Source organism: Phragmites australis, chromosome 18, assembly GCF_958298935.1.
Source record: "Phragmites australis chromosome 18, lpPhrAust1.1, whole genome shotgun sequence".
In the NCBI taxonomy this organism is placed as follows: domain Eukaryota; kingdom Viridiplantae; phylum Streptophyta; class Magnoliopsida; order Poales; family Poaceae; genus Phragmites; species Phragmites australis.
Genome location: NC_084938.1, coordinates 15,758,144 through 15,830,232, shown reverse-complemented (window position 1 = coordinate 15,830,232; position 72,089 = coordinate 15,758,144). Strand labels below are relative to the sequence as shown.

Below are 72,089 nucleotides of genomic sequence, written 5' to 3'. Positions count from 1 at the left end.
TTATCTTTAGGACAAGATGACCGCTGAGAAGGAAAAGGAACCTAAAGAAGGCGAAGCACCAAAGTCTCCTACTCAGATTGTTGCTGACACTCTCAGCCAAGTCAGTCACTCAATCAACTTCCTTACACACATGGGCATTCCTCCACCCTCCAAGAGGTCTAGGTCTAGTTCTGCTACTTTAGAAACTAGACTTCATGAGGAGTTTGAGGCGACACTCCAAGCAAAAAGAGAGGAAGCTGCCCAGAAATAACAGGAATTGCATGACTAGATAGCTGCTCATTAGGCTGCACTTGAGGCCAATCAGAATTTACTTCTGCGAACCCAGGACGAGGTGAGGGGGATGAGTCAGAAATTTGCAGAGACTGATTAGCTGCTGCGTACTTTGCTTGAGGATCAAATGAGCCACTGTTTGGCTGGGGGTAAGTCTACATGATATTAGGTCATTTATGCCTTTGGCAAGTGTTTCACCGAAACAATGCATCATGGTCGGAGGTCTTATGTTTCTATCTACACAAGTAGTTAATCTTTGGTTCTTGTGGCTCCTGTTATTTGCAATGTACTTGGGATATTATAACTTGTGTTTTGATGCACCGTACCTAAGTCCAATATGTGATGTATATCCTAATGTTTAGGTTTATTATGTGAAATTGGTGGTGCAACCTGCATGACAGTGTGCTGTGTTCATTTAGATTCAAGAACTTTTGTGATGACATTGTGCAATGAATGTATGCTTCATGTGCACCATTTTCTGTCACATTGTAATGTCACAGAAGGCACATTATCACAGAAAAAAGGAACATCAATGACGAGAGATTCTGTCATAAAACACAAGATCCATGTTTACCAGGATAAGATTCAGTGACGAACTAGAGATACTAGTCATGACAGAAACATCCATATTAAAATATTAACATTTCTTATGACATCACAAGAATCATCATAAAATACCTTAACCATGGTTACCTGGCACACCTTTTGCGATGCAATAAAGCATTTTATGTGACATAATAACAGGTCATAAAATATGCACATATATTATGACATAGTTTCATCATAAAAACCACTTCTAACCATGGTCCCGACTCCTTTTTTATGACGATCATATGTATTTGTGACAAGTTAACCATTTTGTGACACATATTGCATGTCATAAAATATGAGCATATTATGACACCCTACTTACCGTCATAAAAAGGTCGATCATTTTGTGACAACAATTTGAGAAAATGTTACAACGTACATTTAGCGACGGGTGATATATGACGACTCGCAAGATGCTCACATATCGTCACAAAAGATATTTTGTGACGACATTCAGACCTACAATGACGTTCTATTTTTATCATAGAAGGCAAATTTTTTTTGTAGTGTTAGCATGCTACATTAGGCAGGGCATGCCCACCGAACCAATTTAGCATGCATCTGTGGTACCGAGGAGAAAGAAAGGAAAGGCCACCACACCAATAATAGCTATAAAAGAAAAAAATATTGAGTATTAATTAATTTTGTGTGAAAAAATAATTTTCCATAAAAAATTATTTCTTTAAAATTGTACTACTTTCAGTATATTTTTCTTACATATAATTTAATTAAACACACAATCACTACTGGTTCAAAATTAACATCATTGCTGGTTTTTTAACCAACAGTGAATTAGCAACAATGATAATCCATGAACCGATAGTGATAACCTAACTGTCATTGTTGGTTCATGCCTTGAACCGGTAGTGATAATCACTCTACATGTGCAAAATACTCTACCGCGAACTCTTCAGCATAAGGATTTGTCTTATGTTTGATCTCAAACTTAAGATCGAAGCTCCTGTATCGAAATGTTCAGGGTAGAGTATTTTATACATAAATTTACAAATAGGAATGGATTTTGCGAAGCTGCTATACCAAGCGCTCTTTTGACGTTCCAAGTCAAAGAGCTCCAGATACAGCAGCCCTGCGCCATCCATTATATATCTTGCACTACCTGAGTGACAATACTATCTGAGTGGCAATAGTAAGTCTAAATAAATGACAAAAGCACAATCTTTAACATTCAAACTTAGCTTGAAGCGAATGTTCCTTTTGCCATTCATTTAGATCTACCTATTGGCACAATCATCTTCACACAACATTCGCACGTGCAGTGGAGATGGGGAGAGGAGACGAGGAGAGATTATAGCGAAAATGACCCTAGTAGGCCATGATTGTGATTTTGGTGATTAATTACAACATAATCAATGGGACTAGCATGTTTATCAAGAATATATGTTAGTATGTCTTATGGATGTAATACATGAAGAAACCACTGCAGTCGGGATAAAGTTGGACTAAATTGGAGAAGTCTAAGGAAGATTTGCCTCACCAGATGGTCTGGTGCTCTGGGTGTTGAACTCACCAGAGCATATTTGAAAGGGGAGAGAGGTCTGAAGACCTCACCAGAAGGTCCGATGATCAGAGAAGATACACACCTAAGCATTTTGTCCAGAGAAGGTTGCAGCCATTGAAGTTAAAGATCAAAGCACAGGATGGTCCGGTGATCAATGTGTTGCACACACCGAACAATGAAAAGTGCAAATGAATAGAAGGAGTTCAACACACCGGAAGGTCCGGTGTATGTGTTGTACATACCAGACTAATTTACACAGGACTAATGACATATACTCATGTCTGAATATTCTTGTCAATGAGATTGATGGGTTAGGTTTGACGCCAATTGAAGATGATCAAGTACTGAGAAGAATATTTCAATCTCTTCTTCCAAAGTACAAGTTGATAGTTTCATCATCTACAACAACAATGATATCAATAAAATGACTCCAAGTCAAGTGCTCGGCAAGATCACCGCCCATGAGATGACAATGAACATAGGGTTGAAAGTTTTTTCCTCATCCGATACCAAGAACCTTGCTCTCACAAGTAAGCAAGCTCAATGCTAACACATGAAGGTAAGGATTAGGAGACAAGAGCAAGAGTCAAGCTCAAGTGAAGATGATGGAGATGAAGATGAAGAGAGCTATGAAGAAGATGAGCAAAGCACCTTAAGCGATGAAGAGATGGATCCCGAAGTCGTCAAGCTCATCTCACAAGTAGAGAAGAATATCAAGAAGATCAATGCTAAGATTGATCACCCAATCTCCATGAAGGACTTGGTCAAAACAATCGATCACATCAAGAAGAAGAAGAAGACCAAGATTAAGAAGAGGGAGACAAAGGGGAGAGCCAAGGCACTTGTTAGTATAGCAAGATGGGTGAGTGATGATAAAGATTCAAGCTCAAGTGATGAGAGCATCACCATCCATTCCTCCAAGAGAAGCTCTTCCTAAATGTCGTCATCACGTAAGTCATCACACAAGTGCCTCATGGCCAAATGTATGAATAGCAATGTAAGTGATGATAAATCTGATGATGATTCATGTAAGTGATGATGAATCTGATGAGAATTCTCCCTCCTATGATGAACTCCTTTATTTGATCTATGAGCAATAAAGGGCCTTTAAAAAATAATCAAAAAAGCTTAAGAAATTCAATGCACTTAATGACATTCATGCTACCTTTTATTTCTAATTATGAACAATTATTGTGCAAATTCAATTTACTAAACAAGGAGCATGAAGAGCTTAAAGCTAAATTTGAGTGCATTGAATCTCAAACTAAGGTCCATTTGAAGCAATCTATCTCTCTATTTAATTTCAATCCTAAGGTAGATGCTTCTTCTTCTTATGATAATTTAATTGCTTTATCTAACTCACCCTTTTTCAATAAGATTTGTGCTGAGAATGTTATTGTAGAATTATCTAACAACCTCGTTGCAGAATAGAATGATGAGCTTAAGCAAGAAGTGGAGAAGCTCAAGAAGGATTTGGCGAGTTTAAAGGGCAAAGGACATGTCCAACCTCCTCAAGATAACTGTGCTTTCATGGTTAAGAAACTTGCGGAGGGGTTCACCGTGACATGCTTCAAATGCCATCAAGAAGGCCACAAGTCTTTCCAATGCAAACAAGTAAAGAAGGAGACCAAGGAGAAGAAGAAGATGACAAACCTCTCCAACAAAACCTCCAACCTCTACACCAAGCTAAAATACAAGATCAAGATCAAGAGTAACCACTACAATCTCAAGAAGAAGGACAATGTCAAGGTGGTTGCACACATGGTTGGGAGAAAGGATTGAAGGTGGAACCAACCCATTTCTGTGCCTAAGGAAGTAATCACCAACACGAAGGGGCCCCAATCAGTTTGGGTTCCAAAGATGACTTGAAGCACAAGTCGGCTTGGGGATTTGGAGGCTTGGCTTACAAAATGAAGTGAAGATTCAAGCAAAGAAGCCAAGTATATAATATGGACGCATTGATGAAGATCATGATCATCACATACCCGAATCCATCCAAAGGTAAAAGAGGTAAATGGTAGCTAGACTTATGTTCATGCATTTTATTTTTTGCTTCTAGCATATTTGCCTCGTCCAGGATTGCATATGCTTATTTTAATTTATTGCAATGCCTAGTGTAGGTTTTCATATGGTAGGTTGCTTGTGTTTATCTCTAACCCATGAGCAACATAAATGGTTTATTAGTTGTAGGTTTATTTCTCAGCACTAGTTTTTACAATTGGTATCCTTCATGCACCATGATTCCATCTATAGGATAAATCCCAAATGTTATTAATAACAACATATATCTCAAAAGTATTCAACACTTGTATGCACACTTTTAGGGAGAGTATATCTTATAGGTTGTGATTTTGAGACTAACATGTGTTGCAAGTTGTATCTCTTGTAGTCTCATGGAGCAATCAATATGTCCCTGATGGTATGCATTGCTTAAATATCTCAATTGGTATCTTTGTCAAATCTTTTATTCATTTAAGCTATCTCCATACATAATATAGCTTAAACTTTCTATCTTGACATATTGTCTAGTTGTGCATATATTTCTTTCTCATCATATGTATACACACATATAGGGGATTTTAAACTATATTATGTGAGTTTCATACAATCGGTATCCTTTTATCAGATCATGATTTGTGAAGCTCTCTTTCATGTGCTCTAATATTTTTCTCTTGAGTTCAACATGTGTTTATAGCCCTTTTTAGGAGATTGGTGACAAAGGGAAAGAATTTTGATGACCAAATCAAGATGCATGTTTGCAAGATGAATAATGTGGAGGAGATTGTAGCAACTAGCAAGATATCTAGGGATGCAAAAGTCGATAAAGATGGAGAAGAAAAGATGCTAGGCACCTAGATTGACAAAAGAGAAGCTCTTCCAAAGGTCGCTCAAGAGAGAGAATGGCAATGGAGAAAGGGAGAACAACAACTAAGGGGGACCAAGTGGTAAGAACATACATCCAAGCAATGTGGTAAGACTTTGTGCTTGCTTATGATCTTCACATTTGGTATTATTTATTATTTGCCACTTGCTTTGGTTGTGTTGTCATCAATCACCAAAAAGGGTAGATTGTAGCAAAAATGGCCCTATTAGGCCATGATTATGATTTTGGTGATTAATGAAACCATAGTCAATGGGACTAAATTGTTTTTCAAGAATATATGTTAGTAGGTCTCATGGATGCAATACATGAAGAAGCCACCGCAGCTGAGACAAAGTTGGACTGAATTGGAGAAGTCCTAGGAAGATTTGCCTCACTGGATGGTTCGGTGCTCTGGGTGTTGAACTCACCAGAGCATATTTGACAAAGAGGAGAGAGGCCTGAAGACCTCACCAGAAGGTCTGGTGATTAGAGAAGATACACACCGGAGCATTTTATCCAAAGAAAGTTGCAGCCATTGAAGTTAAAGATCAAAGCACAGGATGGTCCAGTGATCAATGTATTGCATACACCGGATAATGAACAGTGCAAATGGACAAAAGGAGTTCAACACACCGGAAGGTCCGGTGTATGTGTTTTACACACCGAAGGCTTAAAACTAGACTAATTTACACATGGTGCCAAGTGTTGAAGAATGAAGTTCAAGGCACCGGATGGTCCGGTGATTGATGCTGTGTACATCAGAGTATTATTTCTAGAGAGAGTTGCATTGGCTTGGTTGGCTGAAGTCAACTCACCGGATAGTCCGGTTATGAAGTGATGCACATTGGATGCTTACACCAGAGAGAGGATACAGTTGGCTCGGATGCTAAGTATATACTCACCGGATAGTCCAGTGATGGAGATGAAGTATACACTGGTGTGTCCGGTGTTCACAGAGGCTTGAGTGGGGTTCCATCAACTAGTTTGTGAGAGTATACTCACCGGATGATCCGGTGGTAGTACTATTGTTCTCACTGGATCATCCGGTGTTAACAACTTTTATGAGCCGTTGGGTTAACAGCTAGTGCACGGGTTTGAGGCTATAAATATCCCTCCACTCAGTCATTTGAAGGTGTGGCATGGTACTGAAGTCTAGAGGAAACTCATACACACTTGAGAAGCCATCCAAGCCACCAAAGTTCTTAATGTGATTATCTAAGGTGATTAAGTATAAGATTAGTGAGTGATTAGTGCTTATACGCCTAGAAAGGGTGTTGCTAGGTGATTGTTGCCTAGAAAGTGGATAAAGGAGTGATCCAACCTTGTACCAAGTGGTACGCCGGCATCTTAGAGTCTTGGTGACTCATCGGCAAGCTTGTTGACCCTCTAACTTGGTGTGGAGCGGCAACGAGAAGTGTATACGGGGACGCTGAGACCCTTGTCTTGGTGACTCAAGCTTTGAAGTGATCACGATGTTAAGGAACTAGAAGAGAGGCTAGTGGTGAGACCTTGCCTTTGTGGCTTGATGGCTCATCCGGGTGGAGGCATTGTTTTTGTGATTTGGTGGCTCAAGAGCCGTGGCCGGGTACCGATCAGGAGCATATCCTTTGTAGAGCTTCAACATGGACTAGGGGTGGTATTCATGCCATCGATACCATGGATAAAAATCTCTTGTGCCAAATTTTCTCTCTCTACCTCATTTACGTTTCCACATTCATATTCTTGCAATTTACCTTCTTAGATAGGTTACAAGTGCTTTGACCGGTAGAGTAGACACACTAGATAAACCTATAGCACATATAGAAAGAAATTGATATAGGTTTATCTTGTGTAGTTTTTAGAGCCGAAATAGTTCTAAGTGTCCTGATTCACCCCCCCCCCCCCTTAGGAAGTCACTGATCCCTTCAGATGGAGAGAGGAGATGAGGAGACGGGGAAGGCGTACGGCCGCGCATTGGCTCAGGAGACGGCGGGCTCAACGAACGCGATGCGGATACGACTCAGAGCTCAGCAGACAACGGGCTCGATGAACGTGAGGTTGCAAAGGCTCGAAGGATGGCGGATGGCCACAGTGGAGATGGTGAGAGGAGATGAGGAGACTGCGGGAATAAGAGATGGGGAGACTGTGAGAGAAGATGAGGAGATGGGGATGGCGTGTGGTTGCGCGTTGGCTTGGGAGATGGCAGGCTCGGCGAATGCAAGGTGGCTACAGCTTAGAGGACGGTGAGAGGAGATGATGAGACCATGGGGAGAGGAGACGAGGAGACATGTTGAGGTCGGGCACAAGGGGTAGAGAAGGCCGCAGTGGAGATGGTGACCACCGCTCCACTTCGACTACCACTATCCCTCGAGAGCGGCTTCGGGGGAGCGAAATGAAATGGGGGCGACTAAGGGAGACGAGTTTTATTTATAGAAGAATTATCATTGTCGGTTTGATTAATGAACCGCTAGTGATAAATATTATCACTGGCGATTTGGAATACGGACTGGTTGAGCTAATATTACCACTGACGATTATTAAAGGCATGTCTTTGATAATTTGACTATGACTGTCAGTTCGTCTTCGTCAATTATTGCCCTGTTGGTTTAAACTATTGAACCGAGAGTGATAAATATTATTATTGCTGATTTGAAATATGAATCGATTGAGCTAAATATTATCACTGTCGGTTATTAAAGACACGTCTTTTTATGTGCATCTCTAGCCGACAGTGATAATTTGACTATCACTGTTGTTTTATAACAAGAACTGACAGTGATAACTACTTTCACTGTCGGTCCTTACTGACTTGACTTTTTATGTGCGTCTAGAGCTTACGAACCGGCAGTGTTGATGTTGCAAAATGACAAAATAAAAGGATTACATGTAACATTGTGTCAAAATTGTCATATGCACCCATATGGATCCATATCGGCGGCATGCATTTGCAATATCAAATTATCTAGTCTAGGAGTCCCTAGTTGCGCGTTTGGGTTTTAGTGCTTACAGATCATCTAAACGCTTAATGGCCTGTTTGAATAGACGATTCCTTGTTGGAAGGATTAATTGAATTCTGGAATAATTCTAAAAGGATTATTTCAAAAAAAACTTCATGTTTTCTTGGCATATGTATAAAAAATTACAATTTAACTAGGTGTATAAAAAGTACACATTTATTTGCATCTGTCATTAAAAAATACACACATTTAGATTTTTTATCCACTAGCCTAAATAAGTAGATTTTTATACATAACTTACAGAACATGCAATATGTTTTAATTGGTGAAGCTAAATGTGTATTTTTTTTATAAATTCGCATAATATGTGTGTAGTTAGGTACCCACCCAGTAATCTAATAAAACCGAATCTTTTTCAGAAAGAACAAACACCACAACAGAGAGAACTTCATAAGCTAGACTACTTATGTGTACTTTCTCTAATCACAAAAGAGTATCATCGTGCACTGAACATATTAAACTTTGACCATTAATATCTTTTTAAATATTTTGATTGAACTTTCAAACATGGTATAGCTTGATTTGTCTTGGACGTAGTTTCATAATATATATAACAACTTTGCCATATATTTGTATATATTTATACTAATAGTTTATGGTCAAATTAAGTATTACATTGGTGACTGTCGATGTTCATGGAGATAATATTTTGTAACTGAAGGTAGTATTAGCTAGGTCGAGTACATACCAAGTGTATACATACATTCACCTGACGACGCGTACTTAGAGTTAACACACGATTATCCACTGCACTACTGTACACTGATAAAGGGTCCACGTGGGAGCGCGGTGCTAGTTCTGCATGTACTGTTAGTCTGCTACTGACCAAGAGGAGATGAGCCGCTCGTGATGATGAAGTTCAGAAGCAAGCTCTCATGCTTGCATGCATATCGTCTCATATACATAAAGTCTGTTCTAACTAACCCTGACATAAGCCAAACTTTGGGTCTGTTTGGTTAGGTTGGTCTGCTATTATATATATATATATATATATATATATATATATATATATATATATATATATATAGGACACCTATTCTATACTCCTAGGAGTATGTACTCCCACATGCAATATACCACCTAAACAAACACTTTATACTCTTTTATCATTTTTAGTATACTCTAATACTAATTCTAAGATACTTCAATATGAGTTGTATGAAAAAAATTCAATGTTAGCCTTTCATTTTTGCTATATACTCTTTTTTTATACATAAAAGAAGTATATACGCAAATTATGATAAAAAATCATGGAATTTCATAAAAACTTTCGTGGGATTTGCATTGTAGTATCTTATAATTACTAATGAAGTATATTTAAAGTGATAAAGAAGTATAACACACGTGTAAAAGTGGTATATGAGAGGTGGAAGTACATACACCCAGGAGTACATACTAGTTTATATATATATATATATATATATATATATATATATATATATATATATATATATATATAGAGAGAGAGAGAGAGGGGGAGGTAGGAAGCATATTTGGTACTTCTATATATGTATCTCATAATATAAGGAGTATCTCATGTGATAAATGGTATGTACATAGAGTATGTGAGTATATAAGATCATCCAAGTGGTATGTATATATTTTTAGGTGGTTTGCATCTTTTTTTAGTATATTACATTTTTATGTACAAATATAAAGGTATTATCAAAATATATTAAAAATGATGGACTTCTTTTTAATTTTTTCATGTAGTTCACATTGGAGTATCTTAGAATAAGTATATAAGTATACTCATAGTGATAAAAAAGGTACTCATCTTAGAATAAATATATCCAGTTTATTTATGTGGTATATCATAGTAGGAGTATGTACTCTCAGGAGTATAGACTAGTTTTTCTATATATATAGACACACATACATATGGAATACAATAACACATATACTCCTTTCAGTCATAAATATTTGATGACAAGATTGGATCGAACTTTTAAACTTTTACTATTAATAACTTCTAAAATATTTACTTCAGAAACACAAAAATCATGTGTAGATTTATCTTGAAAATACTTTCAAAATCTCATAAGTTTATTAGACTTTATAACTATATTCTAATAAAAAATAATGGCCAAAGGTATATGTTAGAGACCGTGTCAAATCCAAAATGTCAAGTATATATTTTTGATTGGAGGGAAAACTTATCTCTTGCTCTCATGCTTTTCCTTAGATGATTGATAAGAGAAAAGTTTGTTTTGTTTCATCATTACTAGAATCTACATTTACACAAACCTTATAAAAATATAGAAGTACTGTGTCTTGTTTTGTCTTGCTGGCATGCACTTTTCTTATCTAAAATGCTTACCAAATTATGATTTATATGTATGAAAATAACATGCATAGGTTTAAATTTATAAATTTACCAAATTTGAGATAAATTTGCCTCAAAGATTAATATCAATGTGTCATAATACTCCTTCTCTTTCCTAGTATATTTATTTAGAAAACAAAGTTTATGGCCAAATTTATTTTTGATACCATACCGAAGCACAAAAATGTAAGTTTTATAATTTTAGGTATTGGACTTGACTATTGGAATGAAGAAATGAATGTTATTGTGATTAGAAATGCTTCTAAGCGTAGCCAACGGTTGTCCCTTTTTTGTTTTGAACTATTTTCCTTTTGCATGGGAAGAGATCTAGTGACCAATGGAATCTTAGCAACTAACCTAACACATGCAGTGCCAAGCAGGAACAAGGGAACAAGGTGAACAAAGATTTCCCGGGTTGTTCTGCTTGAATATTTAAAGTTGATGTAAGGATGAGATTTAGTACCTTTTTGGCTGTTGCAACAATAGAATACTGAGCATTGTCTTGCATGCTCAAGAACTGTACTCTCTTGTATTGCATGTAGACATATTCCTTGTTCAATTGCAGTGTATATATTGAATGCAAAGGATATGCTTTATGATGATCTACACGGAAAGAATGGTCGGATTTTCATCTTCTGTTTATCTAAAGCTTCATCTTCCACCACATTCTCAGTATTGAAAAAAAGAAGCAAAATTATCTCTCATTGTCGTAACAAAAGAGTGTGCGGTAACTATGAAACATGCATATTTTCCACTATTTACATGCATGCATGGATGCAGCCATATTGATCGTTTCATAAGTACATTATGAAAACAAAATATGGAAAAAAAAGACAATACGAGTCTTAGTAACAAATACTACAACTCAAAGAGCATGCCGAATTGAAAATTGTTGCAAGATTTAAACGTCCACACAGTAGTAAAAATAGACATAGAAATAATCAGGTAGTACGTACGTAAGCCTTTTGACCACATCTCTCTCTCTCTCGTGATGCATGGCATGTGTTGGTTGAGGCCTTATTGCTTGGGTGCATATGTGGAGGGGAAGAGGGAGACGTCGTGTGGTTTCCAGAAAGAATGTTTGGATGTTTGGAAAGGCTTTGGTGCCTCTACTCTGTCAACCTTGTCCTAATGCTTACTCTTGCCGGCATGCATGTGAGCTTTCGTTGTTCTTTCTCCCTCAGTTGAGTGTGTATATATGTGAGCTTCCGTTGCGGACATTCACACATGCATGACACTCGCTTTCTGCTCCTGGATGTCATACTCTAAGGTACGCAGCACAAATTTGTTAAGAGATACAGTATGTTGGTGTTTTGATCTTGGCTCCATCACGACTCAACTGAACTGGATCGAGTCCTAAGGGGGACTACGTCCACCTATGTGCTTTGATCGGAAGCACAACCAACAAGGTTGGTTGCGATCCCACCATTGTGTTGTGCCTATAAAGATGAGGGAGAGTCGGCATCTCATCAGAGATGCTCGAGAGGTTACCTACCCATCCACTGAAACCCTAAGATGATCCTAAGGGGCACAGAAACGTGGTGAAGGCTGCCGCTAACATCGCCCTCCGCACCTACGTCACACCGGCACTGCACCAAGCTCATCTACACCGACGTTATCGCCTTCACCAACATGTACATCTACGTCATTATCTCTCTACACCGAGGCATCGCCGAGTCTCTAATGGCATCGTCCGACTCCTCCGGTATTTGTTCACGCTTCCGCTATTGTTATGAGTGTTCGGTTTTGAGGGCTAGTGATCATGTATTGGGGTGATTAAGTTCTAATATTTGGAATCCGAGCCGTGCTAGCCCCAAATTGAACCCAATTAGACTTAATTAGATCTAATTATGTTTGGATGGTGCTAATTAGTGAGCAATTATGTGTTTTAAGTTAGACTCGGGTAATGCAATTAGGTCACTGTTATGTGCATACATTCATGAATTAGTCATCAATTAGTCATGCTTAAGATTAATTAGGCTTCGGGACAAATGAATTAATGAAAATTGATGGTCATAAGGGCTTAATTGTATATGGATTAGTCATGTTTAGCCCTAATTAACCTTGGGTTTTAGACCAATTGAGCTCGGATTAGTATGCTTGTGTCATTTTTTTAAGCAAATATGCTTATGATTGTTATGATCCGACCCATGTTTGATCCTAATTAGTGAAAATTAGATACAATTCGATCATGCTCCGTTCAATTTAGCCCCGTTTTGGTGGTTTTTGGATGCATATGCTCATGAATTGGAACAATAGGCTCGATTAGAGTTTTTATCATGAATTGAAGGTTGTTCATGTATGTATGTGTGTTTATGTGTGCCCTTTTATACTCGTGATAGACTAATTGGTTTCAGTTTGGGGGGATTAAGCTCGGGCAAGCATGTAATAAGGAGGGGAATTAGGGAAATCGAGGAAACCAAAGGCAAAACCATAAGAAATCCCCAATTCCCCCAATATCGAACCCTAATTCCCAAATCTGAACCCTGATCCCCAAATTCCGGTAACCCCAAATCCCAATCCACAAATCAATAACCCTAATCTAAAGGGGGGAGGCAAATCTTACGCATCGATGTTGACGTTGAAGCTGCCAAAGCCGATTCCCGCGTCTTCTCTGGCAGATCCATCTCCTCCGTCTCGATCACGCGCAAATCTTGATTCGTCGGTGCCTCCATCTTGTTGTCGTGGCTGCTTTCTTGCGCTCGTGGTTCAGAGCTCCACCAGCATGCTCCTTTTCTCACCGCACGCACCGTGCTCATGTGGACCACCATAAACCTGTTGACGGCGTCACACACGACCTCGGTCACATGCGTTCACTGGCGAGTAGTCCCTCCTAATCTCACTCTCTCTCAGTGGCCAGCGGCGGTGTCTCTCCGTCACCACTCTTCTCGCCTCTCTCTCACCATCGTGTTCTTTTTTCTTTTCCCGGGAGAGAAATGGGAAATGGGAGGAGGAAATTAGGGTTAGGGTTTCGGGGGGAGGAGACGTCATTTTATTCGAGCGAAAACGACGTGGAGCTATCGGATTTTGATGGCCGACTAGGATTTGATGCACCAGCGTGGGCGTTCGGAACGATGTGCGTATGTGGAGGCCAGGCAGTGTATTGTTGGGCCACACGCCACATGAATGGGCTGAGGCGTAGCTAGGCTGCTGAACTGTTTCTCTAGCCGCACGGATGTGCGCTTGCGTGATGACAGGTCGATGCAGATACAGTTGGGCCGACCACAAGCTCTTTGGCCGTTTTCTTTTCATTTTTCTAATGAAATTTAGGCTTTTGTTTTTCTTTTATTATGAGATTTTCAAGTGAATTTTGATGGTTCTCTATTTATGCATTGGAATTGTAATGATTATGGCTTAAAATGAATAATGTATAATGTAAAAAAATTATGATGGCCCAAATAAATAATGTTCCAAAATTTATGATTATTTCTTTGAAATATTTTTTCTAGTGATTTATAATGTTTTTCTTCATGCACAAGAATTTTTTATGATAATGACCCAAATTAATACTGTATAATAAAAAATCATGATGGACCAAATAAATAATGTTTAATGCACTGAATTTTTTTAGTTAAATTAATGCTTTTCTTTTATGCATTGGTTTAGTTAATTAATGAGGCCCAAAATTATGACATTTTACGGGCTAAAATTTATGAAAAATTTCCTGGATAAATTGGAACCAATGGGAAATTTTATTTAGAGAATTTTTATGTCATTTTGGCTGTAGTTACACACTAACCAACGTTGTTTGCGATCGTGTGTTAAATTTTATGATTAACTTTACTAAGGTTCATAATTATTTTTTTACCAATGTTGATTGTAATAATGCGCCACTTATGTATTTATTAAAAATTCTTTCCTGTTTTCCACCCAATGGTGATACGGACTGGAATTGAACTTTTGCATGATTTTAATCTGACCAATGTAGGGTTATTTTCATGAAAATGTTTCTCCATGATAATGTTCTAATCAGGCCTAATTTTTCCTTCCACTCTTAATACTTCCACCATTGCTGCTACAATTGATGGCATCGAGCAGCTCACAGGAAGCAATTTTCCCGCTTGGAATGCAAAAGTAACTGTTGTCCTTGGCATTCTGGACCATGATTATGCACTCAGGTTAACACTCCTACTACTCCCACCATTGGCATGGGGAATTATGATGAACTTAAGAAAACTTATGATGCTATTGCTGACAAGTGGGAGCGGTTGAATCGTTTGTCTCTCATGGTTATGAATAACTCTATATCCCTTGGGATAAGGGGAGCAATCCATGACTCCGATACTGCTAAGATGTACTGGCATCCATGGAGGAGCAATTCAAAGGTACCTCATTCACTCATTCAAAGACTTTTAAGCACTAAGTATGATGAGTCCGACAGCATAAGAGAGCACATTATGATGATGACTGACAAGCTTAAGGGCATGGACATGGAGATCTCTGAGGATTTTCTTGTCCATTTCATTATGACATCTCTACCTCTTGAGTTTACCCCCATTTAAGATCCATTACAACACTCAGAAGGGGAAGTGGACCATGAGCAACTTGATCGCGATGTGTGTGGAAGAGGAGGAGAGGCTGAGGACCAAAAATAAAGATTATGTGCATCACGATAGCGGCTCTAGCAATAGAAAATTCCATGGGGATTACAAATTTTAGAAGAAACTCCATTAATAATGTTTTATATTTCTTTCATCAGGAGGAAACTTACTTTTTCCTCTTCATCGGATGATTATGGTTATTAATGTAATTTTGGAGACAATTGTTGTATCATTAAGTTCAAATTCAAAAATTATTTGTCTTGCTTACTCTGAATGAATTCTTGATATCTCTAAATGTCTGTGATGTAAAAAATGAGGCTTACTCGAAACTGTGGTAATGTCTTTTTTGCCACGTTTCGAATGGGAGAATAGAGTGTCTCATTAAGGAAGTGATTCTCCACCCTTTAGACTCCTATAACTTTGACCATTATATAAATGAGGAGGAGCTATTGAGGTTTTTTTGAAATTCCTAATGAAACACCTAACTATGAGCCTCAATGCAATCCCAAAAGATCCCAACTCATATAAACTGTATTCGCCTAAATGGCTTAACGCCACCAAGGTTGAATTAAAATCTCTAAGCAATAAAGATTGATGTGACATAGTAGAAAGGTTGGATCAAAACAAAGCGTGACTCTATGGGAAACATCAAAAGGTTCAAAGCAAGGATCAAAGAGAAGGGATTAACCATAACAAAACTCAACTAATGATTCTTTTCTTTTTGGTTCAAATTATAAGGAAATTAACAACTGTATTCAAGTAAAGTTTAGAAGGGGAAAATTCAACATCTTAGTAAAAAGAAGCATCTCAGTGAAGCTTTTACGTTCTTTGCATTGATGTTCACCGAGATAAGTCAAAAGGAATACATGGACAGAGTGTTGAAGAAATACAATAAGCATCAGTGCTCTGCCTCGCCTGCTCCTACTGTTAAGGGCAATAAGTTTGGGACATTTTGATATGTGATGTCTAAGGAACCATTATAAAACTGATCAGATAAAGTCGATTCCTTATGCTTTAGCTGTCAAAAATATTATGTATGTGCCCTAATTTAGTTTTCGTAACCGGGATACTTGGCAGACATCACTCAAATCCAGGACTGGACCACTGAAAAGCTATTGAGAAAGTCCTTCGCTATTCGTAAGGCACTAAGTACTACATGCTCATGTTTAAGAATCCATCTGCGAGGTGTGTGGATACTAAGAAAAACCACGACATGTTATATCCTCACCCTCGCTAGAGGAGCTATCTTATGGAAAAACTCCAAATAGACACTAACAACATCGTCAACGATGCAATATGAGTTTGTAGCATGGTATGAAGCTACCACGCAGGCTATATGACTAAAGAACTTATGTTATCCCGGAATTAAGAATGTTAGACAGCATTTTAAAACCACTTATGCAGCTTCTTTAAGTCGAGTGGTACTACCAAACACATCGACATTAAGTATTATGTTATGAAAGATAGAATCCAGCATCAAACCATCAGTGTCAAGCATATAAATACTAACTAAATTCTTGCGACACCGCTCACTAAAGGCTTACCACCCTATATTTGTGGTTATGTTGCTGGCATGGGGTTATTAGAAAGCCTATAATTCTAGATAAGAGGACCATAAAGAAAATCAACTCCCATTAAGTATAACAAATATCCATTTCAAGATGAAGTAGTTTGCTATAGGTTATTGGGTTTCAGTGGCATTTCATTAGCCATTGTAACACTTCGCCTTGATGTGATATTTCATTGAGAGTGGTCTCATGATGTTAGCCTTACGATTAAAGGGGAGAATGTTAGTGTTTTGATCTCGGCTCCATCACGAGTCAACCGAACTGGACCAAGTCCGAAGGGGGACTACATCCCACCCATGTGCTTTGATCGGAAGCACAACCAACAAGATTGGTTGTGGTCCCACCATCGTGTTGTGCCTATTAAGATGAGGGGGAGTCGGCATCTCATTGGGGGTGCTCGAGAGGTTGCCTACCCATCTCTATAATAGAAATAGTCATCCAAGCTGCCCCATCAGTGTCGGTTAGGATATAACTGACATTGATAAAGTATCAGTGACGGTTCATAACTTCCCGCGCTCGATCAACGATCGAGCTGGGTTGAATCGACACTAATACTCAGTATCAGTGCCGGCTCTAAGAACAAACTGGCACTAATACTTCAGTGCTGGCTGGTAATCATGAACCAGCACTGATACTGAGTATTAGTGCCATTTCGTATTACGGGCCATCACTAATAACTCTATAGTCTATAAAAGGCGCCTTCTTCTCCCCAAACGCTGGCGCTCCTTTCCGCCACCTCACCGCCACGCCATCACCTCCGATACCCTCCTCCGTGTCTGAGCCCGTGGTGAGCTTCCTCGAGTCACTCTCTTCCTTTAGCTCGTGTCGCTTTCTCGTTTGCCCGATGTCGGCGCGGGTCTCTGCTTGGCCGAGCTACCGCAGCCCATGTGTGTTCACCGTCGGTTGAGCCGCAACTAGCCCCGTCGGCCATTAGGCATGCTATTGAGACTGCACGCTCGTGTAGATACTCTAGGTGTTCTCGGTAGGGCCATTTTGCCGTCGCTCACTGCCAGCGTGTTTCTCCTCGCCCGTCGAGCCACTACCACCACTATTCGCCACCACAGGCCGCCTTCCAGCCATTGTCGTTGACCACCTGTGCATCAGGCTAGTTCATGGGATTGTGCTAGTTCCGATGGTGCCGCTTACTGGCCGAGCCGAGCCGACGTTCACCACCGACCAGCTCACTAGTGCCGCCCGGCACTGTGCGCCTCCGGGCGCAGGTTGATTTTGACCCAGGTCAGCACAGCTCGGCCCCACGGTCAGTGATGGTGGCTAGCCAGCCCCTGGTGAAAAAGGAATTAGGGCCTTTTAATAATCGGTTAATTCGTAAAATGCCAAACAGAATTATTGTTCAACTATTAAATCCGCTGAAACTTGCAAAATGCATAGGAAATTAAATATAGCTCCAAAAATAGTGAACCTAATTTTTTTTATCTTTGTTTTATCATGCTCTACATGTTAAAAATACTAGGATCCATGATATATCTACTAACATCCCTTTAATTATTTAAATGTGTTTAATCTTAGGCAATTCAGAATTAATTATTGGTAATTCCAAAATTGATGAAACCAATTTTGTTAATCTAGTTAGTTTATGCCCTATTCATTAAAAATACTCACCATCGTGTTAAACATAATAGATTTTATTTTTAGAATTAAGCTTCGTTGTAAGCTCAATTAATAATGGGATTTATTAAATGATTAATAATAATCAAAATTAAGGAAAAATCTTTGATGCTTTCAAACTCTTGCCATGATGCATTGCATCTCCACTGTGGTCATGCGTTGTGGGGCATCTTTCCTTACATTTCATCATACTCATTGCGATGCATTGTTATTTGTATTTAGCAAACAATGTTTCACAGAAATGACAAAATAAATATCTTGTACTATTTAATCGACTGAAAGATTATAAAATGCGTAGAAAAATAATTAGAGCTTGGAAAAAGGTGAAACTAATTTTGTTGTGTTCCATAACTGATTAAAGAGAAATCCAAAAAAGATGAAAATCATCTCTCAATAGATCAACATATTGAATATGAATATTGTGCTATAAGGATGGCAAATCCACCCGCTAGTCGCAAGCGGACGTGGCAGTATTTAGAAGGTGGGTCCTCCGATCCGGACCAAGTGCCGAAAGGTGATGGGCCATCTAACATGGAGCAATCAAGATGTGAGGTAATTCAATAAATTAGATGTGCATATTTTGAAATATTGAATGGATAATTGGTTTTTATTGATTGCTAAAACGCAATAATAATCATAAATTTACAGATGGACCAGACATTGATGTACAAGTCTGATCGTTGCAGCCCAGAGTTCTTTCATGGCATGGAATGTGTTTTGAGGGCTATCGCGGCGTACAGAAAGCCAAAAAACAAGCATGATGATCACTATATATGTTGTCCATGCGTTGATTGCAAGAATGAGAATCAGTTCTCGGGTATAGAGTAGATCTGTGCACACTTGTTTTGCAGGGGTTTCAAGCTTGGCTATATCCGCTAGACTGAGCACGGTGAACATGAGGAGGTTGTGCATGAAGAGCAGCCCACAGTCAAGAAAGACAGAGGCAACAATATGATGGCTGACGAAGACATCGATATGTTGGCATTCAAAGATACTTTTGTAGGCAACGATAATGATGATCTAGATGAAATGTTGCGCAATGTGGAGGGAGACTACACCAATGATAGGCAACACAAAAAGTTCTAGCACATGATAGAGGACAATAAAACATTGGTGTTCTCGAGCTGTAAGAAAAGAGCACAACAACCTGCGTGTTGTACTGAAATTGATGCAAATGAAGTCTAGTAATTGTTGGTCTGATAAGGGCTTCAATGAGTTGTTACGATTCTTGAAGGACTTGCTTCCAAAATGCAACGAGTTGCCTAAAAACACATACACGCCAAGCAGATTACCTGCTCGTTGGGGTTAGAAGTAAAGAAAATACATGCATATCGAAATGACTGCATGTTGTTTCACAACTGGGATGCAAACTTGGAAGCGTATCGCATTCACAATGCATCACGGTCCAAGCGCAACGTTGACGATATCGATAGCGATGACGTAGGGGAGAAGACTAAGGATAAAAGACCTCCCGCTAAGATAGTTTGCTATTTCGCTATAATCTTCCATCTAAAGCGATTGTTTGCCAACAAAGCAAATGCCAAGTTGATGTGTGGCACGCCGAAGGGCGCAAGAAATACGGAATGCATAGACACCCTGCTGATGGAATGCAATAGAGGAACTTCGATACAAAATACAAGGAATTCAATGCTAAAGTGAGGAATATAAGGTTCAGGTTGAGTACAGATGGGATGAATCCTTTCGGCAACATGAGCAATAAGCATAACACTTGGCCCGTGACTCTTTGTATCTACAACCTTCCATCTTGGCTGTGTATGAAGCGGATGTTCCTTATGATGCCTTTACTAATCAGTGGGCCAAGTCAACCTGGCAATAATATCGATGTATATCTCCAACCATTGCTTGAAGATCTCCTTGTACTATGGAAAGATGGTGCATGGGTGTGGGATGAATACAAATGAGAGCATTTCACCCTACGCGCAATGCTATTCGTAACGATCCAAGATTGGCATGCTCTTGCTAACCTATCGGGAAAGACTTTAAAAGGCTACAATGGATGTGTATGGTGCTTGGATGAAATAGGGGGATTGTGGCTGAAGAACTGTAAGAAAATAGTCTACATGGGTCACCGTAGGTTTCTGCGCCCAGATCACATGTACCATAGGAATAAAAGAGCTTTTGATGGGACTGTGGAGACTCGTCGAGCTCTAAAGGTTCACACTAGGGAGCATGTATATAAGATGGTAAAAAATCTTAGAGTTGTCCTTGGAAAGAGGAAAGGCAGTACAAAATTTCCAACTGGAAACCTCGCTCCTATGTTTAAGAGAGACCAATTTTTTGGAACCTACCTTATTGAATGCACTTGATGGTTCAACACACAATCAACGTCATGCATGTAGAGAAGAATGTGTTTGACAAATTGATTGGTACCTTACTAGACTTACTTGGCAAAATAAAAGATACACTCAATGCACTGTTGGACCTGGAAGATATGAAGTTAAGGAAAATTCTACATCCTAAAATCCTAGGCAACAGGGCAAACGAACTTGCCATAGCTTGCTACACCGTGAGCAAGGAAGAGAAGATCAACCTGTGCAGTTGCTTGCATTGAATCAAAGTTTTGACTGCTTACTCCTCAAACGTAAAGAGATTAGTGAACATGAAAACTTTGAAGTTAGTTGGCATGAAGTCCCATGATTATCACATGATAATGATACAGTTGCTTGTTGTTGCAACTAGAGATATTCTGCCAGATAAGGTCTGAAGCCCAATTATAAAGTTGTGTTCGTTTTTCAACGCAATTTTACAGAAGGTCATCGATCTGAGCAAACTAACAAAGCTGCAGAAAGACGTGATCCATACTATATGCCAGCTTGAGAGTATTTCCCTCCATCATTTTTTGACATAATGTCCCATCTCATTGTCCACATCATGCATGATATAATGTACCTAGGCCCTGTGTTTCTACATCAAATATATCCTTTTGAAAGGTTCATGTTAGTTCTGAAGAAATATGTTCATAACCGAGGTCGGCCAGAAGGTTGCATGGCCCACGGCTGGGGAATGGAGGAGGTCGTTGAGTTCGCCATCAACTACATTGATCTTAAAGCAATTGGTAAGCCTATATCTAGCCGTGAGGGAAGGCTAAAGGGGAAAGGGATGCTAGGTCATAGTACAGTCTATTCCAACGATTATGTTTCATTCACCCAATCACTTTTCGTAGTTTTGTAACAATCAATTGTAGTGGACCCGCATGTCAATATGCACGTGCAAATACTACGGTCCACAAATCCAACAAAGTCAGAGGATTGGATTTCAAGAGAGCACATAGATAATTTTAGCAGTTGGTTATATAGACACATGATGCATAAAGATATAGATGATGCACTATTGGAAATGCTGGCTAATGGGCCATCAACTACGATTCATACATACAAATTATACGACATTAACGACTATATATTTTATACGAGAGCACAAAACAACAAGAACACTAACCAAAATAGCGGTGTTCGTATTGATGCATACGACCGCGATGGCAACAGGGAGACCTACTATGGACTCATAGTGGAGATTTGGGAGCTTCAATATGGAGAACAGTTGAAGATCATCCTGTTTCGGTGCCAATGGGTCAGACTCTCAGGTGGAGTAAATACCGACAAGTACGATATAACTACCGTCAACCTCAAACTCATCGGATACAGAGAACAACCATTCGTGCTTGCCAAAGATGTTACTCAAGTCTTCTATGTAAAGAACATAGACCTAGTTAACAAGGAGGAACACCATGTGGTTCTACAAGGAAAAAGAAAGATTGCCGGTGTTAAGGATGTCGTCGACGAGGAAGACTACAATCAATTCAACAACCTGCCTTCTTTTGGAGAGAATGTCGACCTACCTCTCATTAACAACACTGAGGAACCTACCTACATACGACGCGGTCATAACGAAGCTATAATAGTTAAATGAAAGCAACTTTGGTGTAATAATTAATTCAGGATTTGCTGTAATTTGTATTAAGGGCATGTATTAAGTAAGAATATGCTTTATTTTGTATTAAGTAAAAAGTTTACAGCTATAATTTATGCTTTAATTAGCACAAATAAAGCTATTGTATGATACTTACCAATCTAATATACAGTAAATTACAAACCTAAATATACAATAAATAAGTTCCTGTAAAAAAATAATGATTAAGTACTACACAAATTGTAGATCTAATATAAATGCTAATTTTAGATAAATTACGGATCTAGATATACAAAAAATGTTTTGTTAAAAAAAATAAAACAATATAAGTGCCGGCTGATAGTCCAAGTATCAGTAGTATCAGTGCCAGCTATATACAATAGCCAGCACTAATACTCTATCCCTATATAATCCAGACTTTGTCGCAGCCTCTCCATTCCTCCTTTGCGCGCTCGCCGATTCCCGCTGTCTCCCCAATGTCACCATTCCCAAAGCCCCACCATCCTCGTCATCATCCCCGTCACCGAATATTCCTCCCTGCCATCCCCATCCCTGTCACCAATGCCGCCTCCCCGACGTCCCCGTACCCGTCACAAACGCTGCCTCCCCATCGTCCCGTCCATGTCACCGACGTCGCCTCTATGTCGTACCTGTCCCCGTCACTGACACCGCCTCCCCGCCATCCCTGTCCACATCATTGATGTTGCATCCCTATCGTCCCCGTCCCGTTCCTGTCACCGCGTCCCCGCCGTCCCTGTCGGGCAGCACGCATGTACGTACCTAGAGGTGGCTGGAAATGTTGTGTCGTGTGAGACACTCGATGCCCATGATCTCTAGGATCCGGGATGACACAGCCTTGTCGATCCCCAGCTGCCCTACCGCCTGCACGAACCTCTGGTGTAACTCTGGCGTAAAGCTCTATACTACATACGCAAGACCATCAAAAGATCTAGCAGCAGCCGAGCCAGCCAATGGCTGCTCAAGTCGCCTAACATGCCAGTGGTTTGTTCTACAGGCCGCAAATACTAGTAGCATTTGTACGCTCCATGCATGCATGTGTGCTGCTAGGTGTCGCATGGATCTTCCCATGATAACGTTCTTGAGTCAGATCTGAATTGTCTGCTCGCATGTTTTGTGAAAAAATTATGTGTCCTACCCTTTTTTTGTCCTAATTAACCCGTGCAAGATTCAAACAAGAGTGAGCTTTTGTTATATGTTCCTGTGCTGGCTCAAACTGCATGTGGATGGTGTGATGCTTAATTAATTGTTGTATTCTTTGATACATATCTAGGGCTAGTAGGTGTGTTAGTACCTTCACCTTCTGCTTGCCGTGGGAGTTCTTGGCCAACGCCGACTGCTTCTTCTTGATGTGTCCCTCTACCAATGCTGACAACTTGGTGTTGGACCCAGCCGCCGCATAATCCTCCGTCGTCACCACGCTCAAGATCTCATCCCTATTCTTAACCACATCTTTCTCATCTTCCAACAACCGCTTCTCATCTTTTTCTTCCTTACATTAAATATAATGCTAACCATTCAAATTTATTTACTTGTCATACTTATAATGCTTTACATTTTGGGAAAGATGTTATGTGGGCAGCCCAAGCTGTAAAGGTTGGGTATAGTTAGCATATAGGCAATGGTAGGAAAGTAAGGTTTTGGGAGGACAATTGGATAGGTGCTGCTAGTCTAGCTATAGTTTTTTGGGATTTGTATGTACTGGTCAATGAGAAAACTAGATCAGTAGCTGATGTGTGGGACGGTAGTACTTTAAAATGTACTTTATATGAATTGGTTGTGACATTGCTATGTTTCTATCTTAAACATGCTACATGGCATGGACGTCAATCACTTGCTGTTCATTTCTCTTTTCATTGCTAATTTAGCAGCGTTTTCTCCAATCTATTAAGTAAACAACAAAAGAAACTGTTGCAATGTTGTTTCAAAAGTAAAGTTTTGTAATCCCTTAATGTGATTAAACATAAGCTTTTAGTTTTGCTTCATCTATTTGGTTTGAGGACCATTTCTTTTTGTGTTTTGTCAAAAGTAGGTAATGTAGACTTAAGATATGAGCACTTATGATGAATGTCACTTGTTGTTGATTCATGAATAATGGGTACAATATATGTAGTTAGAGACATGATGAACATGTTATAGAAGATTTGGACCTATCACCTTTTCTACTAGTTGCTATTTCTTTATGTATCCGCTAGCTGTCATATATGCTAATGTTGATGCTGCAACAAATTTTAATAGATAGAATTTTTAAGTAGGAATGGCACGTACAAAATCAAGTCACTGCCCACAGATGTGCCCCCAGATACAAGGCCCCTCCTCTGACCAGGATCCAGTCTCGGATGATGCTGAGGAGAGAAGCCCGAGTGCATACCTCAACCTAAATCAACCTGACGCTGATGCTTCATAGGGTCGGATCACTGATGATGAGCTCTCGTCTCCAACCACTGATGTTGCACAAGATGGTCAGCCATCCGAAGGACTAAGGCATGGCCAAAGTCCCAGCAAGATGCCTGAGCGATGTTTTGTGATCACAGAGGTTGATTCAGCCGGGGAGCCCATAAAATTGCTACATGTACTCGAGCTGTTCAAGACAGCATGCGGGTGTCTCGTAAGGGATCACGTCACAATCACTTACAGAACTTGGATAGGCAAACGAGGTGACAAGTGGGCGGTTCCCGATAGCATCACGGATTTCATGTGGGGCAAGTTGTCGCAAAAGTTCGAGTACCCTGAAGGATGCAACATGGCCACAGCGAAGCATCAGGCCCTAATCATAATGGGCAGAATTTTTAAGAATTTTAAGGGTAAATTATATAGAGATTATCACTTGAAGGGTCGAACGTCGGACTGGGATAATTATCCAACGGTTAAAGATTTTTGGAATGATTTCGTAGAGTACAGGGATTCAGAGGAGGCAAAAAAGATAAGTGAAGCAAAAAAGGCCAACTCTCAGAAGAACTTATACCCCCCACAGAATCGACTCGTGTGGGTACGTTAGGAAACTAGACCAGTGGGAGAAGATGGAAGAAAACATAACTAAAGGTGGTGTCATGCCTATGACGGCTGAGTGGATTCCACGAACGAAGAACTACCTGTATTAGAGAGGGGTGACTCTTGCGACTGATGTGAGCTTATGCCTCAAAAGCGAACGAGAACTAGAAGTCAGAAGATAAGAGATGCCCATGCCCAGTGTTCCCAGTGCTCTTTCTAGGCAGACATGGAGAACAACGAGCTAACATTGGCACTGGAAAACAAAGAGCACAACGGTCGCACATGCGGCAAGGGTTTGAGACCTTGGAAGGTTGGATTCAAACAAAACACCGACACTTACAAGAAATGAAGAAAAGAAAATATTTCAGAAATGATGGCCATGCTAAAAGAAAAACTTGCAGAGGAGAGACAGATGACATATGCTAAAATAGAAATAGCTATACAGCAAGCTAGGCAGCAAGCAAGGTAGGAGTTGTTAGCCATCACAGATAATACTTTGGTAACGAGCCCTGGTGGTGCCCGGAGCTGCTACGCGTCCACGGGGCTTCCAGGAGGAGCCTTAATCCGTCAACCCGTGGATAACATCACAGAAAGCACACCATGCAAGCTTGTCTTGCCAGTCTTGGGTGTACCCACCACGGTGGCTAGGGGTCTAGCTGAGCAATGAGTGGAAGGGACCCTCTTCAACGGTCGTTCGATACCACAGGGATACACCAGGATACACGTGAACAGTGTAATACATAAGTATTGTAAAAGCAAGTTGGATTACCTTGGAGAGGCGGGGGAAACGAGGCTCTCAAAAAACATAGGCCATTACGTCCTATGGTGCAAGCATGACATATTGTTTGTCGAAGACACAGACGAGTCTAGGTCTAGTTCGGAGTTGTCGGGCACACCCAGAGCATCTCCGCCTCCTCCATCGTTACCTCCACAGACACCCAGAAGCTCTCCACCTCCTCCGCCATCGCCTCCACAACCACCAAGAAGATCTCCAACCCCTTCGCCACCATCGTCTATCCCGCTGCAAAAGCCAGTAGGACCTACACAAGCTCATAAGTCGATGTCATCTCAGAAATCAACTTCGTCACAGCAGCGAGCAGCAGCTAAGAAGCGGCAGTCAGCATCTAAGAAGACGACATCTGTTCTGTCTTATGATTTAACTAATGAGGAAACCAGAAGGAAAGTGAGCGTCGATGTCACTGCACACTTTAAATTACTGAGCCAGAGAAAAGTGCTATCAATCCAGCAATGGTTGCCAAGTTTCTTCAGACTTTGACAAGACATGTGGACCCACCGCTAAAATCTAACTACACGCGCATCATGGGTAAGAAACAGTTGAGGAAGGCATCGATCGAGAAGGTAAAAAAAAGAGTGCTAGAACAACAGGAAGAATTAGAAAGAAATTTTATAATTGATGCTAGAATGACAAAAGAAGCACTTTATAATGAGTCCAAGGTTAAAAAGGCATAAACTAAATGGCAATTTAAGCTTGGCAAACCACTGGTCGAGTCCCTGTCGGAGCTAACAACTCAAATGTGGAGATTACATGCCTGGTACTTGGAACAATCAAAGGCCGATAGAGAGATGTCCGCGTTCCAATTTCCACGGGGATGGCGAAGTCTAGATTCATTTTGACAAAGTGTATCAACTCTACCACCAAGACGCCCTCGGTGTTCAACTCAAAGTTTGTGGACTCTGTAAGTGTCTTACATGTATAATTCACAGTATAAATTATTGTACCCTTAGATTAAATCTCTTAACTTCTTGTGTATATAGAATGGAGATACATACATGCGGTCAAAAGGGCATCAGTGAAGTAGGATTCCTCGACCCATTAAAAATAAACCATATGATGGTTGCCACCCTGCCACAGGCAACCGAGAATTATACACTTGAATTTATTCAAACGTACCATAATCGCCAAGTTGTACTTTTACCTTACAACTTTAGGTATGTGTTTCCCTCCATATTTATACTACTCTTTTTTAGCATCATGACGTTAGGACTTAGGACTAATTACCTACGGTGACATATGTGCAGATTTCACTGAGCCCTCTTTGTCATCTAGACTGACTGTAGCAGTATCATTGTCCTCGACAGGAAAAGAAATCCAGTAGCCGAACACCAACCCGTCATAGACTTGCTACAAAGGTAAACTAATCATTTCATTAACGCTTTAGTAAACTTCAAATTGATTGAATCTAAGTCTAGTTATGGTCAATAATCACACATGTACATGGTGTACATGCGCTGCGTCAAGAGGAAAGGACATCACTTTTCGTTCTGGAAGGAATGGGAAATCATAACAGACTTTCCTTGTAGGTTTCAAGCCTAAGGCATGGATGGATCGAAAATAATTATAGTACCACTACCAAAGCTGAGGTAAGTGGTATACATATTGATGATTAATTTTCAGTTCCTACTCGTGTTCAAATAGATTGATTTCTTCAATTATGGTAATTGCAGGACCTTGAGCTAGAAACAGGTATCCTCATGCTGTAGAGAATCGACGCAATTCAGAAACAACTCTGCGGGTTCATCAATGATCAAATCATTCCAGAGTCTGGGTGGTACCATGGTTCCAAATGGTGTTGTTCGCAAGCCGTCCCTTCAATTAGCCTGTGGAGTCCGTTACGTAATTCTTCTCAAGGAAAAAAGCATTGTTCAGGGTCTTTGGTCAACAAGAGCAACTGAATGACATCGCTTCTTACCCTGTTGTTACATACTTTCGTGAATTATGAACTTTTGTTGTAAACTTGCATCAGTTATGATCTCTAGTCAATGACATGTGAAATAACATGGTTACGTATGCATGAATGAGATGAGATGTGAATGAATTGTGTATGTGTGCGATATTATATGTGCTAAGATAATTATATATGCATGTGAAACTTGAATGCATATTTATCTTGCTGTTTATGATATTATTTGTGATGTTGTTGGCAACGGCTAGATTTTATACAGGGAGAGGGACCATTAGTGCCAGCTCATGACAAAAAATTGGTACTGATACTGTCGGTGTATTTAGAACCAGGGGTCCCTAAGTCCCGAGGCCAAACCGGCCGCCCACCACATATCACCACCCTGCAAGGTAAAAGCAGAGACTCGGGAGAGGGTGCTCGGGGCTGCGCGTGGCAGCCCCCGAGGACTCGGTGCCCCGAAGGTCCCTCTAAAGTGCTCGGGAGAGGGTGCTCGGGGCTGCACGTGGCAGCCCGCGAGGACTCGGTGCCCCGAAGGTCTCACTCAAGTACTCGGGAGAGGGTGCTCGGGGCTGCACGTGGCAGCCCGCGAGGACTCGGTGCCCCGAAGGTCTCACTCAAGTACTCGGGAGAGGGTGCTCGGGGCTGCGCGTGGCAGCCCCCGAGGACTCGGTGCCCCGAAGGTCCCTCTAAAGTGCTCGGGAGAGGGTGCTCGGGGCTGCACGTGGCAGCCCGCGAGGACTCGGTGCCCCGAAGGTCTCACTCAAGTACTCGGGAGAGGGTGCTCGGGGCTGCACGTGGCAGCCCGCGAGGACTCGGTGCCCCGAAGGTCTCACTGAAGTACTCGGGAGAGGGTGCTCGGGGCTGCACGTGGCAGCCCCCGAGGACTCGGTGCCCCGAAGGTCCCCCCAAGATGCTCGGGAAATAGTGCTCGGGGCTGCACGTGGCAGCCCCCGGGGACTCGGTCCCCAGAAGGTTCGCGCAAGATCGTTCAAAGACTCAAAGGGCCCCGTCGCCAGAGTGTCATCCAGTCAAGGGCCCGATGCCGCATTTAATAGGCGCGCGTGGCCTGGCATTCTGACATCCTGACATTCTCGGCTGCCCACGCCCCAGTGTCAGACCCGGCCATGCCCTGGCTGGGGGGCGTGGGTTCATTAAATGCACGGGTCCCGTCCCGTTTCCACTTGCGCACCTCGGGATAACGTTACCAGAATCGAAGCACTCGGCCTGCCACCCTGCCCTGGCAGGAGAACAAGACAGAGTGGACGCACCGGGCACCTCTGAGGCTGTCCGGTGGGCCCTTTTTTATGGCACCCCGAAGCTTCCGCAGCGGCTAGTGGTCGAATGCGCGCCGCCTTCCTCCACCGCCCCTGTCACTTCGCCAAAGTGAAATGATTAGACCTTTCTCCGTGGCACCCGGGCACTCGCGTCCCCTCTTTCCCATTCAGGATATGTCGAGGTCGGCGCATCTATAAAAGGAAAAGAAGGGGGGCACCAAGAAGGGGACGGAGAGACGAACAACGAAAAAGAGGAGGACAAGAGAAAAACAAGAGGTCAGTCGAAGAACAAGAAATCACCACCCCCGATCACAAGACAATCAAGAAACCAGCTAGCTAGAACATAAGAGCCTCCTGCTCTTTGTAAACAGCTCTCCCTCGAGAACCAGATATACCCTTGAAGGATCTCCTTCAAGGATAGATATAACACTCATACAGGAGTAGGGTGTTACGCCTCCGCGCGGCCCGAACCTGTCCAAAAACCCGGTGTCCCCGCAAGCCATCGCATTTTATTTCCTTTTCCGCTCATTTCCCGTGCAAGCTTTTCTAGGATCATCCCCCCGGCCGAATCTCTAAAAAGGGGTCTCTCGGGATCCCTGCGACAGGAGTTCACTCTCCGACAGCTGGCGCGCCAGGTAGGGGGGAATATCCCTAGATTGTTTGTTTCCCTTTTTTCTCCATAGGAAAAGATGGCCGGTGGGCATCGTCTCCAGTGTTCCGGCTCCACTTCCAGTAACGGAACGCCGCCCCACGGCCAAGAGGTTTTTCCCGCCCAAGGGGATCAGGGCGCTGGGCCCATCAGCGCCGCCGCTGCCGGCGTGCTCTCTGACCCCCAGCAGATGGTCAGGGCCCCGGCCGCTAGGTCCGCCTCTGGATCACCTCGAGACCCTACCCCGGGCAGGTTCTTTCAGGTTGGCAACGGAGGAGGGGCAGCCACTCCCGAATCCGTGGAACATCGAGCATCTCCGACGCTTCTACCCGTAGATGGTCAAGCTCGCGGTTCAGGTTGATAAGGCCGGGGGCTTCTCCTCGCCCGAGCAATCTGGAGGCTTCGCCCCGTATGGTAAATCGCTGTCGCCCAACCTTGTAAATATCGTACATTCAGTATTTTAATAAAGCAATCACTATGGCGAATTATTTCTCTGGATTCCCTATGTTTAACCTGTCTGGTGAGGTGCTCGGTTGTGCGAGAAAAAGTTCGCTCTCTCGTTTTTTCCCATTGATAAAAGAATCCCAATCGGTATACATGCGAGCAGTCGCCGCTGACTTACGTCCGACGTGGTAGGCTGTGGTGTTCGGTGTCGTGACGGGCTCCCGGGCACTAACCGAGTTTCGGGGCGCTCTGAGTAATCCCATCACTCGAGCTGCTCGAGTAGGCCGGAGCTCAGGCCCCCGGAGCGAGCTGTCGGTGCTCGGTCTGGCCTGTCATACCCGGGTGCCACCGAACCATAGGACCTCTAGGTTATGCCTCTGTCCGCCCTTGTCTTCCGGTTCGGGTATTCGAGAGGTCTCGGGTCGAAAAAACAAGAGCAGTCTAAGGCAAGTACCGCACTAACAGAGCGCACCAGACAAAGAAATTCTACATTTTCTCTATCAAGTCACAGGACAGTAATCACAAGCAGCTCGGCCGCGAGGGCTTCAATGCCCCGGTCTCTGGTCGGCCCCCAGGGTTCTTCGGGTGGTCCTACCGCCTAGGCTTGGGTGGTCGGGATCGCCCGACCCTAGGAGCCTCGTATGCCCATGGGCGGTCGGGCGCTCCGTTGAAAGGATCAAGTTCCCGGGCCCCCGGGCTCGGAATCAACCCCTTCTGGGTCGGCTGGCCGGAAGGCCGACGGCTGCCCGGTGAGTGGTTATATTCAAACAAGTCTGCTTTAAGTAAATTTATGTTCCCGAGTCATTCTCGGGGGCTCTTGCGCTTTAATCTGCTCGGTGAGGTGGTCTCCTGGCCCGTGAACAAACCCTGCCGCGTGTCGGCCTTTTTCTAGAACGACAGAGCGGTTCGTAGAAAGGAGTACCGTGCGTGCGATAACGTTCGACCGAAGCCCTTCGTGGTGGTCGTGGTGGTCGGTCCGCTCTTAAGGACCCCGAGCACTACCGAGTCCTCAGGTGCCCTGGGTAATCCTATCACTCGAGCTGCTCGAGTAGTCCGGAGCTCAGGCCTTGGGGGCAGGCTGTCAGTACTCGGTCCGGCCCTTTTTTGAGCCCGGGCACCACCGAACCGCGAGGACTCTTGGTCACATTCTCGCTCGCACGCGTCTCCCTTCTACCGGCTGAGTGGTCGCAAAGTGAAAAGGTGTTCGCTGGGCACGGCGTGTTCCGGGCAGGGCCGTTCTATCTCCCGAGCAGGGAGTCTGTGTCTTTGTTTCTTAAGCTAGGCAGTACGGACTCGCGAGAGCTTGAAGGCTGGCTGCGCCAACACCAGCGACCACGACTATTTCGTTTCTCGGGGATGGGAAGGTCGGGAGCGGCCCGACTGAGTACTCCTCGGGACTTCCAGGCAGAGCGCCGGAGGAAGCATCAAGCATACAAAGAAATTGGAGTTGCGAGCCCAAGGAAAAGCTGCCGTCATATTCACAAGACCTAGACAAAGCTTTTTCTAAAAGGTTCACTCCTCATGTTCACTCCTACATCTACAACAAAAGAGATAAGGGTGCCGACGGCCTAGTCTGCGGCAGATGCGTCGGCTGAGTCCTCTGAGTCGTCCCCGGGGGCTGGCGGTGGCGGCACCTCCCGCCTGAAGCCGGCCGCCACCACAGAGGCAGTACTGCTAACCGCTGCCCGGGCGGCCTCCTCCTCAGCCTCGACCACTCCCTCCCGCGCCGGCTCCAGCGGGAAGTTCGGGTCCCTGCTTCGGTAGCAGGCCAGGACATGCTCAGCCACGGCGTGAGCCAGGCCACGTCCCTCCCGGGCAGCGAGCTCCTGGACTGCCCAGGGCAGGGTCTCGAGACGCTCGCAGACTTGCTGCAGCTCCAGCACTTGCTGTGCGGGGCCGTCGCCCTTCGTGTCGCCGACAAGCCGCAGGGGCCACCTCCCGAAAGCTTGCCGCATGGCATCCGGCCCGCCTTATCCTCGGTCGCGACGAAGGGCCCATTCACAGTCTCTGTCCCATCAGCTGTCAAACGGGCCCGGGGGCTACTGTCGGTGTATTTAGAACCAGGGGTCCCTAAGTCCCGAGGCCAAACCGGCCGCCCACCACATATCACCACCCTGCAAGGTAAAAGCAGAGACTCGGGAGAGGGTGCTCGGGGCTGCGCGTGGCAGCCCCCGAGGACTCGGTGCCCCGAAGGTCCCTCTAAAGTGCTCGGGAGAGGGTGCTCGGGGCTGCACGTGGCAGCCCGCGAGGACTCGGTGCCCCGAAGGTCTCACTCAAGTACTCGGGAGAGGGTGCTCGGGGCTGCACGTGGCAGCCCGCGAGGACTCGGTGCCCCGAAGGTCTCACTCAAGTACTCGGGAGAGGGTGCTCGGGGCTGCGCGTGGCAGCCCCCGAGGACTCGGTGCCCCGAAGGTCCCTCTAAAGTGCTCGGGAGAGGGTGCTCGGGGCTGCACGTGGCAGCCCGCGAGGACTCGGTGCCCCGAAGGTCTCACTCAAGTACTCGGGAGAGGGTGCTCGGGGCTGCACGTGGCAGCCCGCGAGGACTCGGTGCCCCGAAGGTCTCACTGAAGTACTCGGGAGAGGGTGCTCGGGGCTGCACGTGGCAGCCCCTGAGGACTCGGTGCCCCGAAGGTCCCCCCAAGATGCTCGGGAAATAGTGCTCGGGGCTGCACGTGGCAGCCCCCGGGGACTCGGTCCCCAGAAGGTTCGCGCAAGATCGTTCAAAGACTCAAAGGGCCCCGTCGCCAGAGTGTCATCCAGTCAAGGGCCCGATGCCGCATTTAATAGGCGCGCGTGGCCTGGCATTCTGACATCCTGACATTCTCGGCTGCCCACGCCCCAGTGTCAGACCCGGCCATGCCCTGGCTGGGGGGCGTGGGTTCATTAAATGCACGGGTCCCGTCCCGTTTCCACTTGCGCACCTCGGGATAACGTTACCAGAATCGAAGCACTCGGCCTGCCACCCTGCCCTGGCAGGAGAACAAGACAGAGTGGACGCACCGGGCACCTCTGAGGCTGTCCGGTGGGCCCTTTTTTATGGCACCCCGAAGCTTCCGCAGCGGCTAGTGGTCGAATGCGCGCCGCCTTCCTCCACCGCCCCTGTCACTTCGCCAAAGTGAAATGATTAGACCTTTCTCCGTGGCACCCGGGCACTCGCGTCCCCTCTTTCCCATTCAGGATATGTCGAGGTCGGCGCATCTATAAAAGGAAAAGAAGGGGGGCACCAAGAAGGGGACGGAGAGACGAACAACGAAAAAGAGGAGGACAAGAGAAAAACAAGAGGTCAGTCGAAGAACAAGAAATCACCACCCCCGATCACAAGACAATCAAGAAACCAGCTAGCTAGAACATAAGAGCCTCCTGCTCTTTGTAAACAGCTCTCCCTCGAGAACCAGATATACCCTTGAAGGATCTCCTTCAAGGATAGATATAACACTCATACAGGAGTAGGGTGTTACGCCTCCGCGCGGCCCGAACCTGTCCAAAAACCCGGTGTCCCCGCAAGCCATCGCATTTTATTTCCTTTTCCGCTCATTTCCCGTGCAAGCTTTTCTAGGATCATCCCCCCGGCCGAATCTCTAAAAAGGGGTCTCTCGGGATCCCTGCGACAGGAGTTCACTCTCCGACAGATACGGAGACTATCAGTGCTGGCTTGTACCAAAAACCGGCACCGATAGTTGAGTATCAGTGCCGATTACTTGTTATGAACCGGCACCGATAATCTCAGTATCAGCGCTGATTTTTTTCATGAGCTGGCACTAATACTCATTATCAGTGCCAGTTAATAAATCATGATAGTATGTGACTATAACTACTGAGTAATCAGTACCGGTTCAAAAACTGTCATTTATGGTATTTTTGAGCCGGCATTGATGATCATTTCTGTAGTAGTGCATCCACCGAAACCCTAAGATGATCCTAAGGGGCACAGAAACGTGGTGAAGGCCGCCACCGACATCACCATCTGCACCTACGTCACGCCGGCACTGCGCCAAGCTCATCTACACCAACGTGATCGCCTTCACTGACGTGTACATCTACGTGATCATCTCTCTGCACCGAGGCATCACCGAGTCTCTAATAGCATTGTCCGGCTCCGGTATATGTTCACGCTTCCGTTAATATTATGAGTGTTCGGTTTTTAGGCTAGGGATTATGTATTACGGTGATTAAGTTCTAACAGGTAAATGGTTGCCCATTCAAACATCATTTCTTGATCATTCTCCCACACTCATACTTGTGATATGTGTATATCTGTAGAGGAACGTGCTTTGGCATAAACAGTAGAAAATCACTAAATTAGTATAAGTGTATAAATACTTGGAAATGTCGAAATCATATATTTTGCGATGTCGTAAGAAATCATATAGACCGTTACTGTGAGCTATCATAAGAAATCATAAACTAGTTCTGGACTTTTTAAATGTATGCAAATAAGAATTAATATGCATATTAAATCCGCTTTACCATTTGACTCTCCCCACTGTCGTCACTAGGATCGTCAAAATGTAATTTAATGTATATGACATCATTGCTTTTTATATCAAAGTTTTTCGTCGTAGGAAATCAAATATGTTGTGGCAACTCCAAAAAATTGTAAGGCGCACTTTGCCATTTATATAATGGTGGCTTATTTGACAACTTTTGGGTATATGAAGTTTTGGATCCACTAGTAAAAATATCTTTAAGCATAATAAAATTAAAGCATATGAAAAAACTGTTAAATATTTTCCTACCAACTAATATTCATTGAATACAATGATAATTGTATAGTGATAATATACAATTTAATTAATTAAGAATTTTTTTATGCAAATGCTTCCCATGCATTAATATTTATGCTTTTAGTTGGGGCCTATCATCCTAAGGGTGTCTCCAACAATCCATCTCAGCTAGCTATAAAAATATTCATGTTATATATATTTTTGTCTACATAGATGAGAATTAATACGAGAAGATAGCTACTAATATGTAGTCAGTCACTACGAGAAAATTAGGCTTTTACCATAGGGGAAAATCATTGCATTAAGATCAAATTTTGTTTTATGAAGGGAAGATCATTGCCACGAGGGAAATCATTGCCACGTGGAAAATCGTTGCTTCACGCTCCAAATTTGGCCCACGTTGACTGGAGCTTAATGCAACGATTAAAAAAATTATTGTCACAGGAAAGAAATTGTGGCAACAAACAAACCAATTACCACGAAAAATGAAATGATATCACCACTATTTTGAACCGTGGCAATTTAATCCCCTAATGCAATGATTTATTTTTCATTGCAATATTGCAACGAATGTTTTTTTTTTTCAATAAAGAGCAAGGTGTGTTGCAACGAAAGTGAAATATATTAAACCCTGAAAATTTGTGGCAATATAGTCAACTATTGCCACGATATCACTAATTATGGCAATAGAACCTATCTATTGCAATAAATTATGTGACGTTGCAATATGTTCCGTAGCGAAAACCCTATTTCCTTATAGTTATAGTGTATTTCAAGACACTTACAAACTTTTAATACACTATGACATATGGACTCGTAATAAATTAGAAAGTAATAATATAGCTACTTTATTAGAATGAGGGTCTATTGTGTTATCTATAGATATATTGTGTTATCTACAGATAACATGGATAATTTTTATAGCTAGTGATTGATTATATTATTTATTGAAGGGTTATAGTTATCATAGATAATATAGATAATTTTTATAGTCAATGATAAAGTCCAAAGGAAAGCTCACATGCATCTAGAGCCGATCACATCATGAGACATTCCAAAAGAGCGGCGGCCCCACACACATTCAACTTTGATAAACTATATATACGCGTCGGTGCATGTAGATATATGACTTCTGCTTTGGGCTCGTGCCCTTCTCGTGCTCATGTGGCTGCATATGCGCAATCAGCTCATTCCGATTGATTTATCGCCACCCATAGATCGTTAGTGCTTGTGCTTTGCTGGACATATTACACGCACTATTTTAAAATAGATTATTATAGATGATTATTAAACTCTATCACAAATAAGTTTGTTTTTCGTCTCTGTAAAAATGTTTGCGATATCAAATTTATCACATACATATAACACTCCGTTTGTAATATAGCTACACACAGATGATTTTTGTTAATGTACGTCTATATTTTATGACACATCACAGATGGTTTTGTTAATGTTCATCTATGTCTTACATATTACAGATGATTTTTATTAATATTCGTCTGTGTCTTATGACATATCACAAACGTTTTTTCTTAATGTTTATTTGTGATAATATTTTCAGAAAAATAGGATTTTAGACGTAGAAAAAATAAAAAATCTTTTTGCACTCAGGCCACATCGTCAAACGATTTTTCACAGGAAATACGCGTGAGTGTGGTTTGTGGGTATCAAACCTGCGACCTCTGGCCTCGTGCATAGCCTCCTCGCATATAGGATATTTTATCCTTTTGACTCTTGTTGTCCGATAATTTAGACAATTATTTAGACATCTAAATGACTTTAAATGAAAAGGTTATAAACTATAAAGTGGTAGATCTCGTCAAGAGTTATAACTTTTATATAAACTTTTTCTTCATTTGGCGCTATTTGGAAATTAATAAAATATTTACCTTATAGACACAGATGACTTTTTTTTAATATCCGTTTGTGTCTTATACCATATCACATACAATTTTTCTTAATATATGGACGTGTCTTATACCATATCATAGATGATTTTTCTTAATATTTTGTTGTGTCTTGAAACATCATAGGTAGTTTTTTTAATGTCTGTCTGCGTCTTATAGAATATCACAAATAGTTTTTCTTAATATCCGTCTGCGTCTTATCACAAACGGTTTCTATCAAAAACCATTTATGACTTCTAGCACACCGAGATGACCGGTCATGTTATAGACACATCTATTTTAACAACCATCTCTGGATAATAGTGACGGGTCTTAGAAAATCGTCTATGACATATTGTCTGCTTTCTCTGTGTCTGTGGTGGTGACCCCATCACCCTAAGTGAATTTTCATGTATATTTGAAAATAATATATGTGCTTAGGAGGATCTTGAAATTGGTTTTCAAGGCTTCCATTCATTGGTTGTTATTCTGTCATACTTTGTGAATTGTGGAATTATATATACTCGCTCAGTTCTCTTTAGTTTGCCGTTTTAGGGTTGTTCACAGTATTAAGAGGAAAAACACACGGTGTGCATATACAGTCTGAACGCGTCAAGGGGATATTTGGAGCAACTTCTCCGTTGTTGTAGAAGGCTAAGTCACCTACATGCATAAGCACAACTCTACTGTTTTCCAATGGTAGAAATCAATTTCAAATTTCTACATCAACGCCTATGAACGATGCCTATTTATTATATTTCCAGCCTTGCAACTAAAGGTCCTGCACTTATTTATTGTTACTGTATAACACTTTACTTATTCAGTTCTTGTTGTTATTTGTTATTCCCTTCTATGTCGTTAAACAAATACATTTTAAAAAATAAAAATAAAAAAACAAATACATACATTTTACCTTGCATCGCATTTGCTATCTAGGATTCAATAACCTTTATATACTCCGAAAAGAGAAATTACTACTGCGATGGACCCAGACTCGTATCCTTTAACATTGCTAAGCAATGCCACTGTTTGACATTCCTTCCATCCAGGCTATCCAAATCTGAGTCATTAGCTATAGATTACAAGGCCATAACAGCCGCCAAACTAAATTGAGCACATTTGTTTCTTTTAAGCTCCATGCTTCTTTTCAGGCGTCTAGCGGGAAAACTTCTTTCTTGGCACTAAATCAGCCAGTCGTCTTGCCGCCGATCGTCTCGACGCCACGCTCGTCTCGCAACCTCGCAACACTCACGCTCACTTCGAAGAAAATCATATTAGAAACTATTGGCTTGTCCTATTTTAATGAAGGATGAGAGTACTACGAGAAATGAAAATGATCGGCGGTATGGGCGCCGCATCGAGATGATCGGCTGGCTGATTTGGTGCCGAAAAAGAAGTTTTCCCGCTAGGCACTAGAAAAGAAGCATGGAGTTTGAAAGAAACAAGCGTGATCGATTTAGTTTGGCGGCTGTTGGAGCCTTGTAATCTATAGCAATGATTCAGATTTGGCTGGTCTGGATGGAAGGAATAATGTCACATGGTGATATTGCTTAGCAATGTCAGAGGATACGAGTCCCGATCAACCCTCTCCTATATATTTCATGCCATCAATTGACAACGAACAAGAAATGAATTGGCCAATTAAGTAGGAAGAAGCTATTTCTGCCAAAGAATATGGTAATGTTGGCAACTGGAAGGGCAATGTTGGCCCCTAATTAGTTACGATAATATCAGAATAATATGGCATGATCCATGGTCCATGGATACCGAATGACTGGACAAAGCCGGAAACCTATAACACCTTGAGGCCAACACCTGGTTACGCGTGTTTCTGAACCTTTAATTTAATTTGGACCCTGTAACGGGGCAATGGGACAGAGAACTGGTAAATGGCCTCTCTTGGTCAGAAGATAGAAATATTATTCTGACTGTCCCAATAAAGGAAGATATGGCTGATGTATTACTGGCTTGGAAATTTGATCTGGTCCGAAAGGTGAAATCAGCATGTAAATTTTTAGGATCAGGTACGACAAGGATGATGAAGCTTCTTCTCTGAAGAGAGCTAGCTGGCAGAAACTCTGGTCTCTCCATATGCGCAGGGAAAACTAAACAACTCATCTGGAGGTTGGCGCATGCATTATTTGTTAGACTTAAAGCTCATCTAAGTTGCATGATCTTCACTAATCACATGAACACAATGCTTCATTAGTGCGGAAATTAAAAACCTAAATTAGACGAAGCCATCCCCTTCGTTGTCGATGTAGAGTGCAGAAATCGTTTCGGGAAAGTCCCTGGCGACGTGGATCGATCTTCACTTCTTCAGGTCAGGTTAGCGCCCTCCTAGATTAGTTTTAGAGAAAGATTATGAGGACAGTTGCTATACCAAAGTTAATGATTGAGATTAACTCGAGTCCAGGGCTGCTCCCTTTATTTATAGCGCTGACTTGAGACCTAACTAATTTAGGTTTAGCCCCTAAATCAAAGGCGCAACAAGTAATTAACCTTTAATAATAGCTTAATTACGTAACTAAGTCATGTAGCCTTTAAGTTATGGGTTAACTTTAGCCAAAGATCATATTATGGTCTAACATTATTCTCCTATGGTCAAAATGGTGCTGAAGTTTGATGGTGAAATTAAAATGAAAGGAAGTATTCTCTAGTAGAACTGGCGGCGTTAGAAACAAAGCCGATCATCGTGATTCCCAAGTACACTAACACATCTTACCTTTGCTAACGAGAAAGCAATTTGTCTTTTTCTTTTTTTCGGAATTCGGGAGTTTAGTTCCCTACCTTTTCATTTGAAAAGTAAACGCAGGTCTCATCTGTACAATGCAAGAAACGGAGTAGAAAGATGGACGCGCAGCTGCGAAATTTTTTTAAGCAATTTTTATAGGTCCCAGTTTAGAAAGACTCTTGTGAGATTTTATTGATGTTATCTATCCCGTGATCTAACGGTTAGACTGAAAAGCAGAGAGTGAATAAACACATGTTATTATAGGAGAGAGTTTTTATAGAACCAGGTTCTATAAAATTTATTTTCAGTTTTTTACGTGCGCAGGCATCCAAGTGCAAACAAAATTGCATAATTAATGCGCTGATCTGCTCTTCTAATACTTCATCCATTTCAAAAGATGGACACGGTTTGACCCGATGCAATCTTTAAAACTAAATTTGACCATAAATTTATCTTAAATTATATTATTTGTAGTAACAAAATTATAGTCATTGAAAAGTAATTTTAAATATGAATTTAATGGTACCATTTTTTATCACAAAACCTATGTATCACTAAACTAATTGTAAGTAAAAAATTATAAAATTTGAATCTTGAATTGTGTGCACAATTTATAAAAAGAAATGAAGCTTTTCCACCCACGATGCAATGGCTTGCTTTTTCCTGACCTGTTGGTTCCGTGTGACCAAAGGTCTAGGGAGTGTTACCTAGTCAAAGGCTTTTCTGTTTCTTGCCAGCCAAATATTCCATGTAATTGAAAATCGCCAAGATGCCTAGCTTGGTGTGAAACAGTAGATACACGAGACTCAAAATCTTGTGCTAAAAAATAGGGGGTCAGAGTATGATGAATGCTCATTGAATAGATATCCCTCCTAGAAATATTTTGGAAATCCACGTCTGGCACTCTCCTCTATCATATGAGGTTACTAACCATCCTCCTAATAAAAATAGACAGTAAAAATCAAAATAGATTGAGAACCACATCTTGATATGATGGTAGAGGCATGAGGATATAATTCCACCCATTGGAGTTCGAATTCTGGTGGCTAGGATTTATGTACATATGAATATTTTTAATGGTATTATCTGTAAACGTGTAATAGGAGTGCACTCACATATATGTGTAGTGTGTGCACGTGTAATAGCATGTGCATCATATTATAATAATAAAAAACAAAACAGAATAAATGTAGCCTGCATGATGCTACAAACTTCTCGAATGAGATAATAAAGAATCTAGAACAGACAGTATCCCCATCAAGTCCTCGTAATCTCATAATATCTATTCTGAGTTTTATCAGCACTCTACATGCGAAGGTGCAATCAAATAATATGTGTTGGGTTGTTTTAGTAACACCGCATCCAAAAGGACACAAGTTACTACCTAATTGTAGGATTAAGATATTCAAGAGAGGTGAATTTGGTTAAAAACTTTTCTACCTCTAAAAACTATTAAAAAATAACAACTTTAACCTAAATATTAAATGAATTATTTTTCTACTTTGCTGCTTCTGTTGAAGGGCTATATATGATGATGAGGTAAAAGGTGTGCTATGATGAAGTGGCTATTTTTGCACCAATATCACCACTGTAAATATTCTTTCTATAATCATAAAATGATATATTCATTGTGGTAACAAAAAGAATGTGCACAATGATGATAGGGAGGTAATTTTGCTTCTGCCACTTATGAGTCCACATATACATGATAGATATGATGTCCTAATCTAAGGTCCTAGGGAATTTAAGTTGAATTTACAATCAAAGTTATCTCTTTTCGAAAATTTAAGTTATAATTTTGAAATCTATCTCGATACATTGCCGATGATAGAAGGCACACAGTGGCACATGTCTGACTACTTTGCTACTTTTGTCTATTTTCAGTGATACATGGTGATTAACAGTTGGCTTATGATGATGAGGCAAAGTGTGTGCTAGTATTCTGTTGTTTTTATCATCGTGTATATTAGAGAGATATGTACCCATGTTTCATACATATTAAAAAAATACTCATGCCATATGACTGTATAGTTTTATCAGTTCTTGTTCATGATTTAATTAACAATTAAAAAAATAAAAAGGTGTAGGAGTTGGTTAAACCGGCCATCACTCTCAGTCTAACCGACCATGCCGGGGGACCGCCCGATAAGATCAAGAGTGGGGGTGGTCTAACTGACTACTTAAAATATTATAGCCAATTCAAACCCCGACTGTGAAAACGATGGCATAAACCAACTATGAAAACTAATAAAAAAACCAACTATGCTACTCAAAATAGTGCAGTCAGTTGATATGTACAACCGACTGGACTACCAACAATGTTACAGCTGGTTCTAGTAACCAACCAACTTTAGTACTCTGCACAGTACAATTAGTTGATATGAACAATCAACTGGAATATGAAAATCATTAAAGTCAGTTTCAGTAACAAACCGACTACATTGCAGACCGTATTTTGATCGGTTTGGGTAAATAACCGACTATACTACTACACAACGTAGAGTCGGCTGATGTGAACAACCGACTACAATACATACTATATTTCAATCTACTTTGGTAAGAAATCAACAGTACTACTCTGTAAAGTATAGTCGGTTGTTGTGAACAACCAACCACAATACGAACAATATTACATATGATTTTGGTAATAAATCATGTGTACTACTCTGTAAAGTACAGTCGGTAGTTGTGAACAACCAATTGCAATACAAATAATATTACAAACACTTTTGGTAATGAACCAGCTGGACTACAAAATCTCAGTCAGGTTTGGTAAGGAACCGACTGTACTACACAACATAGTTCAGGCCATTTATGTTACAAACCGGTTGCAATACTTTGGTTAGCTCAGTCGATTTGTGATAGCAACCAACTATAAGAAATATTATACTAGTCTGTTCTTGTAGCTGACTGGAGTAGTTGCTCATTTTTACTGTCCCCTTCTTGCTGACAGTTGAAACCCTGACTAGAAAAATGGTTACAAGCCGATTGGGAAAACAATTTATGTGCTAGTAGATGAAAGTTTCATGTGGCTCCTCTTCAGTTCGTCCAGTAAAGAATTGTGGTCCACCACTATCGATACTTCCCAATAGTCAACCCACTTTCTCTTGAAGGCATGTAACCGCCATAGGAATCCCTCATTCATGCACTTCACGTCATATTCCTTTCTGCTGGACTTCATAACAGTGAACTTACTCTAAAGAGATGTCGCCCATTGAACCACAACATTCTTCATGATCTAGCTGGTAGGGTACCTAACTCCCTGGGACTTGATTCCTTTCATTCACCACTAGGTTGAAAAAATTCGGATTGTTCCAGTCCATAGGGACATGAACATCGTCCTTATCGTCCGAGATATCATATTCTGGAGCTTCCTCATCCTCCCGATCCTCCCACTCCACCTGTTCAATTAAACCAAGGATGAGGCCCCCCTCGTCTGCCTCACTAGTTGGTTCCATCAGAACAGCCGAGGACTGCCCGACATCCTGTTCTCCAACCTCGTGTTCCACTATTTCATCACCCTCCTCCTCCACATCATCTCCACCCTGCAACTCCCTAACTCCCTCCTTGTACCTCCATTGCATAAGCAATATAGGTGTGCAACCTCTGTCAATTATATCATGTAGGTACCTCCTCCACACCTAGATTTCACTAAGCGAGTACACCTGCTAGTAAACACATCATTTATATGGTTGCTCACAATACTAATAGTCATCTCTTATTGCTCAGGATCTATTTTGAAACCCCATATTAACCAGTCGTACAAATGCCCAATAGTCTTTTGCATTGGTCTAGCTATACCATTATCCATTGAGTCAAATATCGACAGATCTACCCCTTCCAGACTATAAACAATGTCCCTTTCCCCATAAAAAAAAAATCTGAACTGCCACTTATCCAACATATCTACCCACATTCAACAAAAAAAACTATACTATTATTTTCGATAAAAATAACTATATTTGCTAGATCTACAACAACAAAACATAAAAAACAAATATCTAATGCTACTCTAAAAACCTAGATCTAACAATTGCTAAATAGTATTAGATGTAATAACAATGCAACTATCTAAAAAATCTAGGCGTAACAATTACTCTACATTGCTTTTAAAAAACTAGATCTAACAATACTAGATCTAATATCACTAAATCCTAGATTTGATTGTTAATCTATATCTAAACCTAGATTTGATGACTAACCTAACTAGTTTATAAAAAAATTGTAAAGATTATAGCATTTACCTTCGCCGGAGATGGATTCTAGTAGGGCTTCACCACTTTCCTCTCCCTTCCCTCTCCTCTCCTTCTCTCTTTTTCCTCTCTCTATTGGCGGCTGAGAAAACAGTAGGCGCACAGCTAGGCACAACGCTTCATATAGGAAAAGTTGTCGTCTGTTGGAAGGGTGAAAACTTTCCAGTGAGATCCAAAATGCACAAACGCTCCTATCGTCAGTTGGGCAGCAAGAGGACATGACCTTCACCATAGCGATGCAATTAATTTTTAGCCATTCAACCATGAGGCCTACCACCCATCGCCTATTGAAAAGATGGCATAAGCATATTCTTGTTATTTTTTCAAACGGATGTCTATTTTTCTAAAATTTGAAAAATAAAAATATAAAAAAATCAAGACAAAAACAGACCTTTGGCCCAGCAACTTGCGCGACCTGTGCACGCGGAGGATCGGCCCGCGTTTTACAAAGGCATGCAAAGCTCAAACTGCTGATCAGAATATGACGAAGCCTGTAACTTTTGGACTCAAAATTTCGTCTGGGCCAACTGATGCCCCTTCTTCACATGACTATTGACATGGTCCAACTAATGCTCGCAGCTTTGTGACAGCCGCATGCAAAGTTGTTGGGGCTCCGTACAACCAGACAAACAAACAAACAAACAACATTACTTTCAATGCAAAGAAAGCAATCTGTACAATCTTTCTCCTAATATTCTTGCAAATAATTGACACCACAGTGCAATCACAATTTTTATGTACACAATAGGCAATCTTAAGATACCACAAAAATCCTTGTTTATGAGTAATTCTTCTTGAGGGGAAATGGCAGTTGTTCTGCCTTCTCATTATAGAAGAAAGAGTTTTGCAAACAACAGCCTAGACTGCTCGTGCCAGGCAGAATACATATGTACAGGCAACGTCAAAACTAGTATAGTAGCAGAGGCTATGTACAGGTAACCATCAGAAATTTAGTCATACCTATCCTCTTGGACCGCTGGCATTCGTATCTGATGGTGCAGTGTGGGCTCGACAGGAAGAAGTACTAGTAGACCGTCACTAAACACTTCTAGACGCGTGCCAGCTTCCTTGATTCGCCACCTTGACCCAGCAGCATGAGCACCTATTGCTAGGTACGTAACCAAAATACAGGCTTCCACTTCACTTGTCGAAGCAACCAACACTGCCGAAACCCTAGCGGTCTCTGCCTCCACAACCGCATCGTAAAGCGTCACCTCATTCCCCTTATTAAACCCAGTGCTGCGACCGATGATAACGACATGATCGCCTATCAGTTCCATTGGGGATCTCAACCTCGATCGACAACCGCCTCTATGCCATGCTTATGCTTGACGAACATGTATTCCATTGCCATTTCGAGCGCACCAAGCGAGCCTTCGATTCTGGATTTGAGCTTCTTGCCACGCTTGATTCTATCCCACCTGAAATCGATGCACGCGTCACAACAAGAACGTCGTCGTCGTCGTCGTAGTCGTCACAAGTGCTGCCACTGCGCTTGACCTTGAGACTGATTTCGGCCATATAGCATCGCTCCATACGGACATGCCACGAACTGGTGAAGTCAGTGGCAACAAACGGGAGTCCTGCGTATCAACAAAAAATTAAACTATCTTCAGTACACAATTGTGCAAACTTCATTCCAAGTTGAGACTGCTTGTACACATTCTTCTATTTAATTAAAACATGCTAAGAGTGTAGATGTATCTACTTACTGGGCTAATTAAGATCAAAGGCTTCCTCTCTTGCAACTAGCAAGGTTAAATACATAGTTCCTCAAAGGCTCGCAGTCATCCCTCACCGCCACAAAACCATAAATGGGCAGCGGCTGCTCATCATATGAAAAATCACCAGCAAACCTGAGCGAGAAGATCTGCAACCTTGATATATCATTGGAATAAATATCATGTGCATTTTATGCATAAGTTGGAGGCTTGGAAAAAGTAAACTAGGCGATTTGACGAGCATAGCTTTTTTAAGGATCAATGGTGGCACACAAGGCATAGCAGAGCTCCACATCGATCATGAGGCTCTCTAGCTCCCCTTGATGTCAGATTCCAATGCAACAATCGCAAACGCGCCAGAGGTTTAAAGATGCTGAACGGCGATGGAGCTAGGAGAACACACGCGCGTGCTCACCCCTCTCACAGGGGCGAAGGACGCGAGCAAACGACACATGCGTGCTAATCGGAAAGGGTGAATAAGATTTTTGGGACGCGTTCGGCGTGACTGCTCGTGATTTGCTTCATTGTCACCGTCAACTGTTCGCGCGATCTGCTTCCTTATCTTCATCAAATCGCTTCTACATCATCACAGTTTGCTTCGTCTACATATTTCGTCGTCATCTGTTGCATCGTCATCATAAGAGCCTCTGCATCTCGCGCTGCCGACGAGTACGCCCACTGTGATCCATCATGTCTACCATGCATTTTGATTTAACAATGGCTAGTTTTACCGATGCATTGAGACTGAACAGGTTTAGCGATGTGCACTTTAAGAGATAGCAGGTCAACTATGAACTGCTATTGGGTTGTGTCTGGTAGGTGTGAAGTAACTCTTTCCTCTTATGAAAAAAAGAAGTTCGAGGAAGTCAATATGCTCTTTGTAGGATGTGATCTTAGCGCTCTTCTCGATCGTCTCTGTGATGTGTATATGCACATAAAGGATGCAAATGAGTTGTGGGATGCACTGAATGCAAAATTTGGTGTGTCAGATGTAGACAGTGAACTGTATGACATGGAGCAATATTATGACTACAAGATGGTCAATTATCGGTTGGTAGTCGAGCAGGCTCAATACATTGTAAATGAACTTGAACTCCTAAGGTGTGCATTACCTGACAAATTTGTGGCTGAGGGCATCATTGCCAAACTATCTCCCTCGTGGAGGAGTTTTGCCACTGCTCTGAAACACAAGTGACACGAAATCTCTGTTCAGAGTCTGATCACGTCTCTTGATATTGAGGAGAAAGCCCGGGCTAAGGATGTGAATAACAAAGGAGATGATGGATAATCTAGCGCAAATGTGGCGTAACAGTTCTCTAACGGCAAAGTTTAAAAGGAAAAATAACAGGGCCAAACAAACCACAAACTCAAGAAAAAGAAAATGAACAAAGATAATAAACCTTGTTTTGTGTGCGGTGAGGTTGTCCATTGGGCTAAAGATTGCCAACACCGCAAAGAAAAAAAAAGGTTAATTAAGGAAAGAACACAAGTCTACAACATGACCATTGACAACACTAGAGATGGAGACAACGTGACCATTGGCAACACTAGAGATGGAGCTAGCGTGTATGATAATTTACCTAATATTCTTTAATTTCAGTGAATCAATCTTCTGTTTGGTGGATTGATACTTGGACTTAGTACACGTGTGTGCTGATATTTCAATATTCTCTTCTTATCAGGTTGCTCGGGATTTTTCCGTCTTAATAGGGAATGAGTCTTATGCTTTTGTTCATGGTGTTGGCACGATAGATCTGAAGTTTACTTCAAGAAAGATTAAGTAGCCGAGAAACATACAATATATTCCTTCAATAAATAAGAATCTAGTTAGTGGTTCCCTTCTATATAGAGAAGGGTTTAAGGTCGTATTTCAGTCTAATAAAATAGTCATGTTGAAACATAGATTTTTTATTAGTAAAGACTATGAGTGCGGAGGCTTATTTCGTTTTTCACTTTCTGATTTCTGCAATAAATCTGTGAACCATATTTGTACCAATATTAATAGAGATGAGACTAGTATTTGACACTCACGATTATATCACATAAATTTTGGTTGTATGTCTTGGCTTTCCAGCTTAAATTTAATTTCAAATTTTTTCATTATCAAAGGTTCTAAGTGTTAAAGTTATGTGCAATCTAAGCAACCTCGTAAGCCTCACAAGACTGCCAAGGAGAGAAATTTGATATCACTGGAACTCATAAATTCAGATCTTTGTGAAATGAATGGTGTGTTGACGAAGGATGGGAAAAGATATTTCATGACTTTAATTGATGATGCATCTAGATTTTGTTATGTGTATTTGTTAAAATATAAAGATAAGGCTCTAGACTACTTAAAAATCTATAAGGCAAAAGTTGAAAATCATTTGAAAAGAAAAATCAAAATATTTAGATCAGATCATGGTAGAGAGTATTTTTCTAGTGATTTCGACTTATTTTGTAAGGAATATGGAAATTATTCATGAGAGAATATCTTCCTATTCGCCTCAATCAAATGGGGTAGCCGAAAGGATGAACCACACCCTGACTGACTTGGTTAATATCATGTTGGACACTACGGGGTTATCTAAGGTATGGTAGGGGAGGACTTGTTGACTTCGTGTCATGTTCTAAATAGAGTTCCTACTAAGAATAAGGAGAAAACCCCGTATAAAGAGTGAAAAGGGAGAAAATCATCACTTTCTTATTTGCGCACTTGATGATGCTTGGCAAAAGTCAATATACCAATAACTAAAAGGCGCAAAATGGGACTAAAACAGTGGGTTGTGTCTTTCTGGGATATGCTCATTGAAGCATTGCTTATATATTTTTAGTAGTTAAATCTGAGGTACCTGACATGCTTGTCGATACAATTGTAGAGTCTAGATATGCTACTTTCTTTCAGAATATTTTTTCCATGAAGGATATACATAACACTTATAGTCAAACCTCTGATAATTTCTGAACCTATCACACCACTTGAGTACTCTGAATAAACACATGAGCTAGTTCGTGAGAGGATGATAGTAAGGTTTCAAGGGGAGTAAGAGACAAATGACAATAAAATTATTTAGCGATGATTTCACTGTGTACATTATGGATGATATTCTCAAGTCTATTTTAGAAGTATATGTATCTCCAGATGCAGATTACTAGAAGGAGACAGTTCGTAGCGAGATGGATTTCATTCTCGCCAACGGGACTTGGGAAGTAACAGATCGACCTTATGGTTATAAACATGTAGGTTGCAAGTGGGTGTTCAAAAAGAAGATTAGGCCTGATGGTACAATCGAAAAGTATAAGGCTTAGTTTGTAGCCAAGGGTTATAAAAAAGGAGAATATTTTTTTGATACTTATTCACCTGTCGCTAGACTAACCATGATAAGAATACTATTTTTCTTGGCTGCCTCACATGATCTTTTCGTTCAATTAATGTATGTTAAGGCAGCTTTTCTTAATAGAGAATTGGATGAGGAAATTTATATAAATTAGCCTGATGGGTTTGCTGTAGAAGGTCACGAGAACAAGGTATGTAAGTTATTGAAATCTTTATATGGCTTTAAACAAACTTCTAAGCAATAGCATGAGAAGTTTGATAGAACTCTAACATATGCGGGCTTTGCAGTTAATGAAGCTGATAGATGTGCGTATTATCGCCATGGTGGGGGTGAGTGAGTTATTCTGTGCATGTATGTTGATGCCACACTGATCTTTAGGACAAATCTTGATGTGATTAATGCGGTTAAATCATATTTGTCTAAAAGTTTTGATATGAAAGATCTACTAATGTGATTCTAAACATCAAGTTGACCAGAGGTGAGAATGAGACTACACTTTTGCAATCCTATTATGTGGAACAGATCTTGAGCCTCTTTGGCTACATGAACAGAAAGATCGCTCCAACACCTTATGATTCTAGCTTAATACTTTGAAAGAATAAAATGATTACTAGGGATCAACTGAGATACTCCTAGATAATTGGATCACTCATGTACCTAGCTAGTGCTATAAGGACTGATATCTCATTTGCTATGAGAAAATTGATCCAGTTTACTTCTAACTTGGGTGATGATCATTGGTGTGCGCTTAAACAAGTCATGCGCTACCTACTAGGTACTATGAATTATGAACTTCACTATACTAGATACCCATCAGTATTAGAGGATTATAGCAATTCAAACTGAATATCTAATGTTGATGAGATCAAGACCATAAGTGGATATATATGCACTTTTGGCAGTGCTTCTATCTCATGGAGGTCTTGCAAACAAACCATATTGACGAGGTCAACCCTGGAAATAGAACTCACAACGTTAGACATAGGTACTATTGAGGCAGAATGGCTGCATGAGCTATTGATGGATTTGCCAGTGGATGAAAAATCGATACCAGCTATCGTTATGAATTATGATAATCAAACGGTTATTGTCAAAGTGAATAGTTCTAAGGACAACATGAAATCCTCAAGACATGTAAAGAGACGATTGAACTGAGAAACATTGGATTATATCCAAATGGCTAAACACCTGGTAGATTAATTTATAAAGGGACTATCACAGAATGTTATAGATAATACATCAAAGGAGATGGGTATGAGACCCATGTGAGTTATACCATAGTGGTAACCCAACCAATGTGATCGGAGATCTTAAAAATTAGGACCTGTGAAGAACAAGCTATTGGTTAACTGAAAAAGAGTACCACACAACTCACTTGAGTAAATATGCAATACTCTCGATCCAGAACCCGTTGCTCTTGTGATCCTACACCGGGAGAAGACGAATAAGGTTTTTGGAAGACGCTTGGTGCGACTGCTCGTGACCTGCTTCATCGTCACCGTCAACTATTCGTGCGATCTGCTTCTTGATCGTCATCAAGTCGCCTCTGCATCATCACAGTTTGCTTCGTCTACGTATTTTGTCATCGTCTGTTGCATCGCCATCACGAGTCTCTACATCTCGCGCTGCCGAGGATACGTCACTGTGATCCGTTATGTTTACCATGTCTAATTTCTTGCTACTTTTGTTCTAAAATATATTAGAGAGATATATGTTTAAAATAGTTTTTTTAATATGATGATGATAGCCGATTTGTTTCTATTCATGTTATATTTAGAAATTAAATTAAATTTGAAAATGTGTGTTTTTTTAACAGTAATAAGGTCCGCGAGGGAGCGAGAGCAATCGCCGCCGGCGGCCATAAGATTCCACCGGTGCTTCACAGTTCGTCGGGATGGACGGTGCGTACGATGCCGAGACAGGATTTCTAGGTCAGACGACGGATAATATCACGAACGACTATTCTCGAGTGGCGAGTAATTCTAATTTAATTCGTTGCGGCTGGACTGGACTTGTCCTAGCTGGGAATGTAAATTTAGGGGCGGAAACGGAGACGGGTACGACACCGATCGAGGCCCGGTACCAGAAAAGATGGGTGCGTGCATGCGATCCGGACGTAGGAGTGAAATCGGTCCCAAAGGATCTGAAGTTGATAATAATATTCTCTAAACCACATTTTTTTCTCTCGAAAACCGGGAAGTATTAGCCGGAAATTGATTTCTACAGAGTCAGAACTGCCAATTTAGAACGGAAACACAGAACCGTAGGCTTCAAGCGTGAAACTAAGCATGGCAACATACGTTCTCGAGAAAAAACTAAGCAACCTCCAAAAGAAGAAAGCAATGGCACCCCTGACGAAAGAAGGAAGGGAAAGGGAGAAAGGAGCCATCTTTTGCGTCTTTCAAAACTAAGGTGGTTGAATGCTGGTCTTCCGATATAGCATATAGTCTAAGCAGCTTAAATGATGTCCTCAATTCAATGGAAGAAGGCCTATCCATGTGGAGCAAGGATGTGTTCGGTAATATCAGGAAACATCTAAAGAAGTTGAGAAATGAGCTAGAAAAGGAGCGAGCACAGTCTATCTATCGTGGTCCTTCAGATCGGGAGAAAAATATTGCTCGACAAATTCCTGAGCTCATGTTACGCGAAGAGATCATGGCAAAACAACGCTCGCGAGTGGATTGGTTGAAAGCAGGTGACCGTAATTCGGCTTTCCGTCATGCGCAGGTTGCTGTTCGAAAAAGACAGAATCACATCTGCAACCTCAAGAAAGTGGATGGCAACATCACAAATAATCCAGACGAAATCTGAGGTATAGTGCAAAACTTTTTTGATGACCTGTTTCAAGCACAACAGCATGTAGATGTAGCTGCTATAACACGGTTTGTTTCTCGAAAAGTTTCGGCTGAGGTGAATGAGATGCTATGTAGATCGTATGATGTCACAGATGTAGAGAGGGCCCTGTTTGCTATGGGTCCTGATAAAGCACCAGGTGTGGATGGATACAATGCAGGGTTCTTTCAACAGAATTGGCAGATTGCGAAAGATGGAGTGACGGCCGCAGCTTTAAATTTCTTGAATGTTTGAGATATGCCAAATAAGGTAAATAGCACGATGATTGTGCTTATCCCCAAAGTAAAGAATCCTCAAGATATTACTCAATATCGGCCTATATCTCTATGCAATGTGGTGTACAAAATCTGTTCAAAGGCTACTGCTAATAGGCTTCGAATAATTCTGGATGAAATCATCTCGGATGAGCAAAGCGCTTTTGTCCCTACTAGACAGATCACTGACAACATCCTTGTGGCGTACGAGTGTATGCACTCCATGAGGAAAAAAAGGGAAGGAAAAGGCTTTGTGCTGTCAAACTTGATATGATGAAAGCATATGATCGAGTGGAATGGACTTACCTTGAAGGAATGCTAAATAAACTTGGTTTTGATGTAAAATGGATTGATCAGGTCATGAAATGTGCAACAACGGTGAATTTTACAATAAAAGTGAATGGTGAGCTGCTTCCTGTTTTCCAGCCATCAAGGGGTTTGAGACAGGGAGATCTAATATCACCATACTTGTTCCTAATTTGCGCAGAGGGTTTTTCCAGTTTACTCAAGAACTATGATGAGGGTTGGATTGATTGGGGTATTAAGGTAAGTCCCAATTCACCATGGGCAAATCATCTTCTCTTTGCAGATGACTGTATGGTTTTCATGGATGCAAAATAGAGAAGTGCAGCACGATTACAGAAGATTCTACAGATATATAGTTTGGGCTCTGGTCAGCGAATAAATACCCACAAAAACTCAGTGTTTTTAGCCCCAATTGTGGAGATGATACTAAAGAGGGAGTGAACAGCAGTCTAAACATTGATAATGAAGCATTTTCAGAAAAATACTTGCGGCTACCGACGGTTGCAGGAAGGCTCACCAATCAAGTTTTTGAACACATTGTGCAAAGAAATGTGTCCAAAGTTCAAGGATGGAGTGAAAATAAGTTGTCCTTTGCTGGGAAGGAAGTATTGCTAAAATCAGTAGTACAAGCACTTCCAACTTTCTCAATGAATTGCTTTAAACTCTCAGTGGGTCTTTGTAAGAAAATTACTTCTGTTATGGAGAGATATTGGTGGACGGGAGTAGTTAGATCTCAGGGGCATGCATTGGCAATCATGGGACAAATTAGCAGCTCCTAAGTGCAAAAGGGGAATGGGTTTTAGAGATCTGCGAGATTTTAACTGTGTTATGCTAGGCAAACAGATTTGGAGGCTGATGGAAAATCCAACAAGTTTGTGTGCGAGGATTCTTAAAGCAAGATATTATCTAAATGGGACTGTGATGTCTGCTGCCTGCCCAAGATCAGCTTCACAGACTTGGCGTGCGTTAATATGGGGAAGGAGAGCAGTGAAATTGGGTTTGATCCACCAAATTGGGACAGGTGAGCGAACAAATATTTGGACTGATAAATGGCTACCAAATGATACCTCAATGCAGCCGATGGGGAGAATTGGGGAGGCTCCGGCGAATGTTGTTTGTGATTTGATCAACACTGCCACAAGAGATTGGAACGAAGAATTGATAAGACATTTTTTTATCCCACCAGATGCTGAGGTTATTTTGAGTATTCCTCTTTCATCAATACCTTCAGATGATGTTGTTTCTTGGTCCTTTGAAAAGTCGGGACTGTATTCAATCAAATCAGCTTATAAGGCATTAATTGAGCAGAAGGTTACATCAGCCTTTCAGGAGGGATATTCTTATTCTGAGGAAAATCTCTGGAAGAAATTGTGCAAAGTGAGGGTAATACCAAAAATAAGGGTGTTTTGGTGGCGTGTTCTGAAGAATTTGCTGCTGTGCCGAAATTCCCTCCATAGGCGCCTGTCAGTTGTAACGAACATAACTCTTTTAGTCATATATATGATTTTGATGATTAATGATAATATAGTTAATATGACTAACATATTTGTTAATTATATATTTTAGTATGTCTTATGAATATTATACATGAAGAAGTCACTGAAGTCGAATTCAAGAAAAATTGAATTGAACGTCAGATAAGATTGCACTTATCAGATAGTCCGGTGTTCAGATTGTTGTACACACCGGAGTGTTCTTGGCTCAGATTAAGCTTTTCAGAAACAATACAACAGATGATCCGGTGTTAGAATGGTATGAACACTGGAGTGTTTTACAAGAGAAGTGTAGTTTTCAGAAGAAGAAGGATGAACTCACCGGATGGTCCAGTGCTCTAAAGGTTATACACACCAGATTATTTTTTAGCTCAAAGGAGAAAATAAAGATTATACCGGATGTGTGCTCAGCAAGATGTGCACACCGAAACATTTTCCAGAAGGAACATTTTGGTGCAGAAGATTTGTTCACATCAGATGATCCGATGCTCAGAGAGGATACACACCGGAGTATTTTCTAGAGAAGGTATCAACGGCTAGGTTGGCGTGGTTGTACACGCCAGATGGTCCGGTATCCTGAAGATTTATACGTCAGATAATGAACAGTGTAGAAGAAAGTGGCTCGGTCGGCTGAAGTATACATATCGGATAGTCCGGTGATGGAGTTTAAGGTTACACCAGAATATCCGGTGTTCACAATAAGTTTGAGTGGGGTTCCAACGGCTAGTTTTCTACTGTTATACACACCGGATGATCCGGTGTTTGTACTGTTGTTAACGTCGGATCATCCAGTGTTCACAGTCTTTTGTGACCATTGGAGCAATGGCTAGTACGCGAGTTTGAGACTATAAATACCCTCACTCGGTCATTTAAGAGTGTTGGGGTCCCGGGAAGTTTATAGACACTTGAGAAGATATTCAAGCCACGAAAATACTTATAATGATCATCCAAGGTAATTAAGTACATGAATAGGGAGTGATTAGTGTTAATAGTAGAGAGAGTTGTTGCTAGGTGTTGCTACCTAGAGAGAGGATTAAGGAGTGATCCTATATTGTACCAAGTGGTATGCCGACACCTTAGAGTCTTGGTGACTCGCTGACACCTTGAGCCTTGGTGGCTCAAGCCTGTTGATCCTCCGACTTTGTATGGTGCGGCAGCAAGACTTTTGTACGGGGATACGAAGATCTTTGTTTTAGTGGCTCAAGCTCCGAAGTGAAGACGATGATAAGTAACCAGAAGAAAAGCTTGTGGTGAGGCTTTGCCTTGGTGGCTTGATAGCTTAACCTACTTGAGACCTAGGTGGCTCAAGAAACATGATTGGATGCTGTCCGAGAGCTATAGCCTAGGTGGCTGTTCTCTCTACCATCTTTATGTTTCTGCATTTACTTCTTGTAATCTATTCTTGCATGTTTACTTTCCTACAATAATTTGTTAGGATTGGATATAGGTTGCAAACCTTTTTGAATGGTAGAGTAGACACATTAGATAAATTTAGAGCACATTTAGATAGAAATTAATATAGGTTTATCTTGTGAAGTTTTTGAAGTTCATTAATTTTAGATATCCTAATTCATCATTTTTCTTAGGACATCACCGATCCTTTTCAGTACTACGAGCAATTGTGTTATTTGTGGTGCAACCAATGAAAACTTAGTCCATGCTCTCGTGGAGTGTGAGCACGCTAAGCCTTTTTGGTTGGCACTCAAAAATCAATATGCCATCAAGCTACCTCGGCTTCATCCAGATTTCTGGTCAGTTGACTTAACTGATGGTAAGTTCTTGTCAGACCAGGAGGTTGATGTTGTGGTTACGGTGATGTGGACGATCTGGAATTCGCAAAATAATCTAGTTCATGGAGAGAATCAATACACGCCTGAACGAATGACTGAATGGATTGAGGAGATGATGACCAATCTTGATCTGGCCCATGGAAATCACATTTCTGTGACAGGTTTGCAAAAATGGAGGCGGCCTGAGGCATATCGGTACAAGGTGAATATTGATGGATCTGTTCACATGAATGGCAGGCATTCGAGCTCGTGTGTTGTTATTCGAAATGAAAGAGGGGACTTCATAGCAGCTCAATCGAAGAAATATCAGTATATCAATGATCCATTCACTATTGAAGTTCTGGCTTGTCGAGATGGAGTGCTTTTGGCAGCTAATAGGGGGCTGCAGTATGTAGTTGTGGAGACGGATTGTCTGAATTTGACTAACCTTTGGAAGAACTCGACTTCAAAGAAATCGTCGATGGTCCATATTCTGAAGGAGATATCAGAGATCAGTAATTCTTTTCAAGACTTTGACATACGGTATGCGATACGTTGGGCGAATCAAGCTGCACATGCATGAGCGAAGGAAGCTTTGAAGATTGTTAATACTTGTACGTGGCTTGAGTCCACCCCTGTTTAACCTTGCCGATGTTTTAAGGCAAGATTGTGTCTCTTCTTTGGAGGTTGAATGAACGAGCTGCTGAGCTCAGGCCAAAAAAAAAAAAAGCTTAGCCCGGCGCTGCTTGCTTAGCCGGCCCGACGACGACCAGACGACGACACTACCAGACGATGGAGACCATTTCGCGCGCGCGCGTCACCACCAGATGACGGAGGCGACGACGTTCGAAGTTTCTCGAGCGAACCCAAACCCATCCTGGTGCACAAACACGCGAATCTCAACAAGATTCACTCACTGATCGTCCAGCCATCCATCCCTCGCCGAGCATTTCCCGCCACTCCCAGCCGCCACCATCGGATAACAACGCACCCTGCCATCCAAACATCCCCGACAACACGCTCTCAGTCTCACACGAACACCGGAACGGCATCAACGGCACGGGATCCCAGAAGATCGCAAAGATGCATGCTGTCCTTTCTTCTTACATCCCCGCCACTTCGTATTCGAGGTCGTTCTTGCCGCAGCCGCCGCAGGCTCCGGTGAGGCTCCTCCTCCCTCAGGGAGCGAGGGGCGCTGCTGTCGCCGTTAAGAGGACAGCTGCGGAGGCAGCAGGCCGGTGTGTGGCGGCGTCGGCGTCCGCGTCGTCGTCTCCGGCCACCACCGCGGTGTCGACGGAGGTGCCCGGGGAGATGAAGGCGTGGGTGTACGACGCGTACGGGGACGCCAGCGTGCTCAAGCTCGACGGCGCCGTGGCGGTCCCGGCGGTGGGCGAGGACCAGGTGCTGGTCAAGGTCGTCGCCGCGGCGCTCAACCCCGTCGACGCCAAGCGCCGAGCCGGCAAGTTCCAGGCCACCGACTCCCCTCTCCCGGTCAGCTCTCCTCGTTTCTTCTCGCAAATTGCAGCAGTGCTCCTTTTCTTACCTTCTTTCCTTCGATCCGATTGAAGTGTTTCGTCACTTCTGACCGTCTGAAAAAGCCCATGCGCAGACCGTGCCGGGGTATGACGTCGCCGGCGTCGTAGTGAAGGTCGGCAGCCAGGTGAAGAGCTTCAAAGAAGGCGACGAGGTGTACGGGATGATCAGCGAGAAGCCCCTGGAGGATCCCAAGCAGTCCGGCTCGCTGGCGGAGTACACCGCCGTCGAGGAGAAGCTGCTGGCGCCGAAGCCCAAGGGCCTCGACTTCGCGCAGGCGGCCAGCCTACCGCTCGCCATCGAGACCGCCAACGAGGGCCTGGAGCGGGCGGGCTTCTCAGCCGGCAAGTCCATCCTTGTCCTCGGCGGCGCCGGCGGTGTCGGTTCCCTTATCATCCAGGTCAGACACCGATTGCCACTGCTTTATTCAGTTCATCTGAAACTGCGCACTGGCAGTTTGGATTTCAGCTCAGCTGTAGTTGGGTACTGAACTGAACATTCTGACACAACGCTGCTCTTGATGGGTAATGAAGCTGGCAAAGCAAGTCTACGGCGCGTCGAAGGTCGCCGCGACGGCCAGCACCAAGAAGCTCGAGCTGCTAAAGAGCCTGGGTGCCGACGTCGCCATCGACTACACCAAGGAGAACTTTGAAGACCTGCCGGAGACGTACGATGTTGTCTTGGACGCAGTCGGTAAGATGGCCGTCGAAAAGCCTGACACAACCTGACCGAGTGATGTCGTCCTCAGCTGAAATTACCTGCTCCGCGTTTCGGTTTTCAGGTCAGGGTGACAAGGCTGTCAAGGTGGTGAAGGAAGGCGGTAGCGTGGTGGTCCTCACCGGCGCCGTCAGCCCTCCTGGGTTCCGGTTCGTGGTCACCTCCAATGGCTCCGTCTTGGAGAAGCTCAACCCTTACCTAGAGTCCGGAAAGGTGAAGCCGCTTATCGACCCGAAGGGCCCGTTCCCCTTCGCGCAGGTTGTGGAGGCGTTCTCCTACCTTGAGACCGGGAGAGCAACCGGCAAAGTAGTCATCTCTCCCATTCCGTGAGAGCTGTAAATTGCAGAGTTTGTTCACTGGCCTTTTGAGAGCAGGCCTGAAATTCTGGAGTGTGTCAGGTAGTCTAAAACTATGTTTATTTCAGGTACAGTCCATAGAATTACAAAGAGGTGTACATTGTGCTCATTGCTGAACCACTTATCCGCGTTTCAGTCTGTGTGAACAGATAAATACAGTAAGGTACCTCTGTTGTTACATGCATTTTCTGTATCTACAAAATGGCTGATCCTCGACGTTCCATTGTCTGGTTCTACGGGGAAAGGTATGACATGTTTACTGCTTTGGGGACAATCTGATTGGGCAGATTGCAAATGCCATGCGGCGTGCTGCAAAAGCCAATGAAAATCGCTCATCCTCGGTTAGCGCTCTTTCTATGACCTTGACAACAGTAGGGTCCTGCCATGAGAGATACCAACAACTTTTATTGGCTATAGTAAAGGATATCTACAAATTCTATTAAGTTCTACAATTCTACTTTAAAAACGAAAAATTGTATATGGTTCAATGATGGAGTGGAACTGAGAATAGGAGCCCAAATTGCATACAAGTAGGCATGTGATTACAACTACAGGTTCAATTGAAGCCAATGTAAGCAATGAGCTTGCGTACCCTTATCTGTAGTTGGCTAGGAGCAGGACGAATCTGAGCGATGTCACCAACTCTGATCACATTGTTCACGTTCCTATGCTCATCTGTTTCTGTCGGCAATGAAGTCGAGTGCCTCCACTGGCCCCCAACTATAAACTTGTAATAGTACCTGAATGATTAAGGGGTTAGTTGCAGTTGACTATATAACCATCAGCAACAAATGGATCAGAAGCTTAGTAAGGACAGAAAGATGCCATTCAACAATATCCTTATCCATGAATTCAATGGAACAGAACAATCTTACTCATTACTAAATTTAAAGAACAAACGAGACAACTTACTTTCCATGTCGAAGTCGAACTTCAGCTTCATATCTCGATCCACCCTTGTGGTTACACTTTATTTTGTCCTTCCAGTTACTTGTAAAATCTCCAACCAATTCGACATCTTCACCCTGAAGCAAATTTGTCACATTCAGCACCTCGGGTTACTGATTGCAATGATAATACCATGAAGTCTCATACTGAATTGAACCCAATGATTTTTCATGCCATTCTCGCTGTTCAGTGATGCAATTCATATAGAAGGGGAACTTACCTCCCGACCACTATTCCAGACAAAGCATACTGAATGTGTGGGACTACCATCATGCCTTCCATTTTCAACTAATGCAATAAGATCCCAAGTTGCCCAAACAATTGCAGCTCTGCATGCTTAAACAAAACTTTTAGCTCCCTGATACAGCAGCCATTTTAAAGGAATCAGCTGTTCTTTGATTTAGCATCAACCCAGTCAATCAATAGAACTTTTCAACTATAATTACCTGTCAGGTCTACAAGAGTGCAAACCAGTGATGAACTTGTGAGCAATATGGAGAGGCGTATCTTGAACCCAGTGTAAGTACGAAATCACACATGCTGGTGATCTATCATATCCAGTGGTACAAGTCACATATATACGGTAGTTCTTCCTTATAAGGCGCAATAAAAGACCAACACAGAAAGGAAGCTTCTTCCTGAGGTCCATGGAATCAACCTCTCTGAAAAAATCCAGCATTTACTGTTTAATGACTGTCAGATTGCAGTAAGGTTTGGCAAGCATATCATATGTACAGACTAAGACAAAACTTTCACCAAAACTTTATTGTGATCCTTTTCCATTCAGTAACGATTAAGGTGGAACAGGATAAGCTTGCAAGCTTCTTATCACAGATAGTTCCTTAATGGACTAATAACACAAAGAATGCTTAAGTTATTGGTGTAGAATTTTATGACTATGGAAGTGCAACATTAATCTGCACAACAAAACAGTAGATATCAAGACAAGGTTGAAAAGTATTTGTATACTGGCAAAAATATCACCTAGATCATTTTATAATTAACATCAATTTCTATTCTAAAATATAAATTAACATCAAATCCAGCCTATGAAACTCTATGGACTCGTATGTCAACACTCAACACCACCATATTTGCTGTAACTAGAGAGTAAGGGCAGCGAAAATGATTTAAAAAAATAGAAAAGAAAGCCACTGTAATCATTCAGAGGAATGACACATACTATAGGTGGTGCAATATTCTTGTTAAAGTACAAGAATCAAACAACATCTTCAACTTTCATTCTCCGAAAGGGAGAAAATGGCATCATACCGTATAGGATAGTTAACCATCAAGATGTTATTCTCACGACAAGAATTGTTGATTGCCTCTGAATTGATTCCCCAGTTAATGCGTTCACTTTCACTTTGGAAATTCAGAACAGCAGTAATACCCTGAAACCTTTTGAAGTATCAGAAACTTAACTGGATTGTAGTGAAAGCCAAGCATAAATGCAACAAATAAAAGCATCTCTCCGACAGATCTGCTCATTGAATATCTCAGGAACGTACCACAGTCTCTGATAACATCTTCACGTCTCTTTTGGTTTGTACGCATGAGCCAACAAATATTTGTTCAGTAATCTGTTAAGGAAACAAGTAAAATGATTGCCATGGTAATAGATACTTATTGATTACTCCTGAAATCATATCAACAGCACCCTTTATACAAGTACATATCATGAATGTTAAAGCAAAATAACAAGAGCATACAGAAGCAGTCTTCCCTACCTTGCTGTACTGCATACCAAGTGAATGATTGTAGTACAGTTCATCTTTAGCATGGTCTAGTGCTTTAATGTACTCCTCCAGAGGAAAGCTGCCATGTGCCCATTCAGCATTCACATCATCTTCATCAGAGTATAAACCAACAATCTCACTAATGCGATCTGCAAGGTTAGTACTGCTCTGATTGAGTCCACCTTTCTCACTAGACAGATTTGCCAATCCTTGAGAACTTAGCATCCTTGGGGAGAATATAGCAAAACCAGATTTTCCTTCCCCCGCAGAAGACTCGTTCAGCTTTGTGGACAACAGAACACTATTCCAGGAAGCAATAGGAACCCGCCCTCTGTTAAATAGGATGTGGTAATCTTCATTTTGATGCAACTCATGGATCGGAAAAGGAGCAAATGGCCTTTCAAGGACAAGGCTACATGGTCCTGACTTGTCCCTCAGTGCAACCCTGGATACAAGTTAAAGAGAACATATGAACAAAGTGTAATCATGCAGTAATTCCATCCAACATTCTTCGATTTGTCACTCTATACTAAGACTGTCTCAATCGAAATGGTTAACTAGTCATAGTAAAAAATTCACGGCGCACTATGGTACCTCAATGCACTACCCAACAAGTTTCAGCTCTGTGGAAAAAAAAGTGTTCATGAAATGCTCTTTGCTAAGAGTGTCCTGAGCTAAGTTCATCTCATGACATTGTTGCAATAGTTTAACAAATGTGCTGAACAGCTGATGCGTTGAATTGAAGGTGGTGGTCCAATGGTAAACACTTTCTCAAGCAACTGATCAGGTCTTGATTTAAAATTGCCCACTGCTACACTACTAACCATGCTATAAAGATTTGTGAATTCAATTTTTGTGAAAGCACGGAGCTGAAATTTGTTGGTTAGTGCATTGCAGTACCATTGTGTGCCAAGAAAATTTTACCATAAATAACGGAAGATTTTTTATTGAACAATTAAAACAACATCTTAAAATTACTAGGCTTAGAGGCAATGCCCAGAAATTATCAGTTCCGAGTACATCTTATGGCGTGTTTGGAACATAGGAATCTCACTAACAGTTAAAATTTACGAAATTTTAGGGCATAACAGTTCCAAGTTCAAATATAACAGACAGAAAGCTAAAATAACCAACAAAAGCTCCTCTGGTCACAAGCAATTTTATATGGCACACTAACGGAAAACAATAGAGATCCAAAGGGACACTTAAAGTGTGAGCTTGGACTAATGGAATGTAACAACATTACTAGTGCCGTACTCCGTGTCACCTAGGTCTTTGATGGTGACGAGGCCCCCGCCACCGCCCGCCTTCTTGAGGGTGTCGCCGACCATGATGATCCTCGACTTCTCCGCGTTCCCCTGCCACAGACGCAGCACCACGCAACTAGTCACTCGATGATCCGACGACGCCAAGCTAGCGGTCGGGCTCGCTGCCACTTACCCCTTTCCTGAGCGAGTGAACGAAGACGCGGCCGTCGACGCCGAGCGCGAAAAGGACGCCGAGCGGGCGCTCGACGGCGACCATGTACTCGTTGAGCCGCATCCTCCCCGCGGGCCCGGGCCCGCCATCCGCCTCCGCCTGGTCCTCCCTCCCTTTCACCGCCGCCGCGACGCCGAACCGCCCCGTCCTCCGGACCCTCATTGGGGCACGGGAGCAGGAGAAGAGCGCGCGGGCCCGCGGGGCAGCCGATCTGGCGGCAACACCGGCGCGGCATGGAGCGGCGGCGGTCGTGACGGTGAGGGTCGGCGGAGGGAAGAGGTGCAGGTGGGGCGCCATGGGGCGCGTGACGTGACGGGGTCCGGGTCGGCGGCGGCGAGGGGCACGGGATCAGAGTAGGGGACTGGGGACTGGGGGGGTGGGAAACTGGGAAGTGTGTGGAACGGGACTGGAAGTCTCGAACCGAGAGGAGGTGGAGGCGTTTGGGAGTTTGCGCGGGGGCGACGGGGAGGGAGTGGGGCCCGCGCCGCGTGGCGGTTCGTTTTGATATTTTTCTCTTCAAGCTCGGGCTTGGCGCTGCCGCGGCTGCAGCCTTCCGCTTGCATGCCGTGGTTGATGGGGACGGGAGAGCAACTGCCCACGTGTTGTAGTAATGGAATCTACCATTATCTATCTTTTTGTAGATCGGTACTGTTCTGCTTCATCGTACACTGACCAGTGCTAGCTCGACCATCCAAGCCTAGGAGCCTCTGGAAACACACGTCTGCGTCATGCGGTAAAAAAAAAAGGGAAAGAAAAAAAAAATGAACAACCCCACTCAAGCCCCGATCCATTCAGGCGGCCAATCCACGTCGCCAGCGCGCCGTCACCCTCGTCTTCCCTACTCTCGCGCCACCACCCTTGCCGTCTTCACCATCGGCTCCTGCCGCTGCCCCACCTCACGCTGCCCACCCGCCGCGAACGGCCACAACGAGTAGCACGCCCGCCGGCGCATCGATCGCCAGCACGGCAAAAAAGGGTACCGCCGTTGACCGTCTTCTCCCCACCTTCATCAATCATCTAAACCAGTCCATCCATGGCTCTCACCCCCATGCTCTCTGCATCTCCACGGCTCTGACGTCCATCTCTGTTTCTTTACCTTGACATCCTGCTTCATTTTTCTTTAGTGATTATAGTGAACAGGCAGCATACAAGGTGTTCGTGGTTATAGTGAACAGGCTGCATACAAGGTGTTCGTGGTTATGCTAGGCCAATCCAAACGTCTAATACAAAGAGGTTACATGGATTCATTCATGAGTCATGACCAAAAAATACTCTTTCTGTTTGCTTATATTCCACTTATTTTGGTCTAACGTGTGTTCCTTAATGAAATGAAATTTTGGTATTCCCTGTTAATGATTCTGTTCCTAACGCATGGAGTCTCAAAGTGATTGGTAATAGCCTTTTCTTTACTTTCCAGAATATATATACAACTATGAGGAAATTATGTGGAATCTGGAAAAAAAAATTACTTTTTCACTGCAATGTATTTCGTAGACGTATCTATGGTCAGTGCCTTAAGCCCTTAAGTAACCGATCAGTCCTGGATGATGGAGCAATTAAGTATAAAAACATATGAGTTTTATGTGTATGTTTTGTCTGTCGTTAGTTCATTTTATTAATTAGCTTGGCTGTTCATTACTACTAGAGTGTGGCAATCGTTTTAAGCAGTATGTAATATGTCAAGCCTTGCGCAGCTGCAGTTTGTTAAGATGATCACATTGTCAATTGCTTTTCTACATGAAAATGGCATGTCCTCATCAATTTCATTCATAATAATTTTTCAAATATCTTACAGGGAACTTCTGCCATCCTCTCAAGGTGTATTCGTTGAATGATCAGAACAAATCCCTAACGCGTCGTCCTCCATCTGCCGTCATCTGGACAGGCCCCTCCCCACATCGACCCCTTGGAAGTCACGCGCGCAGATACCTCCCGGCGCGCTGCAATCGTCTTTGTTGGGTATCTGTGCGGTACAGTCGTCTTTGTTGAATGATCAGATTGCCAATGGGTGGTTCGAAACATAAACGGCCGGCCGTTCCTGCAGATGAAGCATATGGTACGACGACTAAACATTGATACAGTATACCACCAACTGAATTTAATTTTCCATTGTTTTACTTTGATTAATTTTCCATTGTCCGGACAATGCATCCACTTCGATAGGTGTCAGTGATCTTGCTAATGATGATAGTGTCACACTTCTTTCCTATTTACAACAAAATTTGCCGCAACCAGGGGCTTCCATCGCTGCTGGAGCACGCAAGAAACGCAAGGCAGTTGTAGCTTCTGGAAGAGGAGAAGGTATGTTTCAAAATTCTAATAGGAACGCATTGGACTTCATTTGAACGCAATCTACTTCTCAAATTATTATTGTTTTCTTACATAATTTCTTCAACTTGCTAGAAAATTCAATGGCCCTTTTGCGTAGTCGACACCGCCGTAAGTTCTTAACCTCTCTACTACTTCTTTTAATTTCTTTCCATTAATCAGTATTGCTTTATTTTACTGGGTGCACACATGACAAACTACATACATTGAAGTCCTATCTAAATGATCGCTTCCATACGATCGTGCTAATACTCGAAATCAAGATTGGTATGAAACAATCGGCCACAATATACGTACCAACACATGACATTCAAGTTCTGCTCTCAAAAATGATGCTATAACTTGACATTGATACCCCGTCTGAAATACCTATTTATACTATGTTGATCCTACAAAAACTCTGAACTCTATTTATATATATTTGGCTCAAACATGGATTCATTACTCACTTCATATGCTAACTCCCTTCCTTTCTTTCCCCTGTTTTCCTCACCCCCAGGCACAATTTTTACACCACTTCATTTAGGAGGGCCAAATCATACTTGCCCATATTGTGGTGCACGCTTCTGGCTCGAGGAACGTGTACGTGGACAAGGGTGCACAGCTTCTCCAGTGTACAACAAATGTTGTAGAGCAGGAAGTATTGCTCTAACTCCATACAGGGCACCACCAGAGCCTTTGCTTGGCCTTCTAACAGGAAAAGATCCTTCATTATCTAAACACTTCTTTGACAACATCAGACGGTACAACTCTATGTTTGCCATGACTTCTATGGGCGTCAATGTCATAGACTCTATTAATGATGGTCATGGCCCTTATGTCTTCAAGATCAGTGGCCAGCTATGCCATCGGATAGGCTCACTAATTCCAAGACATGGTGCAAGACCAGAATATTGCCAGCTATATATCTTTGACACTGACAATGAGGTCAGAAATAGAATAGCTGTTGCAACACACTCAAATATAGATTTCCAACCGAACGAAGCTATTGTTGCTTCCTTGATGAGCATGCTTGATACACACAACCCAATTGTGCAAGTCTTTCGAACTGCTCGTGATAGGCTGTCTATGCAATCAGACAATCTATCCGACCAATCCTGTGACCGTTATGCTGTGAAGCTATTTTCTGTCCCTAAGTAGCATGGCAGCGTCTACAGTACCCCAATTGCATCAGAAGTGGTCTGCTTGGTAGTGAATGATTTCGGAACCAGTGATGAAGGTCGTGACTTAATAGTGCAAGATCACTCATTCCAGCTCCAAAGGGTCAAAGAAACACATCACAAATTTATGGCAATGCAATATCCATTGCTGTTTCCCTATGGAGAAGATGGCTTTCATGAGAATCTAGAGTACAAAAGATGTCGTCGCTCAGATAAGATCAAACGGAAAAAAGTCACCATGGTAGAATATTTCTCATACAGGCTACATGATAGAAACGATGATTTCAATACCCCTTTACAGTGCAAGAGACTAACCCAAGCATATGAAGTTGATGCCTATTGTTGTGTTGAGGATGAGCGGCTCCGATACTACAGAAAGAAGTCTTTACAACAAAAATACAGATCTAGCCCATATAAAGCTTTAGTTGAAGCAATCAGTGGTGGCATCACTGAAGCTTCATCTGCGGGACAAAGAATATACCTACCAGGTTCATTCACTGCAAGTCCACGCTACTACTACCAAAACTATCAAGATTGTGTTGCATTGTGTCGTAGGTTTGGATGCCCAAACCTATTTATCACTTACACATTTAATGCTTTGTGGCCAGAAATTGAAGAAGGCCTATCATTCATACCAGGACAACACGCTTCCGATCGACCTGATATTGTCGATCGATTTTTCGAAATGAAACTTAAATTATTTGTGGATGACATAGAGAAGTACGAATTCTTTGGACCTATACTTGGAGGTACTATTCTTGCCAACATCTACAATATTGTGTTGTACCCTCGATTATCTAATGTTTCTAATTTTATTATTCTTTTCCCTTTGCACAGTTGTCTACACAATTGAGTTTCAAAAACGAGGTCTTCCACATGTCCACTTGATTCTGTGGCTCAAAAAAGATAAACCTCTCGATGCTGATCAAATAGATGCCATCATATCAGCACATTTGCCAAATCCATCAATTGATCCTATAGGTTTTGAGGCCGTTTCAAAGTTCATGATTCACGGCCCTTGCGGATCTCTGAATACATCTTCTCCTTGCATGGTTGATGGCAAATGCGATAGTTTCTACCCAAAGGATTTTAGTGAGAGCACTACGGTGCTGGCTAATGGTCAAGTTAGGTATGCTCGCCCAGATAATGGCATTACGACTCAGAAAAATGGAATTCAAATTGATAACACATTTGTGGTCCCGCATAATGTAGACCTATTGATTAAGTACCAAGCACATATAAATGTTGAAGTTGTTAATCGCAACGGAATGGAGAAGTACCTTTTTAAATACACAAACAAAGGTCCTGACTGTGCTAAAGCTACACTTCAAAGAAAGATAGGTAATTCAAATTCTTCTACCGATATAGTCGATGAAATAAAAGAATACTTGGATTGTAGATGTGTAACTCCAAATGATGCAGCATGGTGTTTGCTCCAGTTTGATATACACTATACTAATCCATCTGTGGAGCGCCTTCCTGTCCATCTCCCACTAGAAAACGGTGTCATATTTACCGAGGATGACTATCTTGACCAGGTGATTGCCAATCCATCAAATCTCATAACAAAGCTAACTGCATGGTTTGATACCAACAGGCAGTATCCGCATGCTCGAGAGCACACATATGTAGAATTTCCAGAACATTGGACATGGCATGGTAATCATAAATATTGGGAAAGACGCCGCAATAGTCGCGGCAAGGTTGGTCGTGTTGCTAATGTTGCTCCTAACCAAGGGGAAAGGTTTTACCTACGTATGTTACTGCACATAGTCAAAGGAGCACAATCCTTCTCTGATCTTCGCACCGTTGCTGGCCATCAACACCCAACATTTCATGCTGCATGTGATGCATTAGGCTTGCTTGCTGATGATCAGGAGTGGTTTCATGCTATGGCTGATGCAGCGCACTGGGCACTGCCATATCAATTACGGCAGTTATTTGTCACAATATTACTTTTTTGTGAAGTCACAAACCCAGTCAAATTGGTCGATGAGTATACACAGGCGATGGGAGAAGATATATCATATCACGCAAAGCAATTGAACCCAAAAGTCCCAGCAACTTACATGCAACAACATATCAAATCTTATGTCTTAGCTGAATTAGAAAAATTGCTCACAGATGCTGGATATAGCCTCAGTCACTTTCACTTACCACAACCAGATCAAAATTCCTCTCAGATTCTTACCAACAGATTCATAATGGAAGAGCTTGCCTATGGTTCAAGTGTTGCATTGGCAGAACTAAATGACCAGATCAATTTATTGAATCCAAGCCAAAGGCTCATTTACGATATTATAGAACATTCAGCCTTGAATGGTTGTGGGCATACCTTCTTCGTTTATGGATATGGTGGGACTGGCAAAACCTTTCTATGGAATACATTGCTTAATAGTATTAGAGTCCGAGGAAAGATAGCCTTAGCAGTTGCATCTTCTGGCATAGCAGCTTTGTTACTCCCAGGAGGTCGAACACCCCACTCACGTTTTCGAATTCCTCTGGACATCCAGGAACATTCCGTGTGTGCTATTAAGAAAAATACACAGTTGGCTGAGCTAATAAAATACACATCATTGATCATATGGGACGAAGCACCTGTTAACCATAAACATTGCTTCGAAGCACTTGATCGAACACTTAGAGATATCATGTCATCCAATAGCAATGTTCCACAAAACAAACCATTTGGTGGGATAACAGTTGCACTCGGTGGTGATTTTAGGCAAACTCTACCGGTTATCCCAAATGCAAGAAAACAACAAATCCTAAATGCATCAATCACTCGATCCCCTTTATGGCGGCATTGCAAAGTTCTCCAATTGACTGAAAACATGAGACTTACGTGCCCCGCTCTTTCTAACCCTGCAAGAATTGAATTGGAGCAATTTTCTCAGTGGTTGCTCTCTATTGGCGATGGCACAACTCCTGGTAGCACCCCTACAGACCAACCTGATATATCATGGGTTAAAATTCCGGAATACCTTTTATTGCCGCCTGACCAAAGGAACCTTGCAGATCTGATTTCTTTTGTGTATGAGACAACTCCACAAGCATCAAATTTAGCTACTTATCTATGTGAACGAGCAATATTGGCCCCAACAAATGAAGTGGCTGCTATCATTAATGCAGCGATTACTCGACATATGGCCACTGAAGAAATGTCATATTACAGTTCTGATGCCATCGACGATGCCACGACTAACTATTGCACTCTAGAATCTCTATACCCTCAGGAGTTTCTCAACACGATTCAAATGAGTGGCCTTCCTGATCATCATTTGCAGCTCAAGGTTGGTGTCCCCATAATGTTACTTAGAAATCTAGATCCATCAAAGGGTTTGTGCAATGGAACCAGACTCATAGTCACACAACTCACTCATCGCATAATTGAAGCTCAAATAATCACTGGAAAGGCTAAAGGCTCTAAATGTTATATTCCAAGAATCGTCTCTATTTCAACAGATCCGAAATGGCCTTTCAAGATAAAGCGCCATCAATTCCCAGTCCGCGTGTCATATGCCATGACAATAAACAAAAGCCAAGGACAGACACTTAGCAAAGTTGGTGTCTACTTACCGAGCCCCGTATTCTCCCATGGGCAACTATATGTTGCTTTCTCACGTGTTACATCACCTATAGGCCTGCGTGTGCTTATTGAAAATAACTCTGCTGAGTATGAAAATCAAACACATAATGTAGTGTACACTGAGATTTTCAGAGATATATCAAGCCAGAGCCATTAGTTCAGGTACTAGTACCTATACATTTATGTTGTTTACTTAATCAATCTTTGCTAATATTGTTCATTGTACACATATTCAGGTTCTACCAATGAAGCACAATATATATATATATATGTATGTATATATATATGTATGTATATGTATGTATATGTATATGTATGTATATGTATGTATATGTATATGTATGTATATGTATGTATATGTATATGTATGTATATGTATATGTATATGTATGTATATGTATGTATATGTATATGTATGTATATGTATGTATATGTATATGTATGTATATGTATGTATATGTATATATATATATGTATATATATATATATATATATCTGGACAATATTAGCAAAGGTTTCATATGTATGTCCAGTTGATCCTTACACAAATGGTTGATTCTCAAAATTAGTACTACCTGCTCTGCTAATCTTCATTGCTTCCTATTTTAACTAACCTATTTTGCTATTTTCCAGATGGTACACCATTTTAGTAAATTTGTACACTGACACACGCTCATCAACATTTCTGTACTTTGGCTTACCAACGAGGCATCAGTATAATACTCCAACATGTTAGCTGATCCTCAACATTGTATTTCTGAAAAGAGCATTCCCCAAAGGTAAGTGTGTTAATTTCAGTTTTTGAAATGACATAGAGAAGTATGATTTCTTTGCTGTTCTGAAACTTTAACACATGCAAATGTTCTCTTCTGAAACTTTGGCACATGGAACTTCTTTATTTGGACAGAAAATTTATCAGAGTAAACCTCACTTGGATGCTTAAGTGTTGATGGAGACATCAATAATACAATTGTTTACCTGAGGATCAAATACAGGTATGTGCAATCCATCTCAAAGGCATTTCAACCAGCATGAATTTTAAGCACACATACCATATCCTTTTCATTCTTGCTTCAATTATTTTGTCCTAATGACCTACAACAAAAATGCTCAAAATGATGCAGAGGGTCAGCTTGCTTACCCTTTTAATTATACCCAATCGGCACCAAGACGTGTTAGTTCCCTCAAACAAAGGATAGTTGCAGTATCTGCTGCAAACAAGCACTCTCCTTTTTTTTTATTGATGATTATATATGTAATTTCAGAAAAATTGTTCTGGCAACCAATATTGCAGAGAGTAGTATTGCTATAGATGATATTATCTATGTAATTGATTGTGGTAAGGCCAAGGAGACAAGCTACGATGCCTTGAATAAGTTTGCATGCCTTCTACCGTCGTCGATATCAAAAGCCTCTGCTCACCAGGTTACCTTGAAAATCCATTAAGATCATGTTACTTGACAATCCATCAAGATCATGTTACCTATTTTTTCTACATTGAACATAGGCGAGATCGTGCAGGCCGCGTTCAGCCAGGTTTTTGCTATAGGCTTTACCCCAAAGGCATTCATGATGCAATGCCACAGTTTCAGTTGCCTGAAATTCTTATGTCTCCTTTGCAAGAACTATGCTTAATATCAAAAGCTTACAGCTTGGAGCAGTATCTTCTTTTTTAGCCAAACCACTGTAGCCCCCAGATCCGCTTTCTGTCAAGAATGCGATTGAGCTACTTAAAACCATTCAAGCACTGGATGGTAAGGAGGAACTCACTTCTCTAGGTATGAAGTTTTGCTACTAACCTGCATATAAGATTTCTTGCCTATTTGGTTTTATTCCAGCTATCTATGTACACTGTGCTCATCCTACTTTGGTTTTGCGCATGAAGACATCTCTGTAAGCTTCCACTGGACCCAAACATTGGAAAAATGCTGCTTATGGAACCTGTATTCCAGTGCCTGTATCCAGTATTAAACAATTCCTGCTGCTCTTGCATATCGTAATCCGTTTGTGCTCCCAATAGGTAAAAAAGAAGCTGATGATCATTTCCTGGTGACTTCTGCAGGTAATTGTTACAACAGTTTCATTAATTTGATATTTATTGAGAATTGAGCATATTATTCGACTATGTCAAAAAAAAATAATTGTACTGTTGTTGACATACCTGATGGTTGTAAATATAGCGACATATCTACATATTGCAATAATTTGCTTACCACATACTATTCACTCTGATCTGTATTTATTATTGCCCGCGGCAACGCGCGGGGAACTAACTAGTTTAGCATAAGGTGGTATGAACTTGCCTCCCCTTTTTATTTTTTGGCTACTTATCATCTGAGCTCTAAGCACATGGTTACAGATCCCACTTTAATACGCTATCTCTTATTAATGTTTGGAAGAAAGTGGTTATGAATTCATACTAAAGAACAAGTGTTGTTAGATTTATTTGAATGATATGCTTTATTGTATTTGTCTATTAGTGAATGGATTATATATTCTAAATCTTGAGGATGTTCCTATCTATAATATTAATGCGAAGAGGTCTCGATTTAATGATTTGAATTTCATTTTTATTTGGCATTGTCACTTAGGTCATGTAAATGAGAAGCGCATGCAGAAGCT

At 41.9% G+C, this 72,089-nt stretch overlaps 3 protein-coding genes across 8 annotated transcripts; 2 read left to right on the top strand and 1 right to left on the bottom strand.

Moving 5' to 3' along the window:
* The first annotated feature begins 56,508 nt into the window (after positions 1-56,508).
* Positions 56,509-58,408, top strand: LOC133898490 (2-methylene-furan-3-one reductase-like). The gene is made up of 4 exons (XM_062339206.1): positions 56,509-57,109; positions 57,228-57,551; positions 57,685-57,844; positions 57,933-58,408. Exons 1-4 carry the CDS (start codon positions 56,702-56,704, stop codon positions 58,196-58,198), a joined length of 1,158 nt encoding a protein of 385 aa, XP_062195190.1. The 5' UTR covers positions 56,509-56,701; the 3' UTR covers positions 58,199-58,408.
* Positions 58,268-62,783, bottom strand: LOC133898489 (phosphoglucan phosphatase LSF1, chloroplastic-like). Of its 2 annotated transcripts, none has more exons than XM_062339204.1 (10): positions 62,352-62,783; positions 62,169-62,269; positions 60,903-61,356; positions 60,684-60,755; positions 60,445-60,566; positions 59,619-59,834; positions 59,393-59,501; positions 59,137-59,249; positions 58,817-58,964; positions 58,268-58,603 (listed from the first exon to the last, which is right to left on the bottom strand). In XM_062339204.1, the coding sequence occupies exons 1-10, from the start codon at positions 62,685-62,687 to the stop codon at positions 58,481-58,483; spliced, it is 1,794 nt and encodes a 597-aa protein (XP_062195188.1). In that variant the 5' UTR covers positions 62,688-62,783; the 3' UTR covers positions 58,268-58,480. The 2 variants fall into 2 exon arrangements, with proteins under 2 accessions (XP_062195188.1, XP_062195189.1); XM_062339205.1 differs by having other exon boundaries at positions 62,179-62,269; positions 62,352-62,779.
* A 269-nt stretch (positions 62,784-63,052) lies between these two features.
* On the top strand, positions 63,053-71,740 carry LOC133899786 (uncharacterized). 5 transcript variants are annotated; one of them, XR_009906419.1, is made up of 10 exons: positions 63,053-63,366; positions 64,186-64,446; positions 64,626-64,691; positions 64,794-64,829; positions 65,218-66,366; positions 66,487-66,627; positions 66,716-69,629; positions 70,101-70,246; positions 70,375-70,462; positions 70,733-71,740. XR_009906419.1 is itself a non-coding variant. In XM_062340849.1 (5 exons), exons 2-5 carry the CDS (start codon positions 64,380-64,382, stop codon positions 65,856-65,858), a joined length of 882 nt encoding a protein of 293 aa, XP_062196833.1. In that variant the 5' UTR covers positions 63,053-63,366; positions 64,186-64,379; the 3' UTR covers positions 65,859-66,627. The 5 variants fall into 5 exon arrangements, 1 of the variants encoding a protein (XP_062196833.1); XR_009906416.1 differs by having other exon boundaries at positions 65,218-66,627; XR_009906417.1 differs by lacking the exon at positions 70,733-71,740 and having other exon boundaries at positions 65,218-66,627; positions 70,375-70,513.
* The last annotated feature ends 349 nt before the right edge of the window (positions 71,741-72,089 follow it).

Excerpts from the sequence above, each read along its gene's own strand:
- LOC133898490 (XM_062339206.1), top strand. The coding sequence starts at position 56,702 with ATGCATGCTGTCCTTTCTTCTTACATCCCCGCCACTTCGTATTCGAGG. Across the intron at positions 57,552-57,684 it reads TCGGTTCCCTTATCATCCAG|CTGGCAAAGCAAGTCTACGG; the intron begins GTCAGACACCGA and ends TGGGTAATGAAG. Across the intron at positions 57,845-57,932 it reads TGTTGTCTTGGACGCAGTCG|GTCAGGGTGACAAGGCTGTC; the intron begins GTAAGATGGCCG and ends TTCGGTTTTCAG.
- LOC133899786 (XM_062340849.1), top strand. The coding sequence starts at position 64,380 with ATGATCAGATTGCCAATGGGTGGTTCGAAACATAAACGGCCGGCCGTT. Across the intron at positions 64,447-64,553 it reads TCCTGCAGATGAAGCATATG|GTGTCAGTGATCTTGCTAAT; the intron begins GTACGACGACTA and ends CCACTTCGATAG. Across the intron at positions 64,830-65,217 it reads TTTGCGTAGTCGACACCGCC|GCACAATTTTTACACCACTT; the intron begins GTAAGTTCTTAA and ends CCTCACCCCCAG.
- LOC133898489 (XM_062339204.1), bottom strand. The coding sequence starts at position 62,687 with ATGGCGCCCCACCTGCACCTCTTCCCTCCGCCGACCCTCACCGTCACG. Across the intron at positions 60,756-60,902 it reads TTGGTATGCAGTACAGCAAG|ATTACTGAACAAATATTTGT; the intron begins GTAGGGAAGACT and ends TTTCCTTAACAG. Across the intron at positions 58,965-59,136 it reads GTTCGACTTCGACATGGAAA|GTACTATTACAAGTTTATAG; the intron begins GTAAGTTGTCTC and ends TTAATCATTCAG.